Source organism: Ranitomeya variabilis, chromosome 8 (genome assembly GCF_051348905.1).
Source record: "Ranitomeya variabilis isolate aRanVar5 chromosome 8, aRanVar5.hap1, whole genome shotgun sequence".
Classification (NCBI taxonomy): Eukaryota; Metazoa; Chordata; class Amphibia; order Anura; family Dendrobatidae; genus Ranitomeya; species Ranitomeya variabilis.
In genome coordinates, this window is record NC_135239.1 from 18,985,807 (window position 1) to 19,057,895 (window position 72,089).

The 72,089-nt window shown below is 44.7% G+C and overlaps 1 protein-coding gene across 2 annotated transcripts; it reads right to left on the bottom strand.

Moving 5' to 3' along the window:
* Positions 1-5,235: 5,235 nt before the first annotated feature.
* ALG6 (ALG6 alpha-1,3-glucosyltransferase) lies at positions 5,236-44,537 on the bottom strand. Of its 2 annotated transcripts, none has more exons than XM_077278017.1 (14): positions 44,393-44,537; positions 34,700-34,784; positions 33,674-33,763; positions 32,526-32,614; positions 30,659-30,741; positions 29,954-30,018; positions 29,291-29,476; positions 27,501-27,636; positions 18,828-18,913; positions 18,372-18,456; positions 18,141-18,211; positions 13,016-13,084; positions 12,739-12,937; positions 5,236-5,434 (listed from the first exon to the last, which is right to left on the bottom strand). In XM_077278017.1, exons 1-14 carry the CDS (start codon positions 44,469-44,471, stop codon positions 5,237-5,239), a joined length of 1,521 nt encoding a protein of 506 aa, XP_077134132.1. In that variant the 5' UTR covers positions 44,472-44,537; the 3' UTR covers position 5,236. The 2 variants fall into 2 exon arrangements, with proteins under 2 accessions (XP_077134132.1, XP_077134131.1); XM_077278016.1 differs by having other exon boundaries at positions 29,291-29,473; positions 29,951-30,018.
* Positions 44,538-72,089: the final 27,552 nt, after the last annotated feature.

The window sequence follows — 72,089 nt, forward strand, 5'->3', positions numbered from 1 at the left end:
TTGATCTAGTCGAATGAGCCTTGATTCCCACTGGAGGAGTTTTGTCTTGAGCAAGGTATGCCTCTGCTATTGCTTTCTTTATCCAGTTGGCAATAGTACTTTTGGCTACCTTTTTTCCCTTATTTTGTCCTGATGGATGGATAAATAGATTGTGGTCAATTCTGTAAGAACTGGTTTGTTCTAAGTAAAACAACACAGTGCACCTGACATCCAGCATATGGAATCTCTCTTCTTTGGAATTTGCAGGATTTTGGCAAAAAGAAGGTAGAATAATTTCCTGGGAGCGGTGGAAGTCCGATACGACCTTTGGAAGAAAGGAAGGGTCTAGGCGCAGTACTATAGAGTCATCTCGAATGGTTAGGTATGGTTCTCTTATTGAGAGAGCTTGTAATTCTCCCACTCTCCTTGCTGATGTAATAGCCACTAGAAAAATTGTTTTGTAGATTAGGTTTTTCTGGGAGCAGGAGGATAATGGTTCGAAGGGGGGACCTGTGAGCCCCTGTAATACTAGGTTGAGATCCCACAGTGGTACTGTTATTTGCTTCTTAGGGTTCATTCTAGAAGCCGATATCATGAATCTCTTGATCCAGCGATGATTTGCCAGATCTTGATCAAATATTGAACTGAGGGCGGACACCTGGACTTTTAAGGTGCTAGGCCTGAGGCCTATTTCTAAGCCCTTTTGCAAAAAGTCTAGAATTTTTGAAATATTCGGGTTGAAGGGATCCGGCACCTCAGGGAGACAAAAGGATGAGAATTTCTTCCAGATTTTATTATATATTGCAATGGTTACAGGTTTCCTAGATTTTTGAAGTGTGGAAACCACTGCTTCTGATAGTCCTCTGGCTCTTAATATTTGGGCTTCAGTAGCCATGCCGCCAGATTCCACTTGTGGGCATCTAGGAGATGGATTGGTCCTTGAGAAAGAAGGTCTTCTTCTATCGGAAAATGGAGCGGCCCATCCACCTGAAGGTCCACTATCAGGTTGTACCAACTCCTCTTGGGCCACAGCGGAGCTACCAATATGGTAGGCGTTTGTTCTTCTCGCACTTTCTGTAAGACTTTCGCCAGTATTGGGATTGGTGGAAACGCATAAGCCAGCCGGAAATTCCACTTCTGGACCAGTGCATCCACTCCTTTGGAGCTGTCTCTGGGGTTCAGAGAGAAGAATGCTTCGACTTTCGCATTTCGGCTGGATGCAAAGAGGTCGATTTCTGGGAGACCCCATTTGTTCACCAGCATCTCGAAGCTTCGGTTGCTCAGGCACCATTCCCCCGGATGTATGTCTTGGCGACTTAGATAGTCTGCCTGAATGTTGGACGAGCCTTTCAGGTGAACCGCTGTCAGAGATAAGAGATGTCTTTCTGCCCAGGAGCATATCCGGGCAGATATATTCTTCAGGCAATTGTTTTTTGAACTGCCCTGATGTCTGATGTGGGCCACCGTGGTCACATTGTCCGAATATATCCGAACGTGATGTCCCTTGATCAGATGACCTCCTACTAGTAGGGCTTCTTCTACAGCCTTTAGCTCTCTGTAGTTGGAAGATTTCTTGCTTGTTGACTGGTCCCAGAGACCTTGGAAAGGGGTGTGATTTATCATGGCCCCCCAGCCTCTCTGGCTGGCGTCTGTTGTTACTGTGGTCAGTGGGACTTGCGTCCAGCTGACCCCTTTTTGTAAATTTTTTGGGGACATCCACCATGCCAGGGAGGCTTTGACACGGCCCGACGTGTACAGTCTTTTGTTCAAAGAACTGGGATGGCCATCCCAATTCTGCAGGATATGTGCCTGAAGAATTCTGGAATGGGCCTGGGCCCATGGTACCGATTGAATGCAGGCTGTCATCGAGCCTACAAGAGACATGCCTTCTCTGATTGTAGGGGATCTGGTGTCCCTGAACGTTTTGACCTTTGATAAAAGGGTTTGACGGTGTTCCACTGGGAGGAAGGACATTTGTCTTGCAGAGTCCAGGAGAACTCCCAGGAATTTCCTGCATTTGGAGGGTCGTAGGTGTGATTTTTCCAGATTCGGCACCCATCCAAGAGATGTCAGGATTTCGAGAGTCTTGGATACATGAGACTCCAGGGCCTGTTTGGAAGGAGCTATTAACAGAAGGTCGTCTAGGTACGGCACTATACAGACGCCTTGCTTCCGGATAAAGGAGACTACCTCCCCCATTATTTTGGAAAATACCCTTGGAGCCGAGGAAATTCCAAATGGGAGGACGTTGAATTGATAGTGCTCTATCAGACGCCCTCTCTGTACAGCAAATTTGAGATATTGGCGATGTCTTTGGTGAATGGGGATGTGAAAGTAGGCATCTTTCAGATCGAGAGTGGCCATGAAGGAGTGTGGACCTATCAAGGGGATGGCATTCTTCACTGATTCCATCTTGAATCTTCGGTACTTTATATGCCGATTGAGATTCTTTAGATTTATAATGACACGGGACTCGCCCGATGGCTTGGGAACCAGGAATAAGCGAGAGTAGTGGCCTCGATCCCTCTCCGATTCCGGTATCTGGGATATCGCACCTGACATCTTTAGGGCTCTGAGACCGGACGCCAATTTTGACTGATCTTTCAGGGAAGGTAGGGAGGTGACTTTTAGACCCCGTGGGGGGGGGGAAATGAATTCTATTAGGAGACCCTCTTTGATGACATTGAGGATCCAGGGGCAAGAGGTGATGTTTTGCCACTGGGAGTAAAAATTTGAAAGTCTCCCCCCCACTGGATCGAAGTCACCGTTTTTCCTGTTGAGACTGCTGCTGCTGTTGTTGAGGGATGAGGATGTTTCTCCCCCCTCCCTTCGGGTAACTCCACCTCCCGGACTTGCCTTTCCCTCTCTGAGAGGTTTGGGCCTGAAAGGGACGAAAAAACTTCTTTTTGGGGGTTTTTTGTTCTGGGAGGGCTTTCTTTTTATCGGTTGCTTTCTCCAAGATGTCATCAAGAGAAGGCCCGAAGACGTAGTTACCTTTAAATGGTATGGCGCATAACTTGGCTTTGGAGGTGATATCACCAGACCACATTTTTAACCACAGCGCCCTTCTGGCCGAGTTAGTCTGTACTAACGACCTTGCAGCAATTCTGATAGTTTCCATCGAAGAATCTGCTAGGAAAAACCGTGGCTCTAAGGAGACTAGGAAGGGAGTCTAATAATTCAGCTCTTGAAGTGCCCTGGGATATGTGAGACTCCAGTTCACCTATCCAGCGGAATAGAGCTCTAGCCACGCATGTTGATGCGATATTAGCTTTGAGGGCTACCCCTTTAATAGACTCTCTATCTTCCTGTCCATCGGATCCTTTAATTGTGACGAGTCTTCGAATGGAAGAGCCGTTCTTTTAGCCACTCTTGCCACCTGAGAGTCAACTTTAGGGACATCCCATTTGGTCATTTCGCCTTCTAAGGGGAATCTACGCTTCATCTCGGATGGAGTACTGAGGCGTTTTTCAGGTAATTCCCACTCTTGGTCAATCATATCAGAAATATTCTGGTGGATTGGAAACCCCACCCGTTTACCCTTAGTTATGCCACCAAACATCTGGTCCTGTATGGACTGGGGTTCTGGCTCCTCCTCCAGCCCCATAGTACTGCGTACTGCGCTACTAAGTCCTCAATCCAGTCTGAAGAAAAGAGATATTTTCTGGCCTCAGATGTAATAGAGGATGCAGATTCCTCCTGACGACCTGAGGATGAGGCATAAGAGAGGTCTGACTCAGATTCAGAATCCTCTTCCTGGATCTTCCTTTTTTTGGCTGGAGAGGGTGGCGGAGGGGGTGGAGGGGTAAAGGCTGCTAGGGAGGATTGCACCTCTTGCTTGACCAGGGACCGGATTTCCTCTAGTAAAGAAGGTTGCTCTGCCCTGACAACTTTGTCAGTACAGGTCCTGCAGAGTTTTTTCTCCCATGAAGGTGGCAGCTTAATATTACAGATGGCACACTTCTTTTTAACAGTAGTTTTGGGGGTAGACCTTTCTCCCTGCAATGAGAGGGGAGAGAGAGAGTGACCAAGGATACCCCAAAGTTACTATCTAAGGACCCCTGTCCCTGCGGCACTTACTGTGGCAGGGGCAGCGCTGGGCTCTGCAAGCGCAGGGCAGGTACTGCTTTCCATGATAGGAACGGTCTTACCTGCGACGTTTTCTGGCAGGTTTTATACGCAGCGGTATGCACCTGCCCCCAGCGATGTGGATACACCTCTTCCCCTCCATGGTCCAGCGTGGAGGACGCCGTCCTGCACGAGACACCGCCGACGAAAGTGCCTCCAGGGAGCGCAGAAAGGACCGGAAGTGACGCGCGCGATCACTTCCGGGTTGCCAGCAGCATGTTGGAGGGGAAGGAGACCGGAGAGCTCCAGGAGAACTCCGGTCAGGAAACACTAGCCTGCTTTGCCCTCACGGGGGCGCGGGAAGGCTAGGCACAGGTCCCGAGGACACCGCAGCGCGGCGCGACGGGAGCAGCATAGGCGGGGAGGTAAGATACGACCCCATGCTGCCCGGTTACACACAAGCCGACGCTTGTTAGATGCAGCAGTCACCGGACACCACTGCATACGAAAGTAAACCTCTCCTGTCCCATGGGGAACAGGAAAGACACTGGTGAGAGGGAGGTGGGAGGGCCTTTTAACCTCTCCATTTCCTGTTCCCCATTAGGGCAAAGAGGCAACCTCCATATGCCGTCGTGGAAGGTGACTAGAGAAATATTCCTGATGAGAAAAGATGTGTAGCCATATTCTTTATTATAAAAAAAAAATCTTGGTCCTTACCAATACAAAAAGTAAAAAAATAGTTTAAAAAAAAATTATATATATATTCTTTGGTTCTTATAAGTACCATATATTTTCTAAATACCAAATATCCTTTTTTTTTTTTTTTTTAAAGACTTAAAACAAATAAATAACCCATTTATTCATAATATTTGATAACAAATGCATTATATTCATTATCAAACATTTAAAAAAATATATATTTCTTGGTCCTTATCAGTATATATTTAAAAAAAAAATTAAATGTAGACACATTTTATATTTCAAAACAAAAATATTCCTTGATCATTCATTCTATCTATATATATTATAAAAAACAAAAATGTCTTGGCCCTTTGTAAATATCGTTACTTTTTTTTTTTGTTGAGGAGTTGAGAAGCCACATTCTTTATACAGAAAAAAAAGAGTTTTTTTGGTCATTGCAAATGTACAAATGAAAATATAAAAATATATATAAAACCCACTCCAAAGACTAAGACACTTTTTTCTTATTTTTTGCATCCACACTGTCCCAAATGTGAATGATACTGAAGTAGAAGAAGAAGACGAGGAAGTGACTGCAGGAAACAAAGGATATCAGGACCGGAAAGAGGTCGGGGAGTGCAGGCGGCGGAGCCAAGGCACCGGCGGCGGCGGTCAACACTGCCATCGTCAGCAAGGATGAGAAGAACTGCAAGGACAGAAGGTCTTATTAGGTTAGGACTGTAATGTGCTGGTAAATAGATGACAAATCAGCTTAATAGTCGGCGGCCGGAGTGAGGGGGTTAAGCCCGAGGCATTTCCACCTCACACATAGTTTTGATGTAAATATATAGCGCTCCGGAGGCAGATTTAGCCTCTCATGTGCCGTTCTCCAGTGACCTCCAAGCATTTCACACATCATCCAAGAAGCATCTCACAGGCTGGGATGATTTACTGCAGCGTCTTGTCTTGTGGGATCACTGGATCTTACACGCCGCCAGGGTTTAAAATACACGGAAATTGTAGAGTCGATGGCAAATGATATCTAATGACCCAACGTGTTGGAATAATCAATGCAGATGAGAGGTCCGCTGTGCAGCGCCGGCCGGGGTCACGGGTTCAGTGGTGACCAGGTCATTAGTATTAGTCACTTCTCCAAGGTGAGCACATAATCCTATACTGAAGGAGGTGTAGTGCTGGGTACCGGGTCTCATTGAGGAGATCAAACTGAATTACAGGCAATGCTTCTGGGGAAAGTTATGCAAATTAGCTTTCTCCAAGAAGCAAGGAATCGCTCTCCAGCAGCAGCTACCCTGGTAGTCAATGTGCAACCCATGAAAGAGCCTTGAATCCTGACCGGGAGAGTCCGTTCTAGACTTTTTGATTCTCATCAGGGTTGTGGTTCACTGGGTGAGACGCAGCTTTTGGAAGGTTCTGGTTCTCCTTGTGGAGATCCATCTGGATATACAAAGTAACAATCAGCCATTTCTTGTGGTCGGACATGATGGGACGCAGGACTAAGCCTGAGGACGTTTGCACATGGGCACTGGATATGCTGCAGTGATGGGGTCTACAGAGGTGGGAATCGCATTTACAGGTCCCGATACCATGAGGGTCTTGCAAGCTATTAGTGATGAACTCGCACAGCCAATATACACGGACCAGTTATGCTAGACTAATGCTGGCCACAGACGTTAGGTTCTTTGTCAGCGGATCCCACCGATCCTACAGGATCAGAGAGCTATAGAATCCGACAGACCTTCCGCTCTGGGATGTCAGGTTTACTAATCGCAAAATAGGGATTTTTGTGTACTCACCGTAAAATCCTTTTCTCCGAGCCAATCATTGGGGGACACAGACCGTGGTGTATGCTGCTGCCACTAGGAGGCTGACACTAAGTGATACAAAGAAAGTTAGCTCCTCCCCTGCAGTATACACCCTCCTGCTGGCTCTCAGCTAACCAGTTCGGTGCAAAAGCAGTAGGAGATCAATAACAACATATGAGCGTATAGCATGTCATATTATATATGAGAGTATAGCATGTCAGAATATAAAAACAAGCACAAGCTAATAGGGTGGGAGCTGTGTCCCCCAATGATTGGCTCGGAGAAAAGGATTTTACGGTGAGTACACAAAAATCCCTATTTCTCCTACGCCTCATTGGGGGACACAGACCGTGGGACGTCCCAAAGCAGTCCCTGGGTGGGGACAACATCAGATCAGGCCCTGTGTAACCGCTACTTACAAGTGCGCCACCGCGGCCTGCAGAGTCCGCTTGCCCAGACTCACATCTGTGGAAGTGTGGGAATTATAGTGCTTCAGGAATGCATGCGGACTGGATGAATCCGCATGCTTGCAGGCGTGCCTTGCCAACGTCTGGTGCCTAGAACCCTCGATAGACAGGGAGATAGGCTGACCTCTAGCTCGGAAGGACTCCTGGATGGTGAAACAAATTCACCATGTTATCATGGCCGATGAAACGGCTAAACCCTTCCTGAAAATGTCAGGAAGCCTTCCTCTACCATCAGGAAGCCCAAATAAAGCGTCCAACCGTCGGCAGGATGCCGACCTCGAGACATACCTACTCAGAGCACTCACTTCGTCCAGAATATGGGGAACTCATTCCTTTTTGTGGACTGGTGCCGAAAGAGATGAGGGAAGAACTATGCCCTCATAACAGTTGTAATACATTACCACCTGGTAACAAGGGATGGGGATGGCCTGAGGACAACCTTGCCTTGAAGGTAATAAGGGAAAAAAAGTCTGAAAGAGCAGAGCTGCTAGCTCCAAAGACTCGTCAGAGTGAGGATATCGCTGAGAAAAAAAGGGGTGACTTTCCCTGATAGTAAAGTCTGCCCAAATGAAAAGGAGTTTACTGTAAGGCTCCTAGGACCATTAAGGTCTCAATGATCTAACGGTATGCGATAGGGAAGAACTACATGTGAAAACTACCTGTGAGAAAGTCCCTACTTGCAGTTTTGCTGCGATAAGGCGGGAAGATACTAGCACCGCAAACAAAAACTAACGTGGTCAGTACGGATCTCGGAGGATCACTAGGGCCCCCCTTTCTGCTTCCGAAAGGCTTTCGGAAGTAGTGGAAGGGGAGGAATGGTAACTGGTACCACGGCCGAACCAAAGCATGGAATGCGATGGCTCTTGGATCTCGAGGCTGAACCACGAACACAAGTACATTGTGATTCAGTCTGGACGTCATCCGACCTACAACTGGAGAGCTCTAGTGAAGGCAGATCTGATGGAAGACCTCGGGGAGAAGTTCCCACTGACTTGAGGCGAAACCCCGACTCCTGAATTTGTTTGCCGTCCAGAGTTCTACTCGTGGGATATATACTGCAGAGATCACCGAATGATAGATCTCGGCCCATCAGAGAAAGTGAGGTACCTCGGTCATGGCGCCTGACCGTGGGAACCTGTTAGATGATTGACGTATGGCACCGCCATGGCATTTTCCGATTGAATTCGGATAGGGTGACCCACCAGAAGGCAGGACCTGCTGTAGGACTACCGTTCAGATCTCCAGAGCAATGATGGGGAGAAGAAAACTGGCATTGGTAGTTACTAATAACCATTGAACCGGGAGAAAGGCCCTGGATGAAGAAGGGGCTCAGAGACTATCGTCTGAAAGTCTGTTTGACTTGCTGAAAACGAGCGGAGAGAAGGAAACCACTTCCATTGTCGTCACCATTTTTCCTCAGAATTCTCCTAGCAAATCGAATGAAATGAGGGGGAGAGTAACCAAGTCCTCAGAACTCTCCTTGCGCGAGCTCCCTGTTGAAGGGCCATGACCTTGTCTCGAGGGAGAATTGCCATCCTTCTAGAAGTGTAGCTGCCAGCCCAGGTGAGAGGTATCGCAAGTGATATAGACGACTCAGCGTAGTCCTGGAAGGGCGACTAGACAGTTGACCAAACAGGGCAGGACGAGCACGCCTCTAGGGTGCAAGAGAAAACATGACCCGTGCGAACACTCTGGGTGCGGAAGCAAGGCAGAAGGACAAGGTTGTGACTTGAAAATGCTGTTCATGAATGGAAAGGCGAAGGAATTTTTGACGAGGGTAAGCATCCCGATGTCGATGGATGCTGGAAACTGCACCTTGTTCTGTTGAAGTAATGACTGAGGGGAGGAACTCCATCCGAAGAAGGAGGACCATGTCAAAGGTTGTTAGAAGTTTGAGGTCCAGGGTCGGTGTTACTTTTCGTTCCCCTTATTGGAACCAAGATCCCTTAGATCTAGACTGTGCTGGACAATCCTTATACAATCCTTTGTCAGTCTCCCGCTCAAAAGATTTGACTGGCCAGTTGTTACTGGTGTGAATCAAGGTAGTTAAGGTCTCCAGCCAGGAGACCATTGCTCTAGCAATCCATGCGGCGGCTAGAGAGGATAGAGCGCTGAACCTGAAGCCGCAACGAACCAGATTTGCTATCTGACAGTCCGTGGTATTTGTAATTGATGACCCATCGGGTAGGGATACTGGTTAATCTGCCCCGTGGCAGATTGTGCGGCTGCATCCGGCAGGTCATAGTCTCTTGCCATCGCCGCTCTCTTTTGACGGTGCAGAGATAAAAATTAGGAACCTTCGATCCATCAACCTCTTAACAGGGAAGTGGAGAGGAATTGTCCGCCTTCTTGCATCATCCGCTAAATAGTGGTGATGCAGAGGGGGGTGTGGGGAGATCGGTGCCCTTTAAAGGACTCGTCGCCCTTAAAAATCAGGCCAGGCATGGCATCACACGTAGAGGCTTCTGTCCAGTGGATCGCTTATCCGAACTGAATGTCAAATGCTCTACGAGAGAGTTTAGTCTCCTTCTAAGGGACATTGCGTAGTCTAGAGCAGAACCAGAGTCTTCGTCAATGTAACGAGATTGGTTACTCTTCTCTGAAGCTCTGGCAATTTCAGGCAATATCCAATCCATATTCAGAGATTTGTAGTCATCAAATCATTGGTGAGGGAGCAGGAAATGAAAGCTTCCGTTTTCTAGATGCCTGTATGTTTCTAGACACCTGTACGTTTCTAGAATACTTGCGGCCCCCGCTAGCTGACGGCTCCCATGTAGGATAGGGACCATGTATAACGGTCCTGCGAGCACTCCGAGCCACATAAGGTACATGAAGGGATTCAATCTCTTGGTCAGAGAACCATGGATTGCGGTCAGTGATGAAGTCCACTGAGGGGAACTAGAGGATAAGCTGGGGTTGGCGGTGGAGGGCTCCTCGGATTGATTATGCGCCCTTAAGGCCAGGGAATACTGGTCATGCGCCCTTAAGGCCAGGGAATACTGGTCATGCGCCCTTAAGACCAGGGAATACTGGTCATGCGCCCTTAAGACCAGGGAATACTGGTCATGCGCCCTTAAGACCAGGGAATACTGGTCATGCGCCCTTAAGACCAGGGAATACTGGTCATGCGCCCTTAAGACCAGGGAATACTGGTCATGCGCCCTTAAGACCAGGGAATACTGGTCATGCGCCTTTAAGACCAGAGAATATTGGCCATGCGCCTTTAAGACCAGGGAATACTGGTCATGCGCCTTTAAGACCAGGGAATACTGGTCATGCGCCTTTAAGACCAGGGAATACTGGGCATGCGCCTTTAAGACCAGGGAATACTGGGCATGCGCCTTTAAGACCAGGGAATACTGGGCATGCGCCTTTACGACCAGGGAACACTGGTCATGCACCTTTAAGACCAGGGAATACTGGTCATGCGCCTTTAAGAACAGAGAATACTGGACATGCGCCTTTAAGACCAGAAAATATTCGACATGCACCTTTAAGGCCAAGGAATACTTGTCATACGCCTTTAAGACCAGGGAATACTGGTCATATGCCTTTAAGACCAGGGAATACTTACTGGTCATATGCCTTTAAGACCAGGGAATACTGGTCATGTGCCTTTAAGACCAGGGACTACTAGTCGTGTGCCTTTAAGACCAGGGAATACTGGTCATACGCCTTTAAGACCAGAGAATACTGGTCATGCGCCTTTAAGAACAGAGAATACTGGTCATGCGCCTTTAAGACCAGGGAATACTGGTCATGCACCTTTAAGACCAGGGAATACTGGTCATACGCCTTTAAGACCAGAGAATATTGGTCATGCGCCTTTGAGACCAGAAAATACTGGACATGCACCTTTAAGACTAAGGAATACTTGTCGTATGCCTTTAAGACCAGGGAATACTGGTCGTGTGCCTTTAAGACCAGGGAATACTGGTCGTGAGAGAAGATGTAAAGTGGATGTGCCCCTTTAATGCAAAAAAACGTCGTCCCAGTGTGAGCTGGCCGGGTGGACCAAGATGGCCACCGGGAGTTGCAGAGTTGATAAAATCTCGCAGAGAGCGAGAAGCGCCAATTCGGGGGGCGGAGCCACGAACATGATGTTGAATAGGCCCAAGCCGGGGCCTAAATTTCTGTAGCCGGCGGGCGACACCGGCGGGGCGTTCTAGGCGAGACTTCCGGGATGCGGCCTACACATCAGCCGAAGCCAGGGGCTAAATTTTTGCAGCTGGCCAGAGCGTTACCTCAGAGAGGTGGGCCACAGGAAAGTGGCTGAGGCTGCCTGTCAGCATGTGGATATCCCTCTGAAGATGAATCCACTCACCATCGGTGCGCGTCCCGGCATGGAGCCGCCGCGGATGTGGGTTTCAGCGCTGTTCTGCGTGGACAGTGCAGGGATAAACCTCAATCGACCATCCCTTTGTTAGGGAGGTGGAGAGGAACCGTCCGCCTCCTTGTGCCATCCGCTTTCACAGTGGTGGGACAGTGGGGGCTGCTCGGACGCCATAGAGAGGGGCCTCTATACATCCACGGAGTTCAGCCCTCGGGTGGACAGGGCCAGTTGTCCAGCATTAGGCCTGGCTCCAGGAGAGGATACATGGAGGCGACACTCCATGTGGTCGCCTGTTGCTGGTGTGGGAAGATCGGGACCATGAAAGGAACCGTCGTCCCTGAAGTGAGCTCAGGCATGGCTTCCCACGTCGCAGGAGAGGTACGGGGAGGTATACTCGCCGTGCTCGCCTGTTGATGATTCGGGGGAAATCGGAACCTTGAAAGGAACCGTCGCCCCCTTCACTCCGTTAATTAAAAAATAAAAATTTACAGAAAAGTAAAAAATAAAATAAAAACGTTGGGGTCTGAAACAGACCCAAGTGCCTCCTACAGACACTAAGCAAGAACTGGTTAGCTGAGAGCCAGCAGGAGGGTGTATACTGCAGGGGAGGAGCTGAGAGCCAGCAGGAGGGTGTATACTGCAGGGGAGGAGCTGAGAGCCAGCAGGAGGGTGTATACTGCAGGGGAGGAGCTGAGAGCCAGCGGGAGGGTGTATACTGCAGGGGAGGAGCTGAGAGCCAGCGGGAGGGTGTATACTGCAGGGGAGGAGCTGAGAGCCAGCGGGAGGGTGTATACTGCAGGGGAGGAGCTGAGAGCCAGCAGGAGGGTGTATACTGCAGGGGAGGAGCTGAGAGCCAGCGGGAGGGTGTATACTGCAGGGGAGGAGCTGAGAGCCAGCAGAGGGGTGTATACTGCAGGGGAGGAGCTAACTTTCTTTGTATCACTTAGTGTCAGCCTCCTAGTGGCAGCAGCATACACCACGGTCTGTGTCCCCCAATGAGGCGTAGGAGAAAATAAAGACTCAGTTGTAGATGTAATGTGGCTATGGGCGTATATGAGAAATGCTTACTTTTTTTATATTTTAGCTTATTATTTTGTGTATACAGCTCCTATACAGATCTGTGTCCTCGTGGTTACAGACTACAAATCTGACCATTCATATTCTGTCAAATAGTTATATGTTTCTCCGCTGTAGAGGACCAAGAAGAAGAGGCAGAAAGAGTGGAGTAACATAAAAGACTGCAGGATCAGACCATACACAGTTTGTTGTAGTCTGTAGCCATGGAGACACATAGGACTGCAAGTGATCTGTGTACACAAAACTGTAGAATATTAAGGGAATACGTGGTTGAGCGGTTAAAGGGCAGGACTCTGCCGGGATTACATACCAGCAGTTTCACAATCTTGTCATGAAGTCTAAACCAGGAGATGCGTCTTCTTACAGACGAGCAGAACGGCTTCATCCTGAGCGAATCTTCAGACGTCTTCTGGTGAAATGAGGAGGAGGCTGCGCTGGCCAAGAGGAAGATGAGAGTGGTGATCACGTATGCCATCAGTAGCCCGTCCTTCTGGAGGAGAGGAAGCATGCTGTGCAGGGGCACGGAGACACGGTCAGACCTCTGAGGACGAGGGTGGGAGGAATTCACTACAGAAACAAGAATTTACCTGAATGTCGAAGTCAGCAGAAACCAGGTCGCCATCAGAGGAACCTCACCGAGGAGTAAACATGCCGGCCTAGAAAAGGAGACATCCCGTTACTGCTCGTACTGGGATCATCCAGGATCACTGCGGAATACGCTGCTTGTATGCATCTATGCACACGGCCCGATAATAGGCCGGTCTTAAAGTAGATTAATACATGTTTTGTGGTCCGCACTCGGATAACAATGCGAGGGCTGGCTACAAGTCCTCGACTAAAGCTTGATAGCACCATAGGTATAATTATATATATATATATATATATATATATATATATATATATATATATATATACACACGCACATATAAGCTGTCAAAACACAGATGAGCGAATCCAGCTGTACTGAAAGGGATAATACCCCTGAGAAAGCCGGCGAAACTAATGGGACATCTCTGCAACTCACTGGCTCCAGGGAAATGCTCTCCTGGTATTGTCAGATCTTGCCCATGTCTTTTTTGTCCTATTTGGGACATCACGTTATGATCTGAAATTTTTTCTATGGATCTTATCACTTTTGGTCTGTTGATATGACACCTGTATTTTCAGACACATCTGTTTGGATAATAAGGGACATGAATTGCGGAATATTTTGCAGCACTTCGTTAGGATGTTATTAGATATTACTATTGTTGTGGGAGATATGTGTAGGTAGGATCCTATGTGTAGATAGGATCCTAAAATAGGGTGTAGAAACTATTCGTGAATTACTAGGGTCCTCACAAGATTAAGAATTGGGGTCAATAACAAATAATGAATTCATTTTAATTGTCCTTTTGGCAATGCATTTCTGTAATCCATCTTTTCTAACGTGCAGCTCTTTGTTTTCTCTTGTCCATGGTTGGTTCTTCCCGATGCAGCGCTCCTGATAAAGCCATATAACCAATGTAGCTAGTCTCCATTTTTTACATATCGCCAGGATATGCCGTCACTTATGATCGGTGGTGGTCCAACCTCTACACCACCCCCTGATCCTGAGAATGAAGGAAGATAAAACAGATTTTTCCAATCTCAGAAACCCATTTAAATGTGCTCTTCATTATGCTGGTACTTGTAGTCCTACCACAGCTTGAGAGCTACAGGTTACTAGGAAACCTGAGGTTAATTTCCTCAGCACAACAAAGCCAGGTATCACTTCCTCCCGAGTCCTCGGCCTCCTCCTGGGTCCTCAGCCTCCTCCTTTGTGGTCATCTGGCCTGTGAAGAGTTGTGTACACAGGCGATCCGCACAATTAAGGGAGGATTAGCAGAGATTAGGCTGTTCACATCTCAATGATAACTAGTCAATGAAACTCAGCAGTGGTCTGCAAGAAAACCCTCCCTGGCCGCTCGCACATCCTCACGCCGCCCATTTCAATAACAAACCTCTGCAAAAAAAAGTGGAAAAATATTTGCAGAGCAGGTTTCCCCTGAGAAGCAGAGCAGCCTCACTCCCCATCCCAAAGGCTGGAGGCTCGGACCTCTGGATGTCGGACTTGCATGCAGACCCCTCTGCACAGATGGACACTGTCATTTACACAATATTGAACATTTGCAGGATCACGGGAAACGGATGTGCTGCAGAAAATCATGAGGGTTAGGGTACAGATTTTGCAAAAAGCCGATTGTTAAGAAAAGGTGGTCATTTGGAAATGCTTGTCTGCTCCCTTGTCATTCAGTGATAAAGTGTCTGCTGAAACCTGTGATTGGCTGCAGCGGTCAGGTTATCATTGTCATAAACGTATGATACAAAAGATCAGATGGGAACCATCCAAGCATCACCCAGGGAGTAGACCACTTTTTCATCCTGAAGGCTAGGCTATAACAGACGATAAATTCCCACCTATCCTGGGAATATGGCAGGTGGACACTCTACTTCCATCAGTCACATCGACAATGAATGAATAAAGTGGTGTCCACTGATGCATTTCAGAGCTCTATCCTCAGGGTCAGGGGCACCCCAGTAATCAGCAAGTGACCCCCTATCCTGTCACTGACATAACTTGCCAAGTTGGGAATTTCCCTTTAAGGCTTCCTTCACACACAGGGGACAATTCATCACTTTATGCAAAAAAAAAAAAACAGCACATAAAAGTCACAAATGTTTACGTAAGTATACAATTTTGGGACTTTTAGCATTTTTTAACCAGCGTTGGCACGTTACTATAAATGAGCATAGTCTAGCAGCGTGCCCTAGAGCATCATGAACAAGTCACTATAAGTGGGGGAAACTATACACTACTTACAAAACATTAGGGATATTTAACTTTTGGGCGAAAATTATGGAAAACGTAAAAAATTTCACGCTGCAGTGATCTTTTCTCATGAACAGTACTTAAATGCCCTACTACTAGTGATGAGCGAGTATACTTGTTGCTCGGGTGGTCTCCGAGTATTTGTTAGTGCTCGAAGATTTAGTTTTAGTTGCCGCAGCTGCATGATTTACAGCTGCTAGCCAGCCTGAGTACATGTGGGGGTAGCCTGGTTGCTAGGGAATCCCCACATGTACTCAGGCTGGCTAGCAGCCGTAAATCATGCAGCTGCGGCGACGAAAACAAAATCTCAGAGCAGTCATAAATACTCGGAGACCATCCGAGCGTGCTTGGGAAAACCAGAGCAACGAGTACACTCGCTCATCACTACCTACTACTGTTAGGTGTTGTCTTGGCCTCATGACGTCATTATGTGAACAGCATGATGAAGAGGACTGTTTAATACCAATTCTAAGTTAATGTTTTGGCAGATTCAGCAAACACCTGTTATGACTTTTGCCATTAAGATCCTTATTCGAGAACAGCAAGTTGTGCAAGAGTCCAGAGACATTGAACAGTTGGACATGAGCATTCAGAAGCTCAGAGACGTCACATTAAGTTCACCTGAAAAGATTAGAGGGCATCTTAGGATCATCCTGAAATTTCACCCGAAAGCCAAGTATCTTTAACTTTTTGTGAGTAGTGCATAAGACTTTTTTTATTTTTTTTATTTTATAAAGAATGGTGTGTTTGGCTCCATTCACAAGCCCATATCTCGCCTATAGCGATGAGCGAGTGCACTCGTTGCTCGGATGGTATCCGAGTATTTTTTAGTGTTCGGAGATTTAGTTTTCATCACCGCAGCTGAATGATTTACAGCTACTATCCAGCCTGAGTACATATGGGGGTTGCCTGGTTGCTAGGGAATCCCCACATGTAATCAAGCTGGCTAGTAGCTGTAAATCATTCAGCTGCGGCGATGAAAACTAAATCTCCGAGCACTAACAAATACTCTGAGATCATCCGAGCGTGCTAGAGGAGACCCGAGCAATGAGTATATTCGCTCATCACTACTCACCTGTCCTATCCAGGGTTCTCATACCTGGGTACCTCTGGGGTACCTGTTCACATGTCTCTTGTTGTTTTTTTAGGACGAACGGTCCACATGAAAAAAAAAAAACCTGACACCTATCCTTTTTAGATCAAACTTACAGATCAATTTTGCCCATTCAAGTGCATTGGTCTGTGGAAATAAAAGAGCAGTCGGATCCATCCATGTGTTATCCGTGTGCAGTAATGAAAAAAAATGGATACAAAATAAAAAAAGGACATCTGAACGAGGCCTAAAACGTCAGTCTTCAAGAATTCCTCCAGTTTAGTTTTTATTCTGTCCCATGTATAATCATCGAGGTCCTGAGATGTCAGTACCAGGCAGGAGCCCAACTAAAGGTACCTTCACACGAAGCGACGCTGCAGCGATAGCGACAACGATGCCGATCGCTGCAGCGTCGCTGTTTGATCGCTGGAGAGCTGTCACACAGACCGCTCTCCAGCGACTAACGATGCCGAGGTCCCCGGGTAACCAGGGTAAACATCGGGTTGCTAAGCGCAGGGCCACGCTTAGTAACCCGATGTTTACCCTGGTTACCAGCGTAAAAGTAAAAAAAACAAACAGTACATACTCACCTGCGCGTCCCCCAGCGTCTGCTTCCTGACACTGACTGAGCTCCGGCCCTAACAGCACAGCGGTGACGTCACCGCTGTGCTTTCACTTTCACTTTAGGGCCGGCGCTCAGTAAGTGTCAGGAAGCAGACGCTGGGGGACGCGCAGGTGAGTATGTACTGTTTGTTTTTTTTACTTTTACGCTGGTAACCAGGGTAAACATCGGGTTACTAAGCGCGGCCCTGCGCTTAGTAACCCGATGTTTACCCTGGTTACCAGTGTAAAACATCGCTGGTATCGTTGCTTTTGCTGTCAAACACAACGATACACGTCGATCGGACGACCAAATAAAGTTCTGAACTTTATTCAGCGACATCACAGCATGATCCTGCTCGCTGCTGCGTGTCAAACTAAACGATATCGCTAGCGAGGACGCTGCAACGTCACGGATCGCTAGCGATATCGTTTCAAAGTCGTTTCGTGTGAAGGTACCTTAACCCCAACATATACATCATGGCCGAACTTTACACAGTGATGTAATCTGGACGATCAGATCAACACTTCCAGAAAAGCACCTCCACTGAGTGATCGTATGGGACAGTAAGGCCTCTTTCACACTTCCGTCGGAATGCGAACGTCGCAATGTGTCGTTCTGTGAAAAAAACGCATCCTGCGGGTGACTTTTTTTTTCACATAGACTTGTATTACCGACGCATCGCGACGTATGGACACACGTTCCATACGTCGCGCACTGGATGCGTCGGTAATTGGCGGACCGTCATCACAAAAAAACGTTCAATGTAACGTTTTTTTTGTGCGACGGGTCCGCCATTTTCGACCGCGCATGCGCATCCGAAACTCGGCCCCTTCCTCCCCGGACTGCAGAATGGGCAGCGGATGCGTCTATCCGCTGCCCACGTCATGCAGAGAATTCACAACGTCCATCGGTACGTCAGCCCGACGCATTGCGACAGGCCCGTACTGACAGAAATGTGAAAGAGGCCTAAGCTAACAAAGATCCAGCACGGTGCGATGCTTTCAAAAACAAAAGGGTCTTTGATGTGCAAAATAGGAAAAAAAACAGTATAATCATCCAGATGATGAAATGCAGGATTGTGGGACCTTCTCTACATGTATATGTGTAGAAATAATTTTTAACGTCCGTATTATAGACACATGAATGACAGCAGACGATACTTACAATGACACCAGGAGGATGGATTTTTCATGGACTTGAAAGGAGAACAAGAAAAAAGATAAAGAACAGGTTACCTAAAAAAAATAAAAATAAAGCAATAATTTGATAAGCTAGAAGGGCCGGGCTTTGTCCCTCCCGCCAACAGAGCAACACACAGCGAAAAGGGCAGCCTTCTCCCAGAGCGAGAGGAGCCGCTCCCCACCCGCCCCCCAAAGTGAGCAAGATTGATCTTACCAAGGCGAACTTAAATCCTCTGATTGTCGGGTGAGCGGTGAGTTTGACGCAGGACGGCAGCACGCCCAGCACAGTACACGCAAAACTGGGAAAACAAAATAAGAGATAAGAAAACAGAAACATTTGCCTTTACTGTCCCTTTGCCTAGATCTGTACTGCGGGTCTGGCAACTGAACGTGGATTTCTGCATCTAATCTGCCACGTGCGGATTCATCCTAATTGTGAAGTTCTCAGTGAGAAGAAAGGTGCCCCCCTAGCCACATGTTCCCCGAACCGCGCCCTTCATACCGACACCTGTCCACTTTATATTAAATTGTTGCCGCTCGTCTCTGCTGACATGACCCGGTGGTGTGAAGCCCATACATTTGTGTATACATACACCCCTGTGCGCATCCTACCATAAGTTTGTGAAGCCTCTGGCATCGTCATATTGAAGGAAGCAGATGAAAGATTTACCTGAGCCGTAATTGTTCTTCTGGAGATAAAACGTTTTTGATTTTGTATAAAACACTGAGGCTGCACCAAATATTCGCAACTTTATCCTAGAAGAAAAAAAAAAAAAAGAGAAACTAGATAGATTGATGGAGACTGGCTGCCATGTCGTCTCCCATACACAGCACACCCAGACATGAGGGATTCCTGCTCTCCTGTCTCTATGTAACTCATGTGCAGAAGTAACAGCAGCACAATGGAAGATATTATACAGCAGTACTGAGCAGTGAATCCAACATTGAGCTCAGATAACATACTTACTAGAAAGCAGCAGTATAGAGGACATTATACAGTGGTACTGAGCAGTGTAGCTGTGAATATAGCTCTGGAGTGAGATCAATACTTACTAGAAAGCAGCACCTCTGTCTATGGGTGTGTGCATGCACCTGAAAAAAACGCTACAAACCCTGCACAAAAAAATGACCATAATGCACAGCAATGTAAAAATGACACTGCTGTGTACATGGTCAGTCTTTTTTTTGTAACTTCTGTTAGCCACTTCAGGATTAGTTATAGGTTTAGCTGTAGAAAAAAGGAGATTTTTGTGTACTCACCGTAAAATCTTTTTCTCCGAGCCACTCATTGGGGGACACAGGACCATGGGTGTTATGCTGCTGCCACTAGGAGGACACTAAGTAAACAGAAAGATTAACTCCTCCTCTGCAGTATACACCCCTTCACTGGATACAATTTCAACCAGTTCGGTAGTAAAGCAGTAGGAGCATGAACAAAGACAAACTATGTCAAAACCAAAGAAGTAACAACAAGAACAAAACAGGCTAACAGGGTGGGTGCTGTGTCCCCCAATGAGTGGCTCGGAGAAAAAGATTTTACGGTGAGTACACAAAAATCTCCTTTTCTCCTACGCCTCATTGGGGGACACAGGACCATGGAACGTACAAAAGCAGTCCCTGGGTGGGGAGCAATATGCTAATACCCCATGTACCACCAGCTTACTGAGGTACCGATGTGTGCAGAATGCGCCTGCCGAGGGCAGCGTCTGCCGAAGCCTGAGTATGGATGAGGTAGTGCTTTGTGAAAGTATGCAGACTGGACTAAGTCGTAGCTTTACAAGCTGATGTGCGGACGCCTGGTGCCGAATGGCCCAAGAAGCACCGACCGACCGGGTGGAATGCGCCTGAATCCCAGGTGGGACAGGAGTGTTCCTGACACGATAGGATTCCTGAATAGCGGAACAAATCTACTTGGCTAGAGTGGCCTTTGAGGCAGGTAGACCCTTCCTATGTCCCTCCGGAAGCACGAAGAGGACATCCCACTTACGGAAGGGAGCCGTGCGAGATATGTACCTCCGAAGAGCTCAAACCAGATCCAGAGTATGGAGAGCTTTCTCGATACAATGAGTAGGTGCAGGACAGAAAGACGGCAAGACAATGTCCTCGGGAGAGGTTCTCAAAACCACCTTATCTGGGTAAAAAATTCAGAAAAGGGGGGGGTCGGCAAGAGAGCCGCCAACTCAGAAACTCTCCTAATTGACGTAATTGCCACTAGAAAGACCACCTTCGATGAGAGGAGGGTGAGAGAGATGTCCTGCAATGGTTCGAAAGAGGCCTCCTGAAGAACTCCGAGAACCAAGTTAAGAGCCCATGACGCCAAAGGCATTCTATAGGGAGGGACCACCCGGGAGACTCCTTGGATGAACGTCTTAACCGGCAGTCTGGAAGCGATCCTTCGTTGGAATAGAACAGACAAGGCGGACACTTGTCCCTTGAGCGAGCTTAGGGCAAGGCCTGACTCTAAACTTGATTGGAGAAACTCCAGAATGGACGGAATGGAAAAGACTAAGGGCAAACGTCCATGGGTATTGCACTATGAAAAGAAGATACGCCAGGTGTGATGATAAATGCGCATGGATACGGGTTTCCTAGCGCGAATCATGGTAGAAGGACCCCCGGAGAGAATCCGGCTTGGGCTAAAATCCAGGATTCAATGGCCACGCTGTCAAAGACAGGGTCCCAGAGTTCTGATGGCAAATTGGGCCCTGGAAGAGAAGGTCCGTGTGATCTGGAAGGCGCCAGGGGGTGTCGGCGACCATTTGGACGAGTTCCGCGTACCATGCTCGGCGCGGCCAGTCGGTCTCCCCTCTGCTCTGATCTTTTTGATGACTCACGGAAGCAGAGGAAGGGGCGGAAAAATGTATGGCAGCTGGAACGGATGCCACGACAGAACTAGGGCATCTACCCCGATGGCGCGAGGATCGTGGGAACGGGCAATGAACTGGGGAACCTGGTTGTTGAACCTCAAGGTCATGAGATCCACATTCGGCGTCAGCCAGCGAAGGCAAATCTGCTGGAAAACTTCCGGATGGAGGGACCACTCGCCCGAAGCAAGACTTTGGCGACTGAGGAAGTCCGATTCCCAATTCTCCACGCCCGGTATGTGGATCGCCGATATGAGCGAGTGATTGGTCTTTGCCAAGCGCAGGATGTGGGAGACTTCGCGCATGGCTGCTCTGCTGCGGGTTCCCCCTTGTGGTTGATGTACGCCACGGCTGTGGCGTTGTGGGATTGAATTCTGATGGGATGACCTGCGAGAAGGTTGGTGAAAGTTGTGTAAAGCGAGAATGATCGCTCAAATTTCCAGGATATTGATTGGGAGACGTGACTATCTCGTGGACCAATGACCCTGTGCCGTGTGGTGAATAAAAATTGCACCCCAGCCAAAAAGGCTGGCATCGGTAGTCACCACTAACCAGCACACAGGAAGAAAGGATTTCCCTTGGTTCAAGTAAGACTGTAGTGTCCACCACCTGAGGGTCTGCCTGACCTGTGGGGGTAGATGAAAGCGACGGTCGAGAGGAACCGGGCTTCTGTCTCAGGCTAAAAGGAGCGCCTGTTGCAAGGGACGGGGATGGCACTGCGCAAACAGAATGGCTTCCATCGCCGCAACCATTTTTTCGAGGATGCGCATCGCAAAGCGAATGGAGTGAGGGACTGGGCGGAAGAGCCTGCGCGCTCCCTGTTGTAAGGATAGAACCTCCTCTGGAGGGAGAATGACCAGCCCGCGGGAAGAGTTCAAAATCATGCCCAGGAAGCAGATTTGCTGGGCCGGCACTGGAGATGATTTCTCGAAGTTGATCTTACAACCCAGGCGAGAAGGAGAATCCACGGTGATGCTCACCGACTCCTCGCAGGTAGACTGGGAGGGACCTTTGATTAATAGGTCGTCCAGATATGGCAGGACTACCACTCCCCGAGCGTGAAGAATGGCCATGACAGCCGCCATGACCTTTGTGAAGACTCTGGGGGCGGTGGCAAGTCCGAAGGGCAAGGCCACAGACTGGAAGTGTACTTCTTGGGCTGCAAAGAGCAGGAACTGCTGATGAGAGGGAAAAATTGGGATGTAGATAGGCATCTTTTGATGTCTATGAATGCAAGGCACTCTCCTTTTTCCAGGGACGCGACAACGGAACGGAGGCGGTCCATCCTGAAGTGTCAGACCCGTACGAATTTGTTTTAGCAGTTTGAGATCCAGTATGGGCCGTAGAGTCCCGTCCTTCTTTGGGACCACGAAAAGGTTGGAGTAAAACCACGTGAACCTTTGGTCACGAGGGACTGGAGTGATGACACCGTCCTTTTGAAGCGCCTGTATGGCGTGAAGAGAAAAAAACTCGATTTTGTATCCGGAAGACACGAGCTCTCTGACCCATTCGTCGTGAACGACCGAGAGCCACTGTTGACGGAACGAAAGAAGGCGTCAGCCTACGTTGTCGGTGTCAGCCGGACACGCCAACGAGTCATTGTGAAGGTTTAAGGGATGCGGACGGCTCAGGGGCAGACGGCCTGGGTCCGGGTTTCCAGGAACGGTTTGGTCTGTATGAGACCTGGGAAGTTCTGTTGTCCCGACATCCCGAACCAGGGGAAGAGTACGACAAACTGGAGTTGTTACGAAATGACCGGAATCGAAACTGCTGCTGATTCCGTGCTGGGGAAGAAATTCACTTTTTTTTTTTTTTTTTTTTTTAAAACCGGTAGCGTCAGAAATGATTTGGTCTAGGTTTTCCCCCAAATTAAATGACCCGCTTGGTAAGGAAGAGAGGTCAGTGACTTTTTGGAAGCAGAGTCTGCTCGCCAATCGCGGAGCCATAGGGCCCCCCCTGATGGAAATTGCGTTAGCAGCCGCTTGCGCTGCGCAATTAGCCGCATCTATGGAGGCGCTAACGACAAAATCTCCGGCCTGAGCTAACTGGTTAGCTAGTCTGGCCGTCTCTGGGGGAAGATTACTCAACACCTCAGCCCAGGTCACCATTGCCTTAGCTACCCAGGTAGCTGCAAAGGATGGAAGGAGGGCTGCTCCTGAGACTTCAAAGACTGAGCGAGCCAAATAATCAATCTGGCGGTCAGAAGGGTTTTTGACTGATGAATCGTCTGACAGAGAGAAGATTGTTTGGATGCAAGCCGCGACACGGCAGGATCCAGAAGGAGAAAGAAGTAAGCCCTTCACCAGATCCCGTGAGAAAGGATATTTAGCTTCCGTGGCTTTTTGAGCCGTAAAGCGCTTTTCTGCTCCCTGTGTTTTGGATAATATCCTGAAACTCAGGGTGATTATGGAGACTTCTTAAAAGATACAACGTGTTCCTGAGAGGAAGCAGATTCATCGTCCACCATTAATGCCTGACCAATAGAGGAGTCTGGGTTAAAGATTCCTCCGACTCATATACTGAGCCCTGTACGCTGCGACCCTCAGGGGAGGGGGAGCGAGAAAATGAGCTTGCAGAAGCTGAAGCTCGCGCGTGTACGGGAGATGGGGAAAAGGTCCTTTTCCTGGAACCCCGGGAGTCCCGTACAACGGTGCGCCCCCTGTGGTCGGACAGCCCCGCGCCGTTATCAGATTCCGTCGCAGCCGACGGAGGTGAATTCTGGTTTAAGGAGGACCCAGGATTCCACTGAACGTGCGCGGCCCACTCAGGAGACGACATAGGAAGTGGCGTCAGAAGGCGGCTGCGCACTGGCCAGGTCACAGTTCTGGCACAAGGGGGGACTGTGGGTACTTGGCAAGGCAGACTTGCAAGTGGCACAAATGGTAAAAAATACAGTGTGCTTTTTTGTCCCCTTTTTTCCGTAGATTGAGACATAGTGAATGTCTATCTCCGATAAACCGCAGTAGCAGTTATGTGAGCAGGGAAGGGGTTAAGCTTTTCCCTATGCAGCGGAGCAGCTTACCCACGGTCCTGAACTGGTGTCCCCAGGGAGGAAGAGAGGGAGGTAGCATTTTCGGCTGTATTTCCCTGTAGCAGTGGAGTCCCAAGATGGCGCCCGAGAATTGCAGGGCTCTTCTCATTCAAAACGAGAAGCGCCTGAACAGTGGGCGGGGCTCCGGCGTGGGCGGGTTTTTTGAACTGTGGCCTAGTCCGGCTGGAGAAGCCGGGGACTAAATTAGTGGAGCCGGCCGACGAAGCGCTCTGGCGGCCGCGACGCCGCGCCTAACGATTGTCGCTGGCATCTAGCCAGCGGTACCTCTCCCCAGGGACCCGGACCGCTTCTTCCCACGCCGGTAGCGTGAGGAAGATAGTACTCACCAAAGGAGGGACCACCTCCAGCTCAATCGATCCTCCGTGTCGGGGGACGGAGAGCCTCCTGAAGCATGCTTGCCTTCTCAGGGGACTTACAGCTGTGCCTGCCGCATGGAGATTTTTGCAGGGTTCTTCTGCGCCTGCCACAGGGGGCTTACGGCTACTGTGGGGACTACGAGACGCCAAGATGAGGGCTTGAGTGCGGTGGAGCCCGGGAGATGCACATAAGAGGTAAACTCCATGTGCTCGCCATCATACAGGGGGGAGATCGGGACCGTATAGGAACCGTCGCCCTAGCGTAGATTAGGCGTGCCCCATACGTCGCAGGAGAGGGACGGGGAGGTATACTCGCCGTGCTCGCCTGTTGATGGTTCGGGGGAGAGCGGACCCTATAAAAAAAAGGAACCCGTCGCCCCCTTCACTCCGTTAAGTAAAAAATTAAAAATTTACAGAAAACTAAAAACTTTAAAATAAAAATTAAAATAAGAAAGTTGGGGCCTGAAAACAGACCCAAGTGCCTCCTACAGACACTAAGCAAGAACTGGTTGAAATTGTATCCAGTGAAGGGGTGTATACTGCAGAGGAGGAGTTAATCTTTCTGTTTACTTAGTGCCCTCCTAGTGGCAGCAGCATAACACCCATGGTCCTGTGTCCCCCAATGAGGCGTAGGAGAAAAGAAAGCTGCCCCTGCAAAAACAACAGCGAAGCTGTCAGCAACTTTGGTTCAGAAAAAAGACAGACAGTCACTCAGAAAAAAGACAGTCTCCTTTTTCTAGAAGTGGATTAGCATAGAGAAAGCTCGGTGGGTGTGCCGGGTACACATAACCTATGGGGGTTTCTACACTGCTATCTTTCACTCTTCCAAAAGACAGATTTTAGCAGATATTCAGAGCGAAAGATGAAATCAGGAATCAGGAGGTAGGAGAATTGGCTCATAAGTGGAGAAAGAAGCAGATTTCAAAGCTGTATTACAAAGTTTCCTATATTCGTTTGTACTACCGGTATTGATTTTTTTGTAAAGTTTGTTTAGAAGACAACGACCTTGTAAACTACTGTTACTATAATTTTACTTTTTATTATTATTACTATTTCTTAACTGTTGAGGGCAGGGCTGTGACAAATTCTTACTACAGCAGGGACTGGAATAGGATTTGTGCCGAGGTGCACGTCACTTCACACCTCTCCTGATACATTTAATGTCCCCTCATTAAAACCTTGTCTTGACGAGTTGGGGTCAATGTATTCATTTTGCGTGCTAACTATAGTGTCCAATGCCTGCCCCAGAAATCACTAATCCGTGTCACCCATCTTCAGCACTGAGAACCTGCACATCTACTTGTGAGACTGATATCCATACCGCCGCTGCACTAGTCTATCTTGCTGGCTTAAGGTGTACTTGCTCTTTAAAATGTTAATGCCATTAGTAAATGAAAAGACTTGGAGTAAAGACTTCTGCTGAACTATCATCATTTTCCGGTAAGACCCTGCCCGGCTTCCTCTGTTACAGTGTCACATATCCGGCGGCGCTCCCTACTTGGCACTGACAGGGTTAACAAGTCATAAATCAGGAGCGGTAAAGACATTAGCAGTTGTGCTAGGATCGCTTTCAAAATTAAATTCGTAACCACAGAGATCGTGTCAGCAAAAGTCATCCGTCAGGCAGCTGCTAATTCACAGCTGTGTGGACCTGGGCAGAGAACCAACCGAGGCGGCTGCACTGGGGAAGTGGCCCGCACACATACATACATGCACAGTCACCCGCGCGCACAGCCGCGGCACACACATGCACATTCACCCACGTGCACAGCCACGGCGCACACACACAATCACCCGCGTAGTCACCCATGCACATAGTTGCCCACACACACAGTCCCCCGAACATACAGTCACCCACAGATACAGTCGCCACCACACACAGTCACCCACGCACAGTCGCCCATACACACACACCCCCATCCATGCACAGTTGCCCGCACGCAGTCACCCATACACACACGCGCGCAGTCACACACACACACTCATAGGGTTGACTGCACACTGTCACCTGCGCACACAGTCGCCCACCCCTACACATAATCACCAGCCCTCGCAGAGTCGCCCACCTGCTCTCACATGTACACTCAGTCGCCCACCCGACCGCACACACACGCACGCTTTTTTTTTTTTTTGCTTTCCTGCACCTCTTGCTTATGGTGGGGTTTTTTTGTGTATCAGGGAAGGGCCAACAGCCGCCTGTCAGTGAACGACCCATCAGTGTGAAGTACTTAACTGCAGAGGGGTTTATGCTGCAGCTGTTTTGGGCTCAAATGGGAAATCCTGCACTGACACATTGTAACAAATCAATCAGCTGTGTGAGCAAAACCATTGCAGAAGAGATTCTCTGCCTCCAAATGTGAATAGGAATATTTCTATTCACTGACAGAAAGCAGGGATATTGACTATGTGGACATGTGATGTATGAGGAGCCTCCTCATACTAGAGATTATTGGCGGCACGGTGTTTTTAAAAGAAATTCCGGAGATAGATAATTCTGAATTAAGGAGTTTTTACAGTACATAGATATGGATGTAAATCTTCTAGCCGGCCATTTTTACGGCGGCCGCATCCTCCCGGCCTCTATCCGCCTCTGTCACTTTACAACCCCAACAAGAGAAAACAGATTTGCAGCCAAGACGGACAATAGGGAAAAAAATGAAATTGCAAATCAATTTTTCTAGAAAATAATTGCAGCATTAAAGCGGCAGAATGATTCCGATAAAAAATAATTATGGCTTTAAAAAGGCAAACAATTAGCACAGCACATTACAGGCCCAAGAAAAGCGAGCGGCTGACGGCTGCTGCGTTTACGAGACCTCGCTGGCACGCACCGCGGTGTCCATCTCGCTGGAGAAAACCTCTGAGCGGAACGTGCCTTTAATGATGCCATGAGCAGAGCACGTTGGCACAAGACTCACAGCCCGAGGTTAATCACCAAGCAGAGGGCTGGCAAGTGAGATGTGACGGTCCCTGGCCACTTATTACTGGGCCCCCCATGCCCCTTAGTCCTGCAGCCAAATCCCTAAAGGACACTGGTGCATGTGAAACAGAACAGAAAGCACTTCACCAACCTCAAAGAGTCCACGGCCCACAGGGAAAAGTCTTCTGAGGACTTGAAGGATTTGTTCTATGTCTGTCAAGAAGGGGATCCAGCAGAGGCTGAAGGCGGCAATTACCGTCAGCCCGATCTTCAGCAGCAGAAGGAGCCTGTGAAGAGAAAAAGTGACCTGTCTGAGATAAGTCGCGGAGGACGGAGAGCTCTGCTCATTTCAGGTGACAAAACACTACACGGTGTCAGGAGTAAGTGGACGAGGAACAGTCCAAGCAGCGTCCTGGGACAAGATCTAAGGGTCCTACAGAACTCTGACACTAAAGGGGGTTTAGGACCTCATATCACATTTCCAGTATTTATAAAACTTTCTAAATGTGTTTTTTTTTACTACTTGTCTGGATTCGTACAATTACCTGCTCACTCCATCGTGCACCCACTTCTTTACAAGGTGCGAGTTCCTGCAGTTGTGCAATATCGGGTACAGAAAAGTTTGAGTAGTCCTGGACAGCCTTTTAAAAAGAGTTATTCCCATCTCGGTGGTTCATGGATGAGACGGAAATTTCCAGGACGCTGTGAGAATCAGCACTGTTTTCGTAACGTCCATAGAAATGAATGGAGCTATGGAAAGGTCTACCAGGTCTCCATATCTCCCATTCATACCTGTGGGGGATATGCAGCTGCTCTTCACTCTGTACCCGGCGCTTTGTCTCATCTGTAGATGGCAGAGGTAGGAACAACCCTTTCATTTTAATGTGCATTCACAAGGCTTGCGTATTGCTGAGGATCTAGCAAAATATTCCACTCAAAGAAAAATTTGGTCAAAAAGTTGATGGATTTTTAATGTTTTTTTTTTTATTTTTAGCAGGTCACCTGTCAGCACTAGTGATGCGCAAATATACTCGTTGCTTGGGTTTTCCCGAGCACGCTCGGGTGATCTCCGAGTACTTGTTAGTGTTCAGAGATTAACAGCTATGATTTACAGCTATTAGCCAGCATAATTACATGTGGGGATTCCCTAGTAACCAGGCAACCCCCACATGTACTCAGGCTGGCTAGTAGCTGTAAATCATTCAGCTGAGGTGATGAAAACGTAATTTCCGAACACAAACAAATACTCGGAGACCACCCGAGCGCGCTCTGGAAAACCCGAGCAACGAGTACACTCGCTCATCACTAGTCAGCACCCCACAGACCTATCTTCATAGATGGAGGACGTCAACGTCTGAGCCAATGCATCAAGGTCACAACTGAGCATAGAAGGTGCCGATACCGGCCGGCGCCGAGCATAGAAGGTGCCGATTCCAGCCAGCGCCGGTCATAGATGGTGCTGAGCATAGAAGCACCCGACGTAGACAGGAATCAAGAGTGTCAAGCTATGTATTTTTCTTTGTTTGGTGTCTGAATTATTTATTATAAGGTTTCATTGAAATGTTAGTCTGTGATGGGAATGAATTAGGGGCCTGGATCTTAATTTTGGGGGATAGTAATGTTTGAAGCAAATAATTCTACAGAGTTTGCAGAGTGGTAACAAGAAGACATCATCACGGTCGGTGTGCTCCTCAGACCGCCAGGTAGGTGGACTCTCCTTACTAAAACGTGTCCAGTTCCCCTATCATAGAGGATCGTCTAGCATGGATACAATTCTAACAAGCCCTCATATGTTTTAAAAGACAAATTATATTGTACAAAGTTACAGAACTTTCATCGGATAATTCGGAATGCTTCTCTGTGATATTGAAATAAAGGAATTCTACTGGACGAGAACCTGATGTTACCTGTATGCTCTGGTCCCGCTGGGCGATCACTTACCCCCGGCCTGTGATTCCTTGCTTGAGGCATTTTCCCAAGAGGAAACAGAAGAATGGAAGCGAGTGGTAAAGCTCCATTTGTTTATAGTTCAGGGCCAGGCAAAATGCCAGCGACCCCAAAGCCTCGTAGCCACGAGAGAGCGCGATGATGCCCCAAAGAGCGAACCCCAGGCTGACAGAGTTGTATGTGTGTCTGTGTTAAGGGCAACATCATTCTCCGGTATGTTGGAAACAAAAAAAAAGACAAGCGTGGTTGAGCATGATAAGAGCCACGCTATGACGAAAGTACTGCAGCCAATGCCCGATATCGGGAGGAGCAGCGGAGATTTGCAGGTGACCAGGGGAAGAAGAGTACAGCATGTTTTGTTTTTTTGCTTTTTTAAAGTCCATGTCAAAATTATCAGTTTTAGCATATCCTGAAAAACATGCAGTTTTTGGCACGTTTTTAATTGCAGCTTTTTTGTGCATTTTTAATGATAATACGTGGTGTACTAATAGGGTGTGTTTTCTTGCCTCATTTATTTGTCAAAAAACACATCAAAGACATGATAAAAACTGCAAAATAGATTAAAAAATTATAAATCAAGCATTTTGCAGCAATTTTCCTATGAAAAAGGCACCAAATATCGACATGTTTTTTTTTCCTTAACAGCAAAAAGGATATTGAAAATGTCCATAGTCGACCAGGATGAGTCCTGGATAGAGCAAAATGCAGAACAAAGACAGCACCTAAAAGGATGAAAAAGATTTCAAGGAGTTACACAGTGATTCTACATGACATTCATTAATGAGAGCTCTGTCCAGGATTGGAAAACATGACTGCTGTATTCCAGAAACAGCACCAACCCTGCTTACAGGAGCTGTCTGGTATTGCCGCTCAGCTCTGCTCAAGTGAATAGGGACAGTGGAAGCAATACCACACAAACCCTGTGGACAGAGGGGTGCACTGTTGTTGTGGAAACATAAAACAGTAATGTTTTCTAATCTCAGATACCCCTTTAACATGAGTCAGAAGTGAATGACGAACGCCTCCTCAGTGATCACCACCAGTTGGTCAGATCTATTATGTAGGTATTGCATGAAAGAAATCAGACACTGGCTGATAGGAAGGATCCTGAAAGACTCCCGCTTTATGATGTCGTCTATCTGCCTTATAAAAGGGACATATCCTTAAACAGCAAGAAAAAGGATATTCTGTCAGATCAGGGGGCACAGACCATGTCACACGGGGGTCCGTGCTCCACGCCCTTACACAGATTATCTTCCTTTAAGGCAATATATTGTATTAACCCATTCATTTTCAGTAATACACCTCCATCAGTGCCCAGGCCTAGAAGCAGAATTTCTAATAATCCAGGTCAACACTTACCTTTCTTTTTGCCGATAATCCTTGCTGGAGGGAACAATACAAGATGACTGCGGGGATGTAAACCATCAGGTCTGCAACCAAAACTACAAAAATGGTGCCTATTAATATTGCACAGGCATCTTCTGTATACGCATCGCATCACTCATGGCGGCCGGCAGCAATTAATGGAGGGCGAGCGACACCTCGCAAGGAGTCACCTTAGAGGTTAGGAAGCTAAATGCATTCATATTTCATCAGAAAAAAATTAGGAGCCTTCATATCGCCAGCGGTGGGACGATGTGTCAGGCGAAGTCATAAAATGCTGAGTGATAGGAGAGATCTTCCAAAATAAATCTGGAGGACGACTTATTGTTTTCCTGAAGAACGTCCGATATGAAAGGAGGACTGAGCACCATTAAAGTGGGACTCCACCTTTCACAATGTTTCAAGGCAACTGCTTCAGTAGCAACTCCCATTAGCACCTTACACCTTCAACTATCTAAAAACACAGACCTCATGGTGTGACCGCCATTGTTGTTGTGTTGAGATGCCAGTGGGGTAGTGCAGCTCAGAGCCAAGGGGGCTTAGTCTGGCAGCGGAGGTGCTGTTGGTAGTGGGTTCGCTCCCCCAAAATTTGTCATGTTGTGCTGCACACAGCCGAAAGAGGTCAAGTGGCCTTCTACGATTTATCCTGTGTACTAAGACCCTAATCTTTATGAATGTCGCAGTACATGACGTGGCCCTAAGCTACAGGCCTTTTTCTGCAATGTCACTGTCCGCATAGGATTACCGCCTGCAGCCTGACATACAACGGGCTGCCTGGGATTAGAAACTCATGGCTGTTGTCTTGCAGGATCACAGGTTGTGTCTCATATTGCTGCTAGTGCTGAATGGCAATACCGTACACATCCTTCACAACACGTGCCCACATAGCCCCTGAGGAGCTGCAGGCCTACACAGGGACATTACTTTATGGGTAAGCACTGATCACTTTGTTTTCTTTTTTCTGTTCTTGCATTTTTTTTTATCTTTATCATTATGTCTCATTGGCTCATGTGATAGTTGTGTGATCCCTGTGCCTTTGTGAGGGGGAAGGGTGGACTCAGTGGTCATACCACATCATTACCTTCATTCCCAGATATTGCGAGTGCTTTTTCATTGCTAGCAAAATGTAACCATGTATACGGTCATTTTTTGCTATTCAATCACTTATTGATTAAATTTTTTGCCCTTGATGTCGCTTTTTTGTGCCCTCACCATTGATCCACTAATACACATTCTTATGACATAATTAAATTTTGTCTATTTTTGTTATATGCAATTTAATTAATATTTTTTATTCTCAAATGGATCTCTATTTTGACTTAGGTTTTTAAGGTCAATCACTCCCTTTTCTTTGTAGGATTTATTCAATTAGGAGTTCCCTAGTAATTGAGGGACTATGGACCTCTTTATTGTCCATAGTTTTGGTGTTCTGGAATGTAGCGTATATATATCTGCACAGTCCAGTGGTCTTTTCTTCTGCAGGTGCACAAGTACATTCAGTTGCGGATTTTGCCCACTCACATGACGACTAGTCAGACATCTAAAGTAGAATGATGGCATGCGAGCAGTTATAGAGAACCAGTCATCTCGATTATGCTGCTTTGCAAAACTTACATATGAAGGAGCTGATTTAGAAGTACAAAAAAAACTGAACTCCTGATCGATCTCCTGAGGTCCAGTGGTGGCTCTTTCCATTGCTCTACTCTTTGCTGATGGCTGACATCACACCAACAGCGCTGCAGACGATCACTGAGCTCAGTGGCCTTGCTGATACAAACGGCATGAGCTGCCAAGCAGGACGATGAGATTCACACCCGATGCTTTACTCTCTGAACACACGTACCTGTTGCCCGCATGAACAGCTTGTGGTGATGGCTCTCGTATCCACGTGACGAGGACAGCGCCACCCAGTCAGGATCAATCATTCGAGCTCTACAGCAGAATATGGAAGGTCATGTCAATAGTCTGAAAATTGTGCATCCTTGGCACACAACAAAAGCAGACCTGGAAAAAATGCCAGATAATCGGGCACCAGCATTTTAACTGGGTCGTAGACAGCTTGAGATGTCGAGCGGCTGGAGGCTGGGGTGTGGGGTCTTTATGTGCGATGTCTACACTGCAAAGTGACACTTATAGAAACATACACATGGCTTAACTTCAGTCTAGGATTTCCAATAATCCGGCAGCTCAGTAATGCCGCATTATCACATTTTAAATGCAAATGTGCTGGAAAGAAACACATTTGAGTTGGTTAATCAAGTTATAACTCCACCAAGTGGAACTGGAGAAAGTCAAGAAGTCTCTACGGGGCAAATGCCATTTGCCCCATATAAGGGGGGGGAATAATTCCTTCCAAAATTTGGAAAAATCCTAGAAGCAACGTTCCATCTCCAAAAACTAGCAACCATAACCTTTTAATAAAGTAAGATCATAGTTTAAAAAAAAAAAACAACAAAAAAAACTCTTCCCATGCCATACAGATACGTCAGAGGTTTTGCTTAGTGGGGGTCTGTCCCAAAGAGTGCTGCTCTCCTGTCCCTAAAATGGAAAGTCTGTGCCGTCAGTCTCAAGGGGAAGCAGTGCTCAGATGAGTATTTCAGCGCTCAGTATAAAATGGTTGAGCAGTGTAAGTATTACATGGTCAGGAGGTTAAGGGAAGATAGGCCTGGGGATGTTTTTCCTATGAAATCATGGTCTATATGTTCATAATGGAAGACACTATATAATGCTAACATATATACTGATACAAGATATGTTAAAAGAGCATGAGCTGTCTAATTGGGAAGGAGGGGGGAGGGGTTGGTAAGGGGGGGGATGTTGTTGGGAAAAATCGAAAATACATGTATTGATGTCAAATGTTTTATTGAAATTTTATTCTTAATAAAAATCTATTTGAGTTAAAAAAAAAGTATTACATGGTCTGTGGACCTCATGGATATCACATGGCCACCAACCCAAGATGAAATAATTGGGAAATTATATTACACTTACATGTAACCGCAAAGAAGACTGTGATAGGCGGTCAGAGGGGGGTAATCAAGACCCCAGTAGAGTAGGTCGTTGTCAGAGGAATTGAAGTACCTGGGTAAGAAGATGAAAAAAAGAAAGAAAATTAGAAGCTTGGCACCTGGATGCCCACTGCAAAAAAGTGTCCGTGTTGGTAGCAGACCCCCATCAATCAGTCCATTTATTAGCTTAGTGTTATGTTCCAGTTGCCTGAGGGGATCATGTAGCACCTTTGCCAGAACAGTTCAGGAGTGGTCGGCTTGTTTTTATCAGGACGTGTCCATACACAGAGGAAAGTTACCCACACCGGGGAAAGCGTGAACGTTCACTGCGTATTGCAATGTCCTGATTTTTCCATGATGGCACAGGTCAGTTTAGGGGGATCGAGCATGGTAATATACAATCCTGTGTACTTGTCGGAGATAAGCAGCCTCCAAGTTAGGTCTGCAACATTCATAGTCAATGGGCCAAATGTTTCCAGCACCTACAGCCATGGAGCCAGCTTCTCTGCAGACGTTTAGCCAATCCTAGGCAGACGCCCAACTAGGAGAAAGCTTAAAGGAATTGTCTGATGAAAAGATGTTCTAACCTATCCTAACTTTAAAGTCTGTGTTAAAACGCCAGAACGGGGCACAGATGTGCACCGCCGCTCCATTCATTCTCTACGTGGACTGTCAAGAATAGCGAATGGCTGCGCTCCACAGCTACATGAAGAAAGTATAACGGGCTGGGCGAGCGTGTGCATTGCTGCTCCATTCAGTGCATAAAAGTGCATGGTTCTGCCTGTGGATATGTGATAACTTCTCTTCACCGGACATCCCCTATATTTCTGCAGAGAAAGCAGACCCCATCTGGACCTGTGGGGACTATACAGCAGGTCGGACATGCTGGTGGCTTCATCAATACGAGACTTCAGACATGCCAACATTACAAAAACAGTGACTAAACATGGTAAAAAAAAATCCATTGTAGATAATTGTGAAAAATCTACAAGAACATTTTTTCACAAACCATTGCTTCACCGGGAGGTTGAGAGTCACTTCCTGCCAATGCCTTTGGGCCTCGTAGTCTCCGAAAATCGGTGGTTTCCGGGCTCCTGGTAGACAGTAGAAAAGGTGGTAAGCGATCGTTTCACTGTAGGGTGGAATTATTTCTTAGATTCCTTAAAAAAGCAAATCCTCAAAGAATCTGGAATTCCCAATTCAGCAATTCCCGACCAAGTCTATAGTTGGTATCACCTTTTAGAGGGACTATTTCTTGCTTGTGGTTATTTTGGGACTATCTCAAAATTCTTCGGAGCTGTAAATCTAAATGTTTCCAAACTTCTTCCCTCTGTGGTGCCTGCTCAGAAATAGTAACACAGCCTCCCCTGGTGTGGTCACAATACATTGGGTGGTCTTTGGTTTGGCAGTCTGCAGGATTTCCCCCAGAGTTACGTATACACTGTGTGCAGAATTATTAGGCAAGTTGTATTTTAGAGGATTATTTTTGTTATTGATCTGAAATATGGCAAAACTGGTGGCAAATGGCATCTTGGCAGCTTCACGCTTGATTTTCCTCAATTCATGGACAGTTATTTTGCACCTTTTTTGCCAAACACGCTTCTTGCGACCCTGTTGGCTATTTGCCATGAAACACTTGATTGTTCGGTGATCATGCTTCAAAAGTTTGGCCATTTCAAGACTGCTGCATCCCTCTGCAAGACATCTCACAATTTTGGACTTTTCAGAGCCGTCAAATCTCTCTCCTGACCCATTTTGCCAAAGGAAAGGAAGTTGCCTAATAATTAAGCACACCTTATATAGGGTTTTGATGTCATTAGACAACACCCCTCCTCATTACAGAGATGCACATCACCTGATTTACTTAATTGGTAGTTGGCTCTCAAGCCTGAACAGCTTGGAGTAGGACAACATGTATAAAAAGGATCATGTGATCAAAATACAACTTGCCTAATAATTCTAAACACAGTGTATTGTGCATTATCCCATCCGCCACAGTGATAGTGTAACCTTTATAAGGCTCTCATGCTCCTCCAGAGCCAGGCTAAAAATTTCATTTGCCCTGCTGCAGTCAGTGGCAGTAAATCATGTATTCTGGGGGAATGCAGCCTCGCAGCGGAGCAGAGCACTGGGGGCCGCACCTGTTCCACCAGAACATAGAGGTCCCTGTGACCACCAAGTATTAGACGGCTCATAGGACTAGCCAACTTGTCCACCCGATAGATCTCTCTACCCTCTGAACGTAGCCTCAGCTCTATGGGATCCAGCGGGAGAGAGACAGGCTGACAGCAGGTATCTAACTGCATCAATGTATCTAAGCCATGTGCAACCCAAGCGACTCTATGGGGCAGGAATAAATGGCAGTGCATGAACGTCAGCAGAAGATAATAAAGGATTCGTATACTCTGTGCACTAATTTCTCACTACTTGCAAGATCTCTGCTTGCTGTCAGTCTTCTCTGTGGACGTGTGACCTACACGTAAGTGCACGGCTGTTATGTCACTGTAACCTGGTTCCTAATGAATGACAGCAAGCAGAGATATTACCAAAGTTAAGGAAAGGATAGAGAGGGTATATTGGAATATTGCAGAACGTTCCAGTAAAAAAAATATTTATTGTTCACTGTTCTCGTTCACTTCCACAGGACGTTTTGCTGCTAAGACCACCTTCAGATCTGTAGGGGTTCAACAACAGGGACCCCCCCACTGAAAGTAAGGGAACAAATGCTTATTTAGTACAGCACCCCGTCCATTTCAGTGCATCCTCCTCCTCCGGTTTTGTAAAACCTGCTGTCCCTCAGCTGTAGTTTGTTTAGAAAAAAATAAATAAATAGTTGTTCTTTATTCACCCTCCTCGGGTCCATCAACAAGTCTCTACCATTGCTCCCAGTGTCTGTTACTGTCTGCAACACTGACGTCACATCGCCAGCGCTGCAGTCAATCAGTGATCTCAGCGGCACCAAGCGTCTCGTGCCGTCTACTAGAAACACTAATTTTTATTTGCAATCTAAAAACCTAAGGATACATATTGGAATTTGGACGCTTGCTGTCATTCATTGGGGAATAGCCTCCGCTTTTTTGGACAAATCTAATACCACTTTTTTTCTGCTGAGCAGCCAAAAACATGGAAACCCTATTCACACGTATGGATTGCAAAGCCATCATCAGATGTGACAAGTCTGACGCCTCGTACTTTACCCAGACTATGTCCAGTCCCGAACACATCAGCAGCGTAAGGGTATGTGCACACGATCAGTAATTGCCTCGGGTTTGACGCTGCGTACATATGTAGTGTCAAACTCGCAGTGGCCAGAAGTTATAGCATAGTGGATGGGATTTCAAGAAACAGCGCACCCGCGGAGACTGACATGCGGCGCTTCTTTCCAGACCGCAGTATGTCAATTTCTCAGGCGGATGTATGGAACGCGGTGAATCGGAACGGTTCAGTGAACACATGCGGATTCACCTGCGCTTTGGAGGCTCCAAACATAGGCTGCATCAAAAGCGCTACTTCTGGATCGTGTGCACTCGGCCTAAATGTCTCCTGTCCTGACAGATTGCTTCAATGTAGCACTGCCGTAACTGGAGGAAACATTGAGCTGCAGGATAAGAATTATCCAGGTCTTGCCCTATCCTGTTCTTGGACTTACATTCCCATTTAGCTGAAATAAGAGCAATTCTATAGGTGCAGATATGAAGGAAAGAAGCACAAGTCATATGATAGAAACTTAAATGTCTGATGGGTTTTCAAAGCTGCATACATACAGTGGGGCAAAATAGTATTTAGTCAGTCAGCAATAGTGCAAGTTCCACCACTTAAAAAGATGAGAGGCGTCTGTAATTTACATCATAGGTAGACCTCAACTATGGGAGACAAACTGAGAACAAAAAATCCAGAAAATCACATTGTCTGTTTTTTTATCATTTTATTTGCATTTTATGGTGGAAAATAAGTATTTGGTCAGAAACAAACAATCAAGATTTCTGGCTCTCACAGACCTGTAACTACTTCTTTAAGAGTCTCCTCTTTCCTCCACTCATTACCTGTAGTAATGGCACCTGTTTAAGCTTGTTATCAGTATAAAAAAGACACCTGTGCACACCCTCAAACAGTCTGACTCCAAACTCCACTATGGTGAAGACCAAAGAGCTGTCAAAGGACACCAGAAACAAAATTGTAGCCCTGCACCAGGCTGGGAAGACTGAATCTGCAATAGCCAACCAGCTTGGAGTGAAGAAATCAACAGTGGGAGCAATAATTAGAAAATGGAAGACATACAAGACCACTGATAATCTCCCTCGATCTGGGGCTCCATGCAAAATCCCACCCCGTGGGGTCAGAATGATCACAAGAACGGTGAGCAAAAATCCCAGAACCACGCGGGGGGACCTAGTGAATGAACTGCAGAGAGCTGGGACCAATGTAACAAGGCCTACCATAAGTAACACACTACGCCACCATGGACTCAGATCCTGCAGTGCCAGACGTGTCCCACTGCTTAAGCCAGTACATGTCCGGGCCCGTCTGAAGTTTGCTAGAGAGCATTTGGATGATCCAGAGGAGCTTTGGGAGAATGTCCTATGGTCTGATGAAACCAAACTGGAACTGTTTGGTAGAAACACAACTTGTCATGTTTGGAGGAAAAAGAATACTGAGTTGCATCCATCAAACACCATACCTACTGTAAAGCATGGTGGTGGAAACATCATGCTTTGGGGCTGTTTCTCTGCAAAGGGGCCAGGATGACTGATCCGGGTACATGAAAGAATGAATGGGGCCATGTATCGTGAGATTTTGAGTGCAAACCTCCTTCCATCAGCAAGGGCATTGAAGTTGAAACGTGGCTGGGTCTTTCAACATGACAATGATCCAAAGCACACCGCCAGGGCAACGAAGGAGTGGCTTCGTAAGAAGCATTTCAAGGTCCTGGAGTGGCCTAGCCAGTCTCCAGATCTCAACCCTATAGAAAACCTTTGGAGGGAGTTGAAAGTCCGTGTTGCCAAGCGAAAAGCCAAAAACATCACTGCTCTAGAGGAGATCTGCATGGAGGAATGGGCCAACATACCAACAACAGTGTGTGGCAACCTTGTGAAGACTTACAGAAAACGTTTGACCTCTGTCATTGCCAACAAAGGCTATATTACAAAGTATTGAGATGAAATTTTGTTTCTGACCAAATACTTATTTTCCAACATTAAAATGCAAATAAAATGATAAAAAAACAGACAATGTGATTTTCTGGATTTTTTTTTCTCAGTTTGTCTCCCATAGTTGAGGTCTACCTATGATGTAAATTACAGACGCCTCTCATCTTTTTAAGTGGTGGAACTTGCACTATTGCTGACTGACTAAATACTTTTTTGCCCCTCTGTAGGTAGCAGAAAAGTCCAAATGGAAATCAGAGTATTCTGCACTGCAAATGGTGACGTCTGGAGAATCCACATATAAGGCTAGACTCATTCTGGTTTTTGATGAGACATTTGAAACATATCTGCTCTCAAATCCTCAAAAGCTGCATTAAATACTCTTTATTCATTTCAATGGAAAACCCACACTGCTGTTCATATGGCCAGTTTGCTGAGAGTTTTCTCCTACTCCAAACTTGACAATATAAAATAAAAAAGGCTGCAAAACACAGTGAGGGGACAAACTCTTCGAAAAAAAAAGAAAAGCTTCCAAATTAATTTAAAAAAAGCAGTTTCCTGCAGAGGAATACTTCTGAAAAACTTGTCAGATTTTTCGACCTTCAAAAACACATTGTATGAAGTTACTCTAATACTAGTGCATCCATTGTGGAATTATTCAACAGTTTCTGAATTTGCCCCAAGACATCATCCACATGGGTCTGATGCACAGTGAATTTTCCGGGTAGAAAATCTACTGCAAATCACAGAATCAACAATGGGGATTGTACAAAATGTCACCCACGAGCTGCGGATTGGAAGTTGACAAGACCCTGGAGAAGGTGATCAGGGACGGATTTTCTGGTCCCTGATAACATGATCGCCGTTATGATCACGTAACAAAAAAAATAATTTCTCTCTCTCTTCTGACAAGATATATATCACAAGAGAAATGAGACCCTCAAGCCCTTGCCCCTCTATACCTCTGCCATCCCCCTGGCTCCTCTTCCTGAAAAAAGGAAGTTTGTGCCCATAGTAGTTTTTCCCTATATACAGGTGTGCTCAAAAGTTTACATACCCAGGCAGAATTTCTGCTTTCTTGGCCTTTTTTCAGAGAATATGAATGATCGCACCAAAACTTTTTCTCCACTCATGGTTAGTGGTTGGGTGAATCCATTTATTGTCAAACTACTGTGTTTTCTCTTTTTAAATCATAATGACAACCCAAAACATCCAAATGACCCTGATCAAAAGTTCACATACCCCATTTCTTAATACTGTGTATTGCCCCCTCTAACATCAATGACAGCTTGAAGTCTTTTGTGGTAGTTGTGGATGAGGTTCTTTATTTTCTCAGATGGTAAAGCTGCCCACTCTTCTTGGCAAAATGCCTCCAGTTCCTGTAAATTCCTGGACTGTCTAGCATGAACTGCGAGCTTGAGATTTCCCCAGAGTGGCTCAATGATATTGAGGTCAGGAGACTGAGATGGCCACTCCAGAATCTTCACTTTGTTCTGCTGTAGCCAATGACAGTTCAACTTGGCCTTGTGTTTTGGATCATTGTCATGTTGGAACGTCCAAGTACGTCCCATGCGCAGCTTCCGGGCTGATGAGTGCAAATTTGCCTCCAGTATTTGCTGATAACGTACTGCATTCATCTTTCCTTCCAACTTTGACCAAGTTTCCTGTACCTTTGTATCTCACACATCTTTATCTTCTTCTTTATTTTTTTTATATAGCGCTAACATATTCCGCAGCACTTTACAGTTTAAACACATTGTCATCACTGTCCCCATTGGGGCTCACAATCTATATTCCCTATCAGTATGTCTTTGGAATGTGGTTCAGGAAACCGGAGTACCCGGAGGAAACCCACGCAAACATGGAGAGAACATACAAACTCTTTGCAGATGTTGTCCTGGGTGGGATTAGAACCCAGGACTCCAGCGCTGTTAGGCTGCAGTGCTAACCACACATCCCCAAAACATCAGCGATCCACCTCTGTGCTTTACAGTAGGAATGGTGTTCCTTTCACCATAGGCCTTGTTGACCTCTCTGCAAATGTAACGTTTAAGATTGTGGCCAAAAAGTTCAATTTTGGTCTCATAACCCCAAATTACCTTGTTCCAGATGTTTTGAGGCTTGTCTCTGTGCTGTTTTGTCTATTGTAGGCGAGATAATTTGAGGCATTTGTGCAATAATGGCTTTCTTCTGGCGACTCACCCATGCAGACCATTTTTCTTCAAGTGCCTCCTTATTGTGCATCATGAAACAGCCACACCGCTAGTTTTCAGAGAGTCCTGTATTTCAGCTGATGTTACTTGTGGGTTTTTCTTTGCATCCCGATCAATTTTCCTAGCAGCTGTGGACAACATTTTTGTTGGTCTACCTGACCGTGGTTTTGTTTTTATAGAGCCCCTGATTTTCCATTTGTTAATCACAGTGTGAACGCTGCTGACTAGCATTACCAATTCCTTGGATATCTTTTTGTATACCTTTCCTGTTTTGTACAGTTCAACTACCTTTTCCCGTAGATCAGTTGACAAATCTTTTGCTTTCCCCATGACTCACAATCCAGAAACGTCAGCGGCTGGATGAAAGATGCAAGAGTCTGTCTGGATCCCAGAACCTCACTCAGCTTTTATGCACACACTGATTACAAGCAAACAGGTCACAGGTGAGGATGTTTCCTTTAGTAGCCATTCATCCAATTTGTGTCAACTTCTCTGCATGTTATCAGGCTAAAGTGAACTTTGATCAGGGTCATTTGGATGTTTTGGGTTGTCATTATGATTTAAAAAGAGAAAACAGTAGTTTGACAATAAATGACTTCACCCAACCACTAACCATGAGTGGAGAAAATGTTTTGGTGTTATCATTCACATTCTCTGAAAAAAGGCCAAGAGAGCAAAAATTCTGCCGGGGTATGTGAACTTTTGAGCACAACTGTTATGGGGTACAGGGGTACTCATGAGAAATTAAACAACAAATGTTGGCTTTTTGTTTTCTCTCGTTACCCTTATGAAAGCAAAAAGTTGCGTCTAAAGTAAAATTTTTGTGAAAAGAAAGTAAAATGTTCATTCTTTTCCTTCCACATTCCATTAATTCCTGTGTAGCACCTGAAGGGTTAATAAACTTCTTGAATGTGGTTATGAGTACTTTCAGGGGTGCAGTTTTTAGCATGGTGTCACTTTGGGGTATTTTATTTCATATATGCCCCCCCAAAGACAATTCAAGGGTGATGTGGTCATTAAAGAGTTATGGTTTTGTGAATTTTGTTGGAGAAATGAGAAATCGCTGGTCAACTTTGAGCCTAACTTCTCAACAAAAAAAAAATATTACGGTTCAAAAACTGTGCTGATGTACAGTGAACATGTGGGAAATGTCAATTATTGTGTGTGGAGTAACTATCTGGTTTAAGGGCATAAATATTTAATGTTTGAAAATTGCAAAATTTTTAAATGTTTTATATTTTCATAAATATACACAAATAATCTCTACCAAATGTTACCACTAACGTGAAGTACAATGTGTCACAAAAATAAAAACAATCTGAGAATCAGTGGGATCCGTTGAAGCGTTCCACGGTTATTACCTCATACAGTGACATTAGGCAGATTTCAAACATTTGGCTTGGTTATTAAGGTCAAAAAATTAGCTCCATTACTAAGGGGTTGACATTTTTTCCCCACAACTTAAATAACAAATAAACTACAAGAGTTTGTTATCGCTGTAATCGCACCGACCTGTAGAATCGCATTACCGGCTCATTTTTACAGCACTATGAACATGGTAAAAACAAAACAACCGCGGAATTGGTTTTTGTAAACACCATTTCCGCACACTTTTATTCTATTATTTAGTAAAATGGACGGCGTCAATAAAAACAACAACTTTGTTCCGCAAAACACAAGACGTTGCAGCTCTTGGAAGAAGTGGAGTAAAAAAAAACAACGAAATGTTAAACTTTACATAACAGGAGAAAATCCCAGTTGGACTTCAGCGCAGGACAACGGACCGGAGGGTTATACTGGAAGATACAGGCGTGTAAAAGATAGAGCTGGGAGAGTATTAGTGAGCGTTCCCACAGCAAGAGCATCCCCTCGGCAAGAGCATCCCCTCGGCAAGAGCATCCCCTCGGCAAGAGCATCCCCTCGGCAAGAGCATCCCCTCGGCATTACCTCAGTATGACCATTACCTTGGTATTATTAGCATTACCTCATTATTACCATTAGCAGTACCTCAGAATGACCATCGCCTCAGTATGAGCGTTGCTTCAGTATGAGCATTACCCTGGTATTAGTAGCATTACCTCAGTATGAGCGTTACCTCAGTATGAGCGTTACCTCAGTATGAGCATTACCTCAGTATGAGCGTTACCTCAGTATGAGCGTTACCTCAGTATGAGCGTTACCTCAGTATGAGCATTACCTCAGTATGAGCATTACCTCAGTATTATCGTTACCCCAGTATGAGCGTTACCCCAGTATGAGCGTTACCTCAGTATTACCGTTACCTCAGTATGAGCGTTCCCTCAGTATGAGCGTTCCCTCAGTATGAGCGTTCCCTCAGTATGAGCGTTACCTCAGTATGAGCGTTACCTCAGTATGAGCGTTACCTCAGTATGAGCGTTACCTCAGTATGAGCGTTACCTCAGTATGAGCGTTCCCTCAGTATGAGCGTTCCCTCAGTATGACCGTTCCCTCAGTATGACCGTTCCCTCAGTATGACCGTTCCCTCAGTATGAGCGTTCCCTCAGTATGAGCGTTCCCTCAGTATTACCATTACCTCAGTATTACCATTACCTCAGTATGACCGTTCCCTCAGTATGAGCGTTCCCTCAGTATGAGCGTTCCCTCAGTATGACCGTTCCCTCAGTATGACCGTTCCCTCAGTATGAGCGTTCCCTCAGTATGAGCGTTACCTCAGTATTACCGTTACCTCAGTATGACCGTTCCCTCAGTATGACCGTTCCCTCAGTATGACCGTTCCCTCAGTATGACCGTTCCCTCAGTATGAGCGTTCCCTCAGTATTACCATTACCTCAGTATTACCATTACCTCAGTATGACCGTTCCCTCAGTATGAGCGTTCCCTCAGTATGAGCGTTCCCTCAGTATGAGCGTTCCCTCAGTATGAGCGTTCCCTCAGTATGAGCGTTCCCTCAGTATGAGCGTTCCCTCAGTATGAGCGTTCCCTCAGTATGAGCGTTCCCTCAGTATGAGCGTTCCCTCAGTATGAGCGTTCCCTCAGTATGAGCGTTCCCTCAGTATGAGCATTCCCTCAGTATTACCATTACCTCAGTATTACCATTACCTCAGTATTACCATTACCTCAGTATGAGCATTACCTCAGTATGAGCATTACCCCAGTATGAGCATTACCTCAGTATTACCATTACCTCAGTATGAGCATTACCCCGGTATTACTAGCATTACCCCAGTATGAGCATTACCTCAGTATTACCATTACCTCAGTATGAGCATTACCCCGGTATTACTAGCATTACCTCAGTATGAGCATTACCTCAGTATGAGCATTCCCTCGGTATTATTACCGTTACCTCAGTATGAGCGTTACCTGAGTACGGGTACAAGGACACGGCCCAGCGCACCGTCACAGCCAGCAGGACACTCAGCGCTGTCACACAACCCTCCATGGCCGCAGCACAGCTCACCGGCCTCACGTCACTCACTGGCGACAGCGCGATATTACCGCGTCAGTCCTGCTGCTGCTGCACTCGCTTCCTGGTTACTACGACAACGACATGCAAAGAAGAGAAGACGCCATTTTTGTTTTGGGAAAAGAGCTCGTTTTACCGAAAGAAGAATCAGGACTGCAGCGCTCTCCCCAGTCTAATAACAAGGAAGAGACGTGCAGCCTGTTTTATACATATTTAGTTTGAGAAATACAAATATAATAGAAAATGGCAAAGATGTTTGCCCTCACTAAACATGGCGGATGTCAGTGTAAATCTTCGATGCTGACAGAAGCTGGCATTTTAGTTTACTCTGCGACTTTTTCAGTAATAATTCAAACGCAAAGTATGTGACAGAATGCCTGTGAAATTGTGTGACTGGAGCAATCATCCATGAGCCGCAGTCTCACACAGTGACCGCTCCATACTGTCCAGCGCAGTTTTCTGCACAACAACATATTTTTTCAGTTGCAACTTACCGCCAAAATCGTGCAGCCACGACCTGGACCTGTGCGGAGGCTTGTTTTTTAGTTTCTAAGTTGTAGTTTTCATTGGTACCATATTGCGGTACATACAATGTCTTCATCACCTTGTGTATTTTTATTTTTTTAAGGGAAACTGATGCGACAAAAAAACAAACAGCGTTTCTGGCATTACAATAATTTTTTCTCTATAGCGTTGTAATTTGTAATGCAAATGATGAATACATGGATAGTTGGTGTTTCCAATCCAAAGGGATTGAGCAAGAAAAACTAGAGGTGGAGGATGAGCAATGGCATAAATCGAAGAGTGGGGACCCCATAACAAGGACGGAAATGGGTCCCTCATTATGGTGCAAGGCCCTAACTTCCAGAACAGGAGGACATGGTGGTTTTTGACAATTTTCCAACCTTTGCTAACAATACAGTCCCTTCTCAATCAAATAAATAAAGCAGCACTCTGTAGCGCCCAAACTTGCAAACATAAAATATGAAAATTGAATTGCATTACTGCACTAGAAATATGAAAAATTGAGAAAGTTTAGTGCATAAATTGGCCAATTCATGTGTACCTGGTAGCCACGATAAGGCATTTCTCGTTTACCAGGACCTAACAATGCCAATCCTCGCTTAGAATAAAGTCTTCATCTGTATGGGAACCTGTGAATCGTCTTAGACTAAAATCTATATCTCTGTGGAGGGGTAGGGCCCTGCCTTGATTAAAAACTTTCTCCATTTTTCATATTTCTAGTGCAGTAATGCAATTCAATTTTCATATTTCATGTTTGCAAGTTTTGGCGCTACAGAGTGCTGCTTTATTTATTTGGTTGTATATGAGTTGGTGACTCTAGGTTAGCACCTGTTCACACCTAGTCTATGTTTGGATGTGACAGTCAGTTTTTTTTAAATTTGTATTCATTAGCCTTCTGATTGAGCACTCCATCTCTTAGCTACAGGCGTTTTTAATCTATGTCTAATCTATGTTTGGATGTGACAGTTTTTTTTAAACTAGTTAAATTCTCAGACCCCTAATGAGAAATTAAATGAGACCAAACAGACCATGGCCCCTTCCTACAATGGGCACTACGGTGGCGACGTCAGACCCTCCAGTATATATGCCCATGAAGGTGGTAGTGCCAAGACAGAGACTGAAGTAAAGGTTATATTGTGCTCTGAACCATTGGTGTGTGGCGTGACTTGGTGGCTGCCATCCCTGGCAGAATCTCCATCAGTGTTCTTTGGTTATTCTAACAATACAGGGAATGTGTCATTTTTAACTTTAGGCCTTTTAGAGATCACTTCATCTTCAACTTGCTTAATTGTTCACAATAACAGTAATTTTGACCAGGGCTGCCCAAATTTTTACATGCCACTATATATCCCCGCACCTGGTATATATCTCTTATCCTGGACCCCATCATGGTATTATTATTATTATTATTATTTATTTATATAGCACCATTCATTCCATGGTGCTGTACATGACAAGGGGTTACATCAAAATACAAATATCACTTACAGTAAGCAAACTAACAATGACAGACTGATACAGAGGGGAGAGGACCCTGCCCTTGCGGGCTTACATTCTACAGGATTATGGGGAAGGAGACAGTAGGTCGGGGGTTGCAGTAGCTCCGATGGTGTTGAGGTGGCCGTGTGGTCATTACAGGTTGTAAGCTTCTTTGAAGAGGTGGGTTTTCAGGCTTCTTTTGAAGGATCCAAATGTGGTGGATAACCGGACGTGTTGGGGCACATAATTCCAGAGGATGGGGGATATTCGGGAGAAGTCTTGGAGGCGATTGGGTGAGGAGCGAATAGGCATGGAGGAGAGAAGGAGGTCTTTGAAGGACCGGAGATTACGTGAGGGAAGATATTGAGAGATTATTTAGAGGGTGCAGGGGGTGGGCGTCATGGGCACGGATTTGAGGTGGGCAAGATTTCGGGTGTTTATATTGGGTTGGGAGCGGTAGAAGGGGGTAGTAATGGGAGGTATGAGCTGTGGGGGTCCAGGATTGGGAGATATGGTATATATATCCCCCAACCTGGAATGAGCCCCTTATCCTTGGCCGCATTCTGGTGTATGAGCCCCCATCTTGGTATGTATTTCCCCCATTCTGGTAAATGTGTCCTTTATCCTGGGCCCCATCCTGGTATATATGTTCCTTATCCTGAGTCCCATCCTTGTAAACATATATCCCTCATTCTGGTATGTATCTCCCTTATCCTGGTATATATCCCCCATCCTGGTCTATGACCTCCATTCCGCCACTGTTCTTTAATGCATAAAAAAAAATATATATATTATACTGTCTTTCCCTCCGCTCCCCCAGTCATGCGGTGTCCTCTTCTGAAGCCGGCAGCTGACTTTAGCTACTGCAAGCGACGAGATCTTATGACGTCACTGCCCATGCGCCCACAGTCACATGTACGCCAATGTCACCTGCTCGCCTCTGATTGGCAGGCAGCATGTATTGCCACAAATAAACCGACGGGTGTGTGCGCCGCTATACACTTCAGCTGAATGTGCGAGTTTGTGTAGGCGTTGGCAGGCCCCTCACCCTCATGGGCCCAGTTGCGACCACAGTCAATAAGAGCGCTATAACAGAGTAAACTTAGTAATATGGCAGAGCTGAGTTTGTCTCGAGTCCAATGCAGAGCTGACAGAGTTGACTCAGCAGTATAGGAGGACTGAGTTTGTCACAGAGTCTAATGCAGAGCTGGCAGTCGTACAATAGAGTTGACTCAGTGTCACTCAGTGATGTAGCAAAGCTTGGAATGTTAAAGAACATTTTTATTATTATTATTATTATTTATTTATATAGCACCATTAATTCCATGGTGCTGTACATGAGATGGGTTATATACAGAGTTATAAATATCGTTTACAGTAAACAACTTTCCAATGACAGACTGGTACAGAGGGGAGAGGACCCTGTCCTTGTGGACTTACATTCTATGGGATAATGGGGAAGAGACAGAAGGTCGGGGTTGCCACAGCTCGGGTGGTGGTGAGGCGGCCGGTTGGGTAATGGTAAGGCGGCAGCTCAGGTGGAGGTGAGGCGGCAGAATGGTTATTGCAGGCTGTAGGCTTTTCTGAAGAGATGGGTTTTCAGGTTCCGTCTGAAGGAACCGAGGGTGGTGGATAATCGGACCTGTTGAGGCATGGAATTCCAGAGGATGGGGGATATTCGGGAGAAATCTTGGAGGCGGTTGTGTGTGGAACGAATAAGTGTGGAGGAGAGTAGGAGGTCTTGAGAGGATCGAAGATTACGTGAGGGAAGATATTGGGAGATTAGTTCAGAGATATAGGGAGGGGACAGGTTGTGGATGGCTTTGTAGATCAGTGTTAGTAGTTTGAACTGGATTAGTTGGGGAATTGGGAGCCAGTGGAGGGATTTGCAGAGGGGAGAAGCAGGGGAGTAGCGAGGAGAGAGGTGGATTAGCCGGGCAGCAGAGTTGAGGACAGACTGGAGAGGTGCAAGAGAGTTAGCGGGGAGGCCACAGAGGAGGGTGTTGCAGTAATCGAGGCGGGAGATGATGAGGGCATGCACAATAGTTTTGGTAGATTGTGGGCTGAGGAAGGGACAGATTCTGGCAATATTTTTGAGTTGGAGGCGACAGGAGGAGGCAAGAGTTTGGGCGTGCGGTTTGAACGACAGGGCAGAGTCGAGAGTTACCCCAAGGCAGCAGATTTCAGGTGCGGGAGAGAGCGTGATACCGTTTACCGTAATAGATAGATCAGGTAGGGGGGATACGCGAGATGGGGGAAAGATGATGAGTTCGGTTTTGTCTACATTGAGTTTTAAGGTACCTTCACACGAAGCGACGCTGCAGCGATAGCGACAACGATGCAGATCGCTGCAGCGTCGCTGTTTGATCGCTGGGGAGCTGTCACACAGACCGCTCTCCAGCGACCAACGATGCCGAGGTCCCCGGGTAACCAGGGTAAACATCGGGTTGCTAAGCGCAGGGCCGCGCTTAGTAACCCGATGTTTACCCTGGTTACCAGCGTAAAAGTAAAAAAAACAAACAGTACATGCTCACCTGCGCGTCCCCCAGCGTCCGCTTCCTGACACTGACTGAGCTCCGGCCCTAACAGCACAGCGGTGACGTCACCGCTGTGCTTTCACTTTCACTTTAGGGCCGGATCTCAGTCAGAGCAGGAAGCGGACGGCAGGGGACGCGCAGGTGAGCATGTACTGTTTGTTTTTTTTACTTTTACGCTGGTAACCAGGGTAAACATCGGGTTACTAAGCGCGGCCCTGCGCTTGGTAACCCGATGTTTACCCTGGTTACCAGTGTAAAACGTCGCTGGTATCGTTGCTTTTGCTTTCAAACACAACGATACACAGCGATCGGACGACCAAATAAAGTTCTGGACTTTATTCAGCGACCAGCGACATCACAGCAGGATCCTGATCGCTGCTGCGTGTCAAACGAAACGATATCGCTAGCCAGGACGCTGCAACGTCACGGATCGCTAGCGATGTCGTTTCGTGTGAAGGTACCTTAAGGATGCGAGAGTTGAAGGAGGATATGGCTGATAGACACTCCAGGATTCTGGACAGCAGAGAGGTGACATCTGGGCCAGAGAGGTAGATCTGAATGTCGTCCGCATACAGGTGGTAGTGGAAGCCATGGGACTTTATGAGTTGTCCTGGGCCAAGGGTATAGATGGAAAAAAGTAGGGGCCCTAGGACAGAGCCTTGAGGGACTCCAACAGAGAGAGGGCGGGAAGAGGAGGTAGTGTGGGAGTGGGAGACGCTGAATGTGCGGTCGGAAAGGTATGAGGAAATCCAGGACAGGGCAAGGCCTTTGATGCCAAGGGAAGAAAGAATCTGTAGCAGTAGGCAGTGGTCGACTGTGTTGAAGGCAGAGGACAGGTCGAGAAGGAGAAGGATGGAGAACTATGTCTGTTAGCTTTGGCTGTGAGTAAGTCATTAGCAATTTTTGTCAGGGCAGTTTCGGTGGAGTGGTGGGGGCGGAAGCATGATTGGAGGCTGTCAAGGAGAGAGTTAGATGAGAGGTGGGAGGAAGGTTGAGCATGGACATGCTGCTCAAGGAGTTTTGAAACAAACGGAGCAGTGATATGGGGCGATAGCTGGGCATAGCAGTTCGGTCAAGGTTAGTTTTTTTGAGGATGGGTGTGATGGTGGCATGTTTGAGGGCTGAGGGGAAGGTACCAGAAGATAACGATAGGTTGAAGAGATGGGTTAGGGCTGGAATGAGCGTGATAGTGAGGTTGGGGAGCAGGTGGGAAGGTATGGGGAGGTGTGATTTGGAAAGGAGGTGAGTAAGCTCTCCTTCAGTGATGTTGGAGAGGGAGGTTATTAGGGAAGGACAGAGGTCTGGTATGTGGAGTCTTAATATATTGCAGCTATCATATCATACAGCACTATGCACTTACAATTGCTCATTTTGTGTTTCTACACAGTTATTTCTTCTGTTTTCCATTAGGCCTATGACATTACGTGATTAATAACTGACTAGCTGAATCCTCCTAAGCTCTATGTAGAATACAATAGGTCAATTTTTCTACACAAGGCCCGAGTACTGCAAAAGTCTATGGCAGGGGAGAGGAACAGCTGGCTCCCGAGTTGAAGAAGGGGATGATAAATGCAGGGAATAGAGACTTCCTGTTTCTACATAGAGCAGAGAAAAGAGAAGAATTAGCTGGGTAGAAAGGCAAAATGAGCAATTTTAAGTGCACAGTGCTATATAATATGCTGACTGCAATATATATATATATATATATATATATATATATATATATATATATATATAAAAAGGAAACAAAAACTTTGATGGGAGGAAGGGCTTCTTTAAGGCAGATCTAACACAATTAGTTAATGGAATCGGCATGGATACCAGCTACCTGAATACTCAAGTGGTGTGGTGCCACCAGAGCCAGCCTGTAAAGAAGAGCAGAGTGACCCAGTGACAGCAGGAGGAGAATGCAAATCCTTATGCTGGATCCAGGAGAGGTCAGTATCAGGACTGGTGGAATGTCCATATCTTCACAGTACCTATAGTTTAGGTTGGTGTGAGAACAACCTCGGATCTCCAGATTTGTCCAGTTTGGAAAACCTGTTTTCATATATCCTGTTAGTGAATTGTGAGTTAGTAGAGAGGGTCCTCATTTCTTGGTTACATGATTGGGTGGTTGTAAAGATCATCTCTCTCTGGAGGACTCGCCGAGTCCTGCATTACAAGGACAATCCATTGATGTAAATGGACAGGGTGAAATACTTCATTTCTCCAGTGGTGGCAATGCTGGGAAATTGAACACTCACTGCCAAGTATAATTTACATTAGTATGTAAATTACAGGGTGGGCACATGGTTTTTTTTCAGCTTATAAAGAAACTTTAAACTGAGCCCCTCGTAGGGTTAACAGTTAGTCATGTCAATGCCGTTGGGTACGGTGTTGGGTGAGGCTCCCGCAGCACTGAGTGCCAGTGCCAAGGAACGCACACAAGGGCCTCTACTTCACGTTCTAGGGTTTCTGGCCTCGTAAGCCACATACTGTTCTCCGGGAAGATGTTAAAAAAAAAGGAGTGTACAGTTTCAAAGAGCGCGATCCTGATCTGACATCAAAGGCCACTAGAGATGGCCCACACATACATAGCTCTAATAAACAACGCCAAACTCTGCCCACTGCTGCCTGTGAATGGGGCTCGCTCTGCCCTCTGGACTAGTGGGATCAGGCTACGGGAAAAGTAGTTAGAGAGAGAGGATGGTGATGGGCACCGACACTGCTGTCCTGGCTTATTTCACAGTAAGGAGCCGCTATGTGCATTCATTAACTGCATTAACTAATGAGGGGCCATTACTAGCTAATAACCCATAACAGGGCAGACGACGAATGCCACCTAGGATATAAGGGAATGTAGGGTTATAGTATGGGATGCGGGGTCATGTGACATTCCAACATTGCAGCTTCTCAGGGCTGCATCTATAATGTCGCTGCAACTTTTTTTTTTTTTGCCAGCATGTGTTTTATCTTTTACTTTGCAATTGATGCTATTGGCCAAGATGATTGATGACAAGTGATAGAGTATGTGCACATGTTAAGTTTTTGGTGCAGAAATTTCTGCAGCTCTTGGTAGGAAAAAATGCAGTGGCAATTGGTGCAATTGGTTTCTGGTGCAATTGTTTTCCCACTCAATAATGTTGGTGAAATCTGGAGTAAAAACGCTGAAAGAATGGACATTCTGTAGATTTAAATCTGCACCAAATCTGCAAGACACAAATAAGCAAAGTGTGCACGAGACTTCATTCACGTTGCTGGCATCAGGAAACCTTTTTTTGCGACAAATCTATGCAGAAAAAAAAACGCAGCAAAAACGCAACATGTGCACACAGCCTTAATTCTGTGAGATAATAATTGTACAGATGGCAAGATTTGTATTGCTTATCAGTAACTCTGTATAGTGGTACCTGTCCTTTATGGTTCCAAGCAGCTTCATATGTTGTCACTATCCCAGAAGGCCTGGAGAAGGGGTTTATAGATAGTTGTATAATGGAAACTTCTGCCACTTTTAATTCTGTAAGTTTAGTAAGTTTCTGTAAGTTTGTTGATAGAGAATAGAAAGTTTGTTTGCTTCCATCATTATTGTGTTTAACTGCAGGGCTGGTTACAATGTATCAGAAAGGTGTCTTGTAACAAGACTTGCATGTACTGTATGTCAGGGCATATTCTGAACACAAATAATATCCCCAGTTATTTGCAGCAAGCAGAGATCTTAAAAATGGCGGTGAGTTGTAAAACAAAGTCTAAAGTTGCAATAACTTTCATGATGTAACGCAAAAGCTTTATTTCAGTATATATACTGTAAACTTTATATTGCACCTAATAACCATCCCAAACCAAATTGTATAGAAAATTTTACATCCCGCTTGTCTGATAGGGATCATGTGATGAGCTCTATGGTGCGTTGCCCATAAAGCAGTTTAAAAGGACAGGAAGAGACCATTCAGTGGCTGCATTGGTGACCACTAGGAATGTAATAGGCTTCCTACTTTAAAGGGACCTGTAACCTGTTTTTAGGAAGATGCACAATATTGGATATACACGTTCATACAGGGATCTTCACTGATGTGATGCTTCTATCCATATCTATACAGCAGGGGTGGATCTGCAATATAAAAGCATGCTGTCTGTCCCCGCTACATCCGCAGAGTCCCAGAGAGAAACACTCGGGGACCAAATTGTTAGACAGAGGGGCACATTTATTATTATTGTTCTTGCACTAAAAATCTGGGATAAATTGCACTTTTTTAGGCATATTTACTTCTCACCTGGATTTCATTAGCATTTTTGCATCGTGTGCCTTCCATAGATAAGTTTTTGCCCTCTGTGGGACTGTCCTCTTTAACATAAATTTCGTCCCTGACCGCAGTTTGCTAAAAAAGCATAATAAAATAGACTCTGCTGTACTCACCTTCCCCGGATCCATGGATGAGCTTTCACCTCTTTTTCCTGTGTCTGGCATGTCTACAGCTCTGGCGTGGCAGCCAATGAGTGAGCTCAGTGGCTCTAAGTCGGGTATTAATTCTATACTGGCAGAAACGCTGAGCTCGCAGGCTGCCAGACATTAGGAGTTTGTGGTTTTATAATACTAAACTGCACTTAGAAACAATGCTTGAGAATCCATCGTTAAGGCCGCTATGACAATATGACTGGGAGTTTTTAACTCTCTTATCTGTCTTTTCTGAGCCCCTCTCAGCTGATTGATGACCACACATGATATCAAAGTTGAAAATGCAGTTAAAAGCAAAATAATGCAAAGTTTTAAACTTTTCAACATGTCTAGATAAGGTAGTTTTAGGCCTAATTCAGGCGTCCGTGTTACACGTATGTGTTCTATCTATTCTTTTCATAGATACCACACTTACTCATTATAACCTATGGTGCGGTTCACATGGCCGTGTTTTTCATGGACTTACAGAGACATTTCTGTATTTCTGTGGTATCGCTGGTGAAAAGTGCCAATATAAGTCTTTGGGTCCATGAAAAATACTTACAGCATCCGTGTGCTGTCCATATATAACATTGCAAAAGATAGGAAAAGGATTGTAATTTATTTATCCATCCATGAAAAACACTGATGACACCGGTACCATTTTTTCACTGACGTGAGTGAGACCTTAAAGAATTTTCTAGCAACAAAATGGTGCAAAATTTGGCACAAAATTGCCCAAAAATGTTATTACTTTTTAAACTATTGCTTCAGCGCCCTCCACTACAAAATAATGAGACGGGCTAAGTAAAAGAGAACGTGGTCAGCAGTCATGCAACAAATTTACTGTAACCCCTTCCCAACCTTAGACGCATCCCATATGTTATGGAAGAGAGGGACTTCCCGAACTAAGACGTATGGATACGTCCTGGCAATTATGTGCACACAGAAGCTGTGAGCCCGTGATTGCCACTGGATGTTCAGGGAACGTGAAACCCCCTAAATGCTGAGATCGATATTGATCGCAGCATTTAGAAGGCAGAGAGAGGGAGGGAGCTCCCTATCCCATTAGATCAGCACTCAACGTCATTGAGAGGGTCAGAACATTGCCATGGTGACCATCAGGGTCACCAGTCTTTGGCAAGGGGCTTGTGTCAGTGCAGCACTGACAGGTGTAAAACATTTCAGTGCTTTATACCAGTGGTCAGACTACTGAAGGTGAAAGTCCCATAGAGGGACTAAGTAAAAAAATAAAATAAAAAATAATCATAATAAAAATATATATGCAGCGGTGTGAAAAATGACTATATATATATTTGTGCCTTAAATGCCAAGGCCTCTGCCCTATAAAACTACAAAACTAGTTAACCCCTTCAGTGACCATCATAAAAAAAACAATGCTTTTTCATCATACTGCCGAACAAAAAGTGGAATAAAATGCAATCAAAAAGATGAATATAAATAAAAATGGTATAGTTTAAAACAACATCTTTTCCTGAAAAAAAACAAACAAGCCATCATACAGCTCCATCAGCCGAAAAATAAAAAGTTTGAGCTCTCAGAATAAAGCAATGCAAAAATAATTATTTTGTCTATTAAATAGTTTTTATTGTGTAAAAGCGCCAAAACATACAAAATATATTTGAATGGGGTATCGCTGTAATCATACTGACCAGAAGAATAAAGCTGCCTTATCAATTTTACCACACACAGTATGGAATAAAAAAAAAAAAGACCAGAAAACAATTCCTGAATTGTTGGCGTTTGTTCATTTTGCCTCCCAAAAATTGGAATAGAAAATGATCAAAAAATGTCATGTACCCGAAAATGGTACCAATAAAAATGTCAACTCGTCCCACAAAAAAAATAAGCAGTCACGTGACTCTGTCGACAGAAATGTGGAAAAATTATAGCTCTCAAAATATGGCAATGCAAAAACTAGTTTTAACAAAAAAAAGTGTGATACAGCAGCCAAACATAAAAAAAGATATAAATCTGGTATCGCTGTAATTTCACAGACCTAAAGAATAAAGTCGTCTAGTCACTGATACAGCACGAGAAAAAATAAAACCAATTCTTCACCTGCTGTTGATTTGTTCATTCTCATTCCCAAAGATCACAGTAAGGCTCAGCGCACATTTATCCTGCGCTCTGCGCTGAGCGCTTACACTGGGGTTTCCATGTAAATCTCTGAAATACATGATTCAGACAGAATCGCTGGTGGAAGATTCCCTATAATGAGGCAGATGGGGCACTGTGGACGCTGTCTGACCTGTGATCCGGCGGTGTCTGTCTTTTTAAGCTTGCATACAAAGTGACGTCGGCCACAGTTTTGTAGACTTCTGAAAAGAAGGACACCGCTGAACAGAGGCCAGACAAGGTCCAGAGTAACTCTGCTGCCTCATTATAGTGAATGGATCCCTCGGGAGTTTCATCTGAATAACGACACTCAGAGATTTAGATGGAAACTCCTAAGTAAGTGCTCAGTGTAGAGAGCTGGATAAATGTGATCCCCAACGTTATGTAAAATGTTCCTAAGAAAAGTTTCAACTCAATCCACAAAAAAATCAAGTCCCCACTCAGGTCTGTCATCTGTTAATGGAAATATAGGGGGCTTCCACATTACTGGTAGTACAAAGGCTCTGGAAAAGCAAAATGGCTTCTCATCCCCCCAAAAAATGCAGCGAATTCTGCGCTCCCAAATCCAAATGCCCCCTCCTTTCTGAGCCCCACAGTGTACCTAAACCATATATAGCTCCCACATGTTTGGCATTTCTGTAGCTATAAGAGCCCACCTAATTTATAGGTGCTTGTCTCCAGAAGCACAGGCTGGGCATAACGTACTGGTTGCTACAACGTACTGGTAACTACAATGGCAGTTTGAAATTTTCATTCAGCAACAGTCATTGCTCCTTATTTTTAGAAAACATCCATGGAGTCAAAATCGTCACTACACCTGTAGATAAATTCCCACAGGGGTATAATTTTTAAAATGAGGTTACTTAAGGGGGTTTCTGCTCTTCTATCACTTAGAGGCTCTGTACATGGAGTCCACAAACTAGTCTAAGAAAATCAGCGCTCTTGGTGGCAAATAGGGCTCCATTCCTCCCGAGTCTTGCCATATGGCTAAGCAGTACTGTACATATGGAGTATGTTTACATTCATCAGAAATTATGGGACACATTTTGGTGTCATTTTTACCAATTTTCAGTTGTGAAAATATAAAATCTGGGGCAAAAACAAAATTTTAGTGGTACAAATGTAATTTTTTTTTTCTTCACTGCCCAATGGTATAAAATTATGTGATCCACCTGTCCTGTCAATATGATCACTTCACTCCTAAATTAATTCATTGAGAGGTGTAGTTTGTAAAATAGAGTCACCTATGGGGGGTTTGCTGTTCTGGTACCTTAGGGGCTCTACTAATGTGACATGGCACCATAAAGCCAAATTGAACAACAAGGTTTGGGGTCAATTTTCTCCTACTATCCTTCTGAAAATTAAAAAAAAATGGGGCTAAACAACATTTTGTGCTCACCACTCATTTAGATAATCTAATTGAGGGGTCTAGTTTCCAAAATGGGGTCACTTGTGGGGGTTTTCCACTGTTTAGGCACATCAGGGGCTCTCCAAACGTACCATGATACCTGTGGACCATTCCATCAAAGCCTGAATTCCAAAATGTCACTCCTTCCTTTCCAAGCCCTGCGTTGCACTCAAACATCAGTTTTCCCCCACATATGGAGTATCCACATACTCTTGAGAAATTGCACATCAAGTTTTGGTTTCCATTTTCTCCTGATACTCTTGTGAAAATAAAAAAAAATGGGACTAAAAAAAATTAGATTTTTTTATTTTCACAGCTCTATTTTGTGAAGCCCCTGGGGGTTCAAAGTGTTCACCACAGATCTAGATAAGTTCCTTGAGGGGTATACAGATCCAAAATGGGGTCATTTGTGGGGGGTTTCCACTGTTTAGACACATCAGGGGCGTTCGCTATCTATTCCAGACAATGTTGTGCTCCAAAATTCAAATGGCTCTCCTTCCCTTCCGAGGCCTGCTGTGCACCAAAACAGTAGTTTTCCACCCTATATGGTGTATCGGCATACTCAGGATAAATTGCACAAGAAACTAACTTGTGAAAATACAAAGTTTGAAGCTAAAGTAACATTTTTGTGAGAAAAAAGTAATTTTTTTTTTCCTTCCATATTGCTTTAATTCCCATGAAGCACCTGAAGTGTTCATAAACTTCTTTAATGAGCTTTTGAGGAGTACAATTTTTAGCATGGTGTCACTTTTGGGTATTTTCTGTCATATAGTCCCCCCAAAGTAACTTCAAGTGTGATTTGGTCCCTAAAAAAATATAAAAAAAAAAATTTGTTTGGAAAAATGACAAATTGCTGTTCACCTTTTAACCCTTCTAACAAAAAAAAATATTTCGAAAATTGTGTTGATGTAAAGTAGACATGTGGTAAATGTTATTTATTTACTATTTTGTGTGACCTAACTTTCTGGGTTAAGGACGTACAAATTAAGAGTTTGAACATTGCTAAATTTTTGCCAAACTTGCAATATCGTCACAAATAAACGCAAGTCTTATTGAACAAATTTCACCACTATCATGAAGTATTATACAGTGACTATGGAAAGTATTCAGACCCCTTAAAATTATTACTCTTTGTTTCATTGCAGCCATTTGGTAAATTTAAAAAAGTTATTTTTTTCTCATTAATGTGCACTCTGCACCCCATCTTGACTGAAGTAAAAGAAATGTAGAAATGTTTGCATATTAAAAAAGAAAAACTGAAATATCACATGGTCATAAGTCTTCAGACCCTTTGCTCAGACACTCATATTTAAGTCACATGCTGTCCATTTCCTTGTGATCCTCCTTGAGATGGTTCTACTCCTTCACTTAAGTCCATCTTTCTTTAATTAAACTGATAGGACTTGATTTGGAAAGGCGCACACCTGTCTATGCAGTGCCCCAGAGTCCTGGTCTTTGCAGTACTGACGCTCCGCCGCTAAGGGGAGTGATGGTACGTCTGATGGCACTGAAGGAGTTCACCTGACCAGGTATCACAGACACCAATACACTTCACACTCTGGCCTCCAGGAGGAGCTAAGGGCGCTATGTATTAGGCCACTCCTCACAATCTGGTAAAACTGGGGGTTAGATAGGAAGTTAGAAAGAAGCTGACTGGGTTGGAACCAGGCAACATCCTGTGGCAGAGGGTGTTGCAGGGGAAGATTCAGGGCGGTCCCTGTCAGGGGTGGGATCCTGACAGAGGCCTAGCGAAAAGGAAAGAACGTTAATTATAGGTTGGCTGTCTCACCTAAATCACCTAAGCAGACATAGGGGGCAACTGTGGGAGAGGGGCGTCACTAGGGTCCCGGAAGAACTCCAGGCCTACCCGTCATACGGGTGCGACCTATCCATATCATCTGGGGGACGGAGAAGAACATCAGAACAGACATAAGTTGTGGGAAAGAACATCAGAAACAGACACAACAGTTGTGAGGACTATCCCGTGGTGCTCAGCAGGGAAGTACTACAGCACACAGGCGCTATAGGTAGGCACAGATTTCCACCTGCAAAGGGAACTCTGGATGTGCCATCGGACCGGCCGGTCTCAGACAGCCCTGTTAACCGTACTCTGGATTGAGGATCTTGAAGTCTTCAGTAAAGAGGTAAAGAGACTGCAACCCTGTGTCCTCGTTATTCACTGCGAATTGCACCACGCACCATCACCTACACCTTTCACTGGACGCCCCTTAGCAGGGTCACGGACCGGGTCTAGCCACCGTGACGACCCCAGAACTGAGACAGAGAAGCCTGGTACCGAGTACCCCACGGCCCTGCGTCTGGGGGCGCTCCATCTATATAAGACCTCACAGCTCACAGTGCATGTCAGACCAAATGAGAATCATGAGGTCAAAGGAACTGGCCAAGGAGCTCAGAGACAGAAGTGTGGAGAAGGCACAGATCTGGCCAAGGTTACAACAGAATTTTTGCAGTACTCAAGGTTCCTAAGAGCACAGTGGCCTCCATAATCCTTACATGGAAGAAGTTTGGGACCACCAGAAGTCTTCCTAGACCTGGCTATCCAGCCAAACTGAGCAATCGTGGGAGAAGAGCCTTGATGAGAGAGGTAAAGAAGAACTCCAATATCACTGTGCCTGGGCTCCAGAGATGCAGTAGGGAGATGGGAGAAAGTTCCACAAAGTCAACTATCACTGGAGTCCTCCACCATCTGGGCCTTTATGGCAGAGTGGCCCTACAGAAGCCACATCTCAGTGCAAGACATATGAAAGCCTGCATAGAGTTTGCTAAAAAACACATGAAGGGCTCCCAGACTATGAGAAATAAGATTCTCTGGACTGATGAGATGAAGATAGACCTTTTTGGTGATAATTCTAAGCGGTATATGTGGAGAAAACCAGGCACTGCTCATCACCTGCCCAATACAATCCCAACAGTGAAACATGGTGGTGGCAGCATCATGCTATGGGATGTTTTTCAGCTGCAGGGACAGGATGACTGTTGTCATTGAAGGAAACATGAATGCGGCCAAGTACAGAGATATCCTGGATGAAAACCTCTTCCAGAGTGCTCTGGACCTCAGACTTGGCCGAAGGTTCTCCTTCCAACAAGACAATGACCCTAAGCACACAGCTAAAATAACAAAGGAGTGGCTTCAGAACAGCTCTGACAGAAGAGCCCTGACATAAACCCAATTGAGCATCTCTGGAGAGACCTGAAAATGGCATCCACCAACTTTCACCATCCAACCTGACGGAACTGGAGAGGATCTGCAAGGAAGAATGGCCGAGGATCCCCAAATCCAGGTGTGAACAACTTGTTGCATCATTCCCAAGAAGACTCATGGCTGTACTAGCTCAAAAGGTGCTTCTACTCAATACTGATCACTGATGCCTGATGAAGAGACCTGAGTAGTATCGAAAGCTTGCAATTTGTTACCATCTTTTCAGTTAGCCATTAAAAGGTATCAACCACTGAGGACTCTCAATTCTAAATATTTAATTAATAATATGAAGCAAAGCATATTATATTGACCCTGGCACATATGATGCATGAACACAAGAATAGACACATTGATTCGAGTCCATGATACATGATATATGGAAAGTAAGAACTGAAGCATGCAGTATCACATACAAAAAAAAATAGAGAAACTGAAGCAGCATCTCCCTCCTCCCCCTCTTTTTTGTATTCTCATAATTGTATTTTTACAATTTTTACAGACTTAGTCATTTTTGAACAATTCTAGAAATCCCGTGAGCAGGAAATGGATAAGGAATATGACCTTTACACTAAGCTTTATGTTTTTATAAGTTACAAAGGTAAACATTTATTAAATTTGTTGTTTTAATATGTCAATCTAAAGAATAAAAAATATAACTGGTGCAAATGTATTAAAGGTTCACACACTTAAAGATTTGTTGCATTTTTAGACTATACTAAAAGTAGAAAGAAAAATATACATGTCCTATGAGCAGATGCAGATTTGCTCCAAAATTTACAAAATACTCCAGAATAAAGTCTAATAAAATCTGTTTAAAAGTTTTTTTGGGCACATCCGTTCTTCATTTCTTCACAACTCGACCACTTCCTAAACTTTTGATGAACATGGCATGCAATCTACACATTTTGTGCACTTTGTGACTTTTTGTAACTTTTTTGCTCAATTTGGGTTTTAGTTTATGCCATAAAGTGTTTAATAAATGTTGGACAAAAAGTTACAACCGTAAAAACAATTTACAGTAATAAAGAAAGAAAAAGTTAAAAACAAAGTTTCCTTTTAATTGTGTTGGTAATATCCAACAAATAGGGGATTCTGGAGAATGTAAATTCTCCGATTTTGTTTATAAGGAATATATAGGATCTTGACTAAAAAGCAAATTACTTTCTTACTTTTTGACACCAATTTCATCGCTACTTTTTGGAGTCACAGCTAGTGATCCGGCACGCTGCATTAAGGAATTGTTATGTTCTGCTCCGGACCCTTGCGGTAAAACGCTTCTCGGCCTTGGTATTTATTGAGACTTAATGTCATCCTGAACTCCGTTTGACATTAAGATGTAATATTTGGCATGTGATACTTTATTCATGAGTGAATTCCGTTAAAATGTCATACCACTGTCTTAGAGATAAGTTGCACAGGCACTAGCTTACTGAATTACACCGCCTGGGTAGAATCAGAATGGCACTTCAGAAAGACGCCGTAAGAACTTGTGCCAATTATTAGCCAGAGATTATGTGATAATATTACGTGATCAAGGACAAACAATTTTTTGCATTTCAAATTTAGATAAAAAAAAAAAAAATCCCATCAAATTATTGCGCTTTTAGTAACTATTTGTCCCCCATATTTTACATGCATTCATTTGGGAATACAGATTTTTTTTTTTAAATAATTTTTAGATTCTTATTTCTCTGGTTCATTGACTATATAAACCAGCATTAAATATAATCAGAAATTATTATTATTATGAAGGTAAATTCTGTGTGTTAGCAGGAAAATAGGCTGTGACACTTTTTACTAAGTGGACTGCAAAAAAAAGATATATATTTACACACATACATCTATAAGTATATATAAGTTTATATACACATATATAGTGCTGTGCAAAAGTTTTAAACGGTCTGGAAAAAATGCTGCAAAAGTAAAAAGCTTTAAAAAAATGGAAGTGTTCATAGTTTACTTTTATCAATGCAATGAAAAGTGGATGAACAAAAGAGAAATCTAAATCAAATCAGTATTTGGTGACCGCCCTAGTTTTTCTAGGTACTTTTGTACTTGCACACAATTTTTGAAAGAACTCAACAAGAGGTTGTTCCAAACATCTTGGAGACCTGAACCCAGATATTCTTTGTATGAGGCTTGTGCGGATCTTTGTGTCTCTTCATGGTGTGAGATCAGGGCCAGATCATCACCTCCAGGACTCCTCGTTTCATAGCTTCATAGCTTTTAAAGTTGAAGGTGGATGTGAGTCCATCTATAGTCTAACATGTTGTTCTTCTTTAAACTGAAGATACAGTGGTTATTAATGACTTTAGTTGGATGTTTGGGGTCGTCCGACTGCAGAATAAATTTGGAGCTGATCAGACGCCTCCTGATGGTATTACATGATGGATAAGTATCTGCCTGGATTTTTCAGCATGAAGGACACCAATAAATGGGAATGTTAAGGACCGCTGACGCAGTGGTTGGCCAAGGAAACTTAGTGCAGCAGATGAAAGACACATTGCGCTTATTTTCCTTCAAAAGATGTCCAGCAGTGCCACAAGCTCACAACTGGCAGAAGACAGTGGGGCTCAGATAAACCTTCTACAGTACAGAGACGTTTAGCCAGAAGTTGTCTACATGGAAAAATTGTGGCCAAAACACATAACTTGTAGATGGAACTAAGGCCAAGAGACTCAACTAAGCATGAAAACATAGGAACTGGGGCGTAAAAAATGGCAGCAGGTGCTCTGGACTGATGAGTCACAATGTGAAATATTTGGCGGTAACACAAGGCAGTTTGTTCACTTGAGAGCTGCCCAGTAATGAGGATCTGCAGGAGCTGTGAGGCACAGTGGAGGGTCCTGCAAGCTTGAGGCTGTGTATCAGCAAATGGAGTTGGGGGATTTGGTTGGGATTAATGGTGTCCTCAATGCGGAGAAATCCAGGCAGAAACTTGTCCATCATTAGGAAAGGAGAAAAAGTGAGCTTAACACGTTTGCATGTAATATATGCATCCTGGAACCATAGTTGGGAGAGTGCCAGAAGGATCCATTTAAGCCTCATACACCGGAGATCTGGGGTAGGTTCTCCAAGATGTTTGGAACAACCTTCAAAAACTGTACAAGTGACCGAGAAGAAGTGATAAAAGCTACGGGCGGTCACCAAATATTGATGGGATTTAGTTTTCTCTTTTTCATTCCCTTTTCATTTTGTCCATTGATAAAAAAAAAAAAAACTATAATCATTCTATTTTTGAAAGCATTCTTACTTTGCAGGATTTTCTCTATTTCTGACGCATATGGCTATTAGAGGGGAAAAATGTATTCTTGTCATTAATCCTGGTAATAAATCATAGGATTAATGACTGTAGCATTGCAGTAAAGTTTCAAGTTTTCGGGATTCTGCATATTTCATATACATAATTTTTTTTTAACTGCAATCCTTGGTATGGAAGAAATCTGTATTTCTGGAGATATTTTACTTTAGCAGCAATGCATCTGTATATACCTTATCTATACTTATCGGGCCCGATGGAGCATGCAAGATGTTTTTCTATGGAAATTATATGTAACCCAACAGAAGAAAAAAATCTCCATGCCTCTGTGTGAAATTGGAGACTTATTGAAGGTAGTAATGGGGTTTAATACTTCTATGGAAGCTTCTCATGGCTACACACAAATGGAGCCGAAATGTGAGCCCCAAGATTAATAATGCCACCGTAAACTTCTGATTTACAGACCAGGCACTATATAAAATGCCTTTATTAAATAAACTCCTAGTCAATATTTTTTTTTTATTTTCTCCTTTTTTTATTTAAAGAATTTGATATTTTTTTTAAATAAATAAATGTATTTATTTATTTTGTATAAACTGTTCTTTGTTTACATTATTTATCATTTGAAGGAACGGCCATTGGTTTTACGGTGTTCATTTCACAGGTAATTTCCCATAATTAAATACAAGCATGTTACCTCCAAGTGATTTTTCTGTAATTGTTAATCAATGCCAGTTCATGTAATTTCAATAGCCTATTAAATTGTGTAACGCTGACTTCATTAAACCGGCGCTCCCTTGTATAATTATGGCTAAATTACAGATGGAAGACATATTGTTTTTACTTAAAAGTATGTCACATTTCCAAGCAGTGAAAACACAAACTAATTTTGTATTATTATTATTTTTTTGCTATTATGTTCATTATTGCATAATTATACAAATATATTTAAATATATAAAGTTTACAGCAATAAGTGTTAAAATATAAATAACCACACAAAATAGAGAAAAAAAAAAAGTTACTTTTTTTCAGTGTTATAGAAGTTATAGTGGACCTATTCTATACATTGTAAAACTTTTTTATTATGATGCTGCTTCCAATTAATTGTTTCTAAATCTGTGATATGTTGGAATGAAAAAAAAAAAAACACAATAAAAATACAATTAAAAAATGCATAAAATAGCACTTGAAATTGGCATTTATTATTATTATTATTATTATTATTATTATTAATAATAATAATAAAAGTTCATGAAATAGCACTTGAAATTGGCAATTATTTATTAATAATAATAAAAATAAAAATGCATGAAATAGCACTTCAAATTGGCGATTATTTAATAATAATAATAATAATAATAATAATAATAATAATAATGCATAAAATAGCACTTGAAATAGTAAATTATTTAATAATAATAAATGCATAAAATAGCACTTGAAATAGTACATTATTTAATTGGCAGTGTATGCATTTGTAACAGTCTGTAAGAATAATGTATTTTTTATGTAGGACTAAAAAAAAAATGAAATAAATATAAAATATAACCAAGTTATTTGTACATTTATTAGAGTTATTTTGGGGTTGGTTTTGTTCCGGACGAGGCGAGGCAGCGTCATGAGAGCCATTAATTCAGATTTATGATTTGTCACATATGGAAATGTGTAATTCTGCGAGCATGCTTCCCTAATATGGGGACAGATCTGGTGGGCCAAGGTGGAAGGCAAACTGCCCTCTTGCCAGGATACCAAATAAGGAGGCCACCTGGTCGGTAATTTGTTGGACTTGACATGGACCAGGGTATTAAGTGCCAACACTATTAATAGGCCCGAAAACCGATATAGGAAGGACAACATTTTTATTTATTCAGGAAAAGTTTCCAGTTGTAACTTATGAGGTTTACAAGACGCGTTCGCACTGCTGAGCTCCACATTGCACAAGGGCTCCTGTGCAAGAACAGTATATGGGCCCTCTGCAGTCTAATCACTCATCATAATGCACAATGCCTCCTACTTTTGAGGTTTTAATGGCCTCTTACCTCTTGGACTCCTGCGGCCGTATAGATGCACCAATGATACATCCGTTTTTGTATTACTTTCCCTCCAGCTTTTCACTGCTATATCAAAGGGAAAAAAAGCCAGATGGACTGGTAAAGGAAAACTGGCCCTAAGAGGCAACTAATCCACGCTTACACTAAGAACTGATTCGAAAATGGATGCTAATTTTGTAAAGTCCACTTAAAAAAAAAAAGAAAAAAAGTAAATGTACTTGGAGCCCCTCAGATATTTTAAAAAAGTAGATTCTCCAGCATTTGTCCACAATGGGACGCCCAATAGACGCAATGTCTGAGCATGACATCTCCATTAAAGTCAATGGTGAACCTAACGGGTAGGCAGAAGTTTGGTGTCCTGAACGAAAAGGGTTTCGCTCCCCCTTCTAGCAATGGTGTTAGCAGAGTTGAGTTTGTCATTCTGCACAGTGACATTACCAGGTGATATAGGTTGTTTTTTTTTTCTGAGTGCAGGTGTATGAGTGCACTAACCCCAATATACCATCCGTATTAATAATTCTGGTTTAATATGCAAAATGCTGGTGAGCTTTGATTCCAGGCTCGGTCCTATTGGGCTGATGCTGTGTTCATTCATCTGTGATCTGCAGAGATATTGGAAAACAATCAGGAAAGTTAAATATCCCAATGACTAGCTGTCCGCATGTAAATACAAGTGACAATTAGCGCACGGCTCATCGGTCACTAAGTGCTCTCCTCCAGGCCTCGGGCAGCGGCGGACGCCTTTTACGCGGGTTTTGTGGTCCAGGGGCTATTACTCCTTGTAAAACCCTTCTCTGCAGGTAAAGCCTGAAGGTGGCCGTTTATCTCCTTCCCGGGTACAATTAATGGTCCATTCTGGGATTGCTCCGCCACCTCTCCGGCACACCATACAGACCCCAAATCTTCATAAACTTGACAGACGTCCCCCCCTCTCCCCACAACCTTCTCATCTTGCTTACTGACTCCGGAATAAAATTAAGCGAAGTTTACTTACTGGTTTAAATAAGAATAAATGTCACATTTCAGACAGAAGGAGAGGAATCCGTCCGCCGCTGACCTATTTTCCCTCTGTGATTTCCGAAAAGGCGAGATTAGCATGGATATTGCATTTTCAAGGACCTCGCCACTATTAAATAGACTGTTAAGTGCATTTTATGGCTGGAGAGTCTGTTCCCTGCTCAGTACAGGAGACGCGCTAAGTTCATCTGTAACTGCTACATTGAACATCCACTGAATAAAAAGTCTTCCATGGGAGGTTAATACCTGGTGTAGCCTCAGTACATAATCCGGGTCAGCGTTACCCTTCCCACGCCAACAGATTTTATTTTTGTAGCGCAAGAGTGATTCCAGGTGATGGGTGTTCAGACTCCGTGGAATGGGAAGGGTTCGTACTGACCCTACCTGCCCATCAATGAAAACTTCAGTACCAAGGCATAAAATGAGCATTCACTATGGGGGGCCGTTATAGGGGTAAGAAGGAATTATCATCTTTGCACATGACACTGGTATTGCCGATGATTTTGGTGGGATCCCTCCCATAACCTTACCCCCCACCAAATTATATACCCTATCAACTCCCCCAACTGCCAGGCCCAAAATTAAAATGATGATACCGTAATTTTGGATAATTTTGGCCACAGCAGACTTTACTGTATTTATACAACATACAAATATTAACATAGAATAATATAAAAAAAAAAACCACTGGGAGGGTCCTTGAAGCTCCCAAAATCTCGTGATTACCAAAACATAAACCGTGCACATAATAAACAGACTATAAATTACTCCTAGCCGTTACCCCACTGGCAACATAAGAGGTTCCACTGTCCACTTAAACCCTGGGGATCCTACAATCCATTGCTGTAAATGCCCCCAAATACACCAGTCCAAAACCATATTGTATTACCAATTGAGGAATCCATATTCCCATGGATCCCCCAGACCAATTTAGCAGTAACTTCAAGGACCCCCCAACCACCAAAAGCCATCATGATCCGATAACTGTCCCTAAAAAAATCCCACCGGAACATAGAAAAAATTATTTAGGGGGGGCGGGCGTGTGGGATTGCTCCTGCCGACTGTGAGCGGGAAACTTAGGGGCACCCACCCCTAAATGGCCCTATAAATATCCCCCAACATAAACCCACCCCACTAACACTCTGTCCCCACTCTCTCCAACCCATTGTCATACGCGCCTCCTCCCACGCCGGGCGGGGGCGACTTTGCTCCAACCTTTACTATATAACCGGCGTCACACTGGCGTGTTTTACGGACGTATGAGAGGCGCAGAAAATACGGATTGCATACGGTACAATAATTCTCTATGGCCCAGCTCCTATCAGCTGTATTTTACTGATCCGTATTATACGGCCTTGTACGGCCGTAGAAAATCGCAGCATGCTGTGTTTGTCACCGTATTGCGCAAAAAAATTGCCAATGAAAGTCTATGGGGCGAGAAAAATACGGATTACACACGGACCATGTGTGTGACTTGCGAAAAATACGCAGCGGTGTTCTATAGAAAAGCCGGTAATTCAGTGCGGTGTACAGTAAAATCACACTGACAGGATAGAATAGAATAGGTAGAATAAATGTCTACACATAGTATGTATATATATATATATATATATACACTCACTGGCCACTTTATTAGGTACACCTGTCCAACTTCTTGTTAACACTTAATTTCTAATCAGTCAATCACATGGCGGCAACTCAGTGCATTTAGGCATGTAGACATGGTCAAGACAATCTCCTGCAGTTCAAACCGAGCATCAGTATGGGGAAGAAAGGTGATTTGAGTGCCTTTGAACGTGGCATGGTTGTTGGTGCCAGAAGGGCTGGTCTGAGTATTTCAGAAACTGCTGATCTACTGGGATTTTCACGCACAACCATCTCTAGGGTTTACAGAGAATGGCCCGAAAAAGAAAAAAAATCCAGTGAGCGGCAGTTCTGTGGGCGGAAATGCCTTGTTGATGCCAGAGGTCAGAGGAGAATGGGCAGACTGGTTCGAGCTGATAGAAAGGCAACAGTGACTCAAATCGCCACCCGTTACAACCAAGGTAGGCCTAAGAGCATCTCTGAACGCACAGTGCGTCGAACTTTGAGGCAGATGGGCTACAGCAGCAGAAGACCACACCGGGTACCACTCCTTTCAGCTAAGAACAGGAAACTGAGGCTACAATTTGTACAAGCTCATCGAAATTGGACAGTAGAAGATTGGAAAAACGTTGCTTGGTCTGATGAGTCTCGATTTCTGCTGCGACATTCAGATGGTAGGGTCAGAATTTGGCGTAAACAACATGAAAGCATGGATCCATCCTGCCTTGTATGGAGCATCTTTGGGATGTGCAGCCGACAAATCTGCGGCAACTGTGTGATGCCATCATGTCAATATGGACCAAAATCTCTGAGGAATGCTTCCAGCACCTTGTTGAATCTATGCCACGAAGAATTGAGGCAGTTCTGAAGGCAAAAGGGGTCCAACCCGTTACTAGCATGGTGTACCTAATAAAGTGGCCGGTGAGTGTATATACACATACTGTCAGTGAGACACACACACATATATATATATATTTATATTTAATTCAGCGCAAGATAGCAGAAAAGCCGGTAATTCAATTGCCGGCTTTTCCTATCTCCTTCACAAACCCGACAGGATATGAGACATGGTTTACATACAGTAAACCATCTCATATCCCTTCTTTTATTACATATTCCTCTTTACTAATGTCAGAAGTGTCTCTGTGTAAAATTTTGTGGTTGTAGCTATTAAATTAAAGGGTTAAATCCCGGAATAAATTGTTGTGGGCTCCCGCACAATTTTCTCCGCCAGAGTGGGAAAGCCAGTGACTGACAGCAGATATTATTAGCCTAGAGAGGGACCATGGTTATTGGCCCCCCCCTGGCTAAAAACATCTGCCCCAGCCATCCCAGAAAAGGCACATCTGGAAGATGCGCCTATTCTGGCACTTGGCCACTCTCTTCCCACTCCCGTGTAGCGGTGGGATATGGGGTAATGAAGGGTTAATGTCACCTTGCTATTGTAAGGTGACATTAAGCCAGGTTAATAATGGTGAGGCGTCAATTATGTCACCTATCCATTATTAATCCAATGGTATGAAATGGTTAATAAAACACACACAATGTTAAAAAGTATTTTAATGAAATAAAGACACAGGTTGTTGTAATATTTTATTATACTGGTAATCCAGCTGAAGACCCTTGTCACCTGAAATAAAGTTAAAAAAAAAACAAACAACAATATCCCATACCTTCCGTCGATCAGTCTTGTCCCATGCTGTAAATCCATCTGAAGGGGTTAAGTCATTTTACACCCAGGAGCTCTGCTAATGCAGCTGTGCTCCTGTCTGTAAAACTTGGTGAATGAATGGAATGCAGGGGAATGTCCTATAGTTACCTCGAGTCGCGGTGATGCGCCCTCTGCTGGATGAACTCATATGAACTCGAGACTGAGAAAATATTCTGAAAAGTTCCCACGCTCGAGTTCATATGAGTTCATCCAGCGGAGGGCGCTGGGTGTGATGCCGGCCTATAGGTGATAACTTCTAGATCAGATGTGATCGCGCATGCACACCATTCAGTGTCTATGGGCCTACTGGAGATTTGGGAGCCCCATAGAAAATGAATGGTAGCGGTGCAATGACCCATGCTCAATTTCATTGGGGACAAAGTTCCTTGTTTTAGGAATCGATGGGGGGTGTCAGCTGTCAGACCCCCACTAATCTATCCCATGGATCATTTAATCACACAGCAATACTTATTTGAAGAGAGAAGTTCCAGTATTTGATGGCTAGAAACTGGTGCAGGAAATCCTTCTCTAAAAAAAGGCTGAGAAATTGGTTCCTGGAGCACAGATGGATTCTACAAGGATAAAACAGACAAGTCCGAATGTCTGGGGTGGTCACGGCTTCCCTCAGGACTTTATTCCCTCCAGCTTGGTGGTGAGAACTTCCTGGTCCCACTGTTACCTATGGGATCATCCTTGACATTCGCCTCATCAGGGGTTGAGCTGGACGGGTCTGAAATACATTCCATGCAGCATTTGTAAGAATGGGGCATTAGTTGTGTCCAACTCCTGTATAAACAAATGATATAGAGGCGGACGTATCATTTGGGGCGACCAGGGCAGCCGCACAGCAGCCCAAGAGATAAGGGGGCCACTGCCACAGCTAAAGCTGGTGGACTTGTGAGTTATTGGACTGCAGAGGGCCCATATATTGTTCTTGGACAGGGGCCCGCTCCTGTCTGTATCCGCCACAGAACACGATAGGTGGAAACATATGCACCACTTCTGTATTTTTCTCTTGGTTTTGGCTTCCAAATACTGTTGTCAAATACTGAACATGTGAACGTGGCCCAATAGTCAGAAAAAATGCAAGGATGTTTTTTTTTTTTTAAATCACAGAAGGAAACGAGCAGTGAATGTTGGTATATTAATATCAGATCACAGACCAGACCAATAACTTAAAGCGGTTGGTTGCCTGGGCAAAATAAAACTTTTCCCAGAGGACAGGATCAGTAAAATTAACAAACTCAATCACTCTCACCTACCGGCACCCACCACGATCCAACGCAGGCAGCGCCATGGTCTGTGCAGAGACATGAAACAGTGGTGCCACCTGTGATTAGCTGCAGCGGTCAGGTGATTTGAGGAGCTTGGCACTGGATGTTTTATGATGATGTGCTCAAAGTCATCTCACCGCTGCAGGCAATCATAGCCTGTAGCAGTCCGGTGACTAGTAGAACAGTAACTTCACCACGTCCATTCTCTGCGCAGACAATGAAGCGGCCTGCACTCAATCCAGGTGGGTGCCGGTATGTATGACTGAGTTTTGTTTTTTTTTACATTTCCTGTCCCTTGGGCAAAGTTTTATTTTGCCCAGACAACCCTTTTTAAGCCCTTCACCGCCTTGGGTTTTCCCATTTTTGAGTTTCCATTTTTTGCTCCCTTTCTTCCCAGAGCCATAACGTTTTTTGTTTTTTTTTGCCACCAATATGGCCATGTGAGGGCTTGTTTTTTGTGGGATGAATTATACACCATTGGTTTTGCCATATTGTGTACTGTAAAACGTGAAAAAAACTCAAAGTGCAGTTAAATCGCAAAAAAAAGTGCAATTCCACACTTGTTTTTTTGTTTTGCTTTTTTTTTTTTTTTTTTGCTGCTTTTGCTTTTTCACCATGCTAACTAAATGCTAAAACTGACCTGCCATTATGACCATTATGATTTTTCCAGGCAGGTCATTACGAGTTCGTAGACATCAAACATGTATAGGTTGTTATTTAAGTGGTGAAAAAAAATCCAAAATTTGTAAAAAAAATAAATAAAAAAAAAATAAAAAAAAAGGTCGTCATTTTCCGATACCCTTAGCGTCTCCATTTTTCATGATCTGAGGCTGGGTTTTAATGATACCATTTTGGTGGGATATGATCTTTTGATCGCCCGTTATTGCGTTTTAATGCAATGTTGCGATGACCAAAAAGCGTAATTCTGGTGTTTTGATTTTTTTTCTAATTACACCATTTACCGATCGATTAAT

Excerpts from the sequence above, each read along its gene's own strand:
- ALG6 (XM_077278017.1), bottom strand. The coding sequence starts at position 44,471 with ATGGAGGGTTGTGTGACAGCGCTGAGTGTCCTGCTGGCTGTGACGGTG. Across the intron at positions 30,019-30,658 it reads GATTATCGGCAAAAAGAAAG|GTGCTGTCTTTGTTCTGCAT; the intron begins GTAAGTGTTGAC and ends TCATCCTTTTAG. Across the intron at positions 18,914-27,500 it reads TGGGCCGTGGACTCTTTGAG|GATAAAGTTGCGAATATTTG; the intron begins GTTGGTGAAGTG and ends TTTTTCTTCTAG.